The sequence below is a fragment of the Prunus persica genome, chromosome G8 (assembly GCF_000346465.2).
Source record: "Prunus persica cultivar Lovell chromosome G8, Prunus_persica_NCBIv2, whole genome shotgun sequence".
In the NCBI taxonomy this organism is placed as follows: Eukaryota; Viridiplantae; Streptophyta; class Magnoliopsida; order Rosales; family Rosaceae; genus Prunus; species Prunus persica.
The window spans coordinates 9,522,095-9,578,382 of NC_034016.1; the positions used below are offsets into that span (position 1 = coordinate 9,522,095).

Below are 56,288 nucleotides of genomic sequence, written 5' to 3' on the forward strand. Positions count from 1 at the left end.
GAGAGAGAGAGAGTGAACTCAGAGAGGTTTGGTTTAGTTTCTTGTTCGTGAAGTGCCTAAGGAGGATCGAGGCCGGGTATTTAAAGAAGCTTAAAGAGCAATTAAACGTGATTTATATTTTTGTCAGCTTTTGGGAAATAATCAATGCAAAGCAAATTAATCTTTTTAGTGCTTATGTTTTATTTTTTATTTTATCAAATAGAAACTTCATTAGATAAATTTTAACCGTACAATCAAAGAAATCAACAAGACATTTAAAATACTAATCCCAAGAGGGCAACAAACTAACATGCTAAAAACACAACTAACGCGGACAAAAGTCGCACTAAAACTACTAGCCCACATCACCACAATTAACCATAAGTCCAAACAAAGCCTACAAAGCCTACAAACCCAACATAATCAAAACCCTAAAACAACCCATGAGCCTAGACAAACTTTACCACCACCACCTAATGAAGTGCCATCGCGGCCACACCCACCACCGCATCCGTAACAAATCTAGAAAAAATATGATTTCCAACGATCTACCAATACATAATAGCGAACAAATAAACAAAAATAACAATTTTGCCAAACAACAATTGTGCTCTTTCTAGTGCTAATGTTTATACGAGTACATATTACTAATAAATGCAAAAGGACAAGGGTAGTTCATAGACTAACAACGTCCACTCGTTGCCTATTACGGCACCTAAATTGGGAAGAAGTCACGCATTTTCTAATGCACAACTTTCATTATTCAACTTAAATTATTATTTTTTAAATACCCAAAGCACTAGGAGTTCATCTTTTTAATATAAAATAAATGATTAGTCTAATTAGTTAGTTCTTTATCTTTTTTATTATCATAACAATATGAGGTACGCATTATAAAAATATGAGGTTATTATTTGAGAATCACTTTGAGAGTGATTTTAGGTAGACTAATAATCATTTTTATAAAAAAACACTTTGTCATATGGGAGGAGATGCTTTTTCCTATAAGTAATTCTGACCATCCCATAATCACTTCCGAACCGACCGTTATATAGTTTATAGTAACAAAGATTAATCCATGGGAAATGGTGTTAGCCCAAGTTGTGAGAGTGGGTGTTGAAATTAGATAGGATTAGAGATTAAATAATATTTGAGCTTAAGTAAATCTACTTTAATAAAGGTATATTTTTAGGACAATATGTACGTCAAATTGAGCAATTATTCATTAAACTATTGTCGTTCGTATGAACAAATAAATACATAAAACTAGTTCATCAATTCGATTGGTATTCTTGCTCAAGTAGTAGAAAAACAAATAAAACTTTTCTCACCCCAGATATTTGCACATTATAATTGTAGGGGACCAAGAGAGATAAACTTATAGTCATCGTACATACATTACGAACCTGCAAAAATTATACATGCATGATGCATGGCGTTTTAGGGTGTCTCTTTCTTGCGCTACAATGGTCTCCTTGTACATTTTGAACCTTGCAAACTTTTGACCGATTCACCTGAGGACAACCAAAATAAACACAATATCTGCACCTCTTCACGGACACCACACAAGTATCAATCAGTCATAATCCACCCTCACATCTTCATGGACAAATAATGTCGACTCACACTAACTGCCACCGTATAAACAGGTTTTCAGCACAATGTGTGGTAGGAGTTAGATAGCCACAATTTTGTTCTTGGCCTACAAGTTCAATATACGCCATATTAGGAAAGATGACACCTCGTGGGCGGCCGCCTAGGGCCATTAAATTGGGAGGAACTCTAATTTTTATCTATATATATAAAGCAAAAGGCAGATGATGATGAAACATTCAAAATACTAGAAAATGACCATTTGATTAATGCGAACATTAAAAATTAAAAATTATAATTAAATGAGGATAATATGATAAATTTACAATTTTTCATATTAAAACATTAAAATTAAAAGAAAAATCAGATAATATATCCTATTTTAAGACATGATAATATATTCTATTGTAAGATTGTAAAAAAAATCAGATAATCAGATAATATATTTCAGAAATAAAACACATCTATGTCAATTTCTAATATCTGAACTCTTCAACAACAAACACTTACTGACCACCAATTTTTCCTCAATGATTCAATGAACACTGAAGTCCTAATGAACACTGAGACATGATAATATATCCTAAAAATTTCCCCTTTCTTGTTGTTTGTCGTTGTTATTTTTTAATCTTACAATCTTCATTTTGAGGCAGGGGCGGAGCTGTAGACATGGGATGGCCTGGCCCCTCTACCATGTTGAGAGTATAGGCATAGATTGTAAAACAAATCTCATAATTTTAAGCTTGTGGTCCCACCAAACATCAAACTCTACCTCCGCCACTAATTTAAAGTAAGAACATAAAAATGAATAAAAAGCATGAGGGTCGTACATAGAGGATTAAGAGCCACAATTTTGTGGTTTGCCAAGGGATTTCAACTCCGTAGGGCCACCCCTGCGTGAACATATAAGAAATCACATTCGTTACGCAAGCGATGTGGGACTATATGTCTGTCATGTCCAATGTGCATCACACCTCGTCATGTTCCATGTGCAACACACCACATGTCAATGTGTTAGCTATCTCACAATAAAAAGGTGATTGAATGCCTTGGTCGTACCATGTCCTTTGTGTTACAAATCCATTTGTACAAATTAAGAAACCGTAGTTACATGTATGATCAAATTATACAATCCTACTTATGTATAAGAATCATTAATGTTAAGATTGTTTTAAACTCTTTTGGTTTTTTTAAACATCGAAGGAAAGCCAACAGAGTCTAACCGAGTGGGAAAAGGGCTCTTAACTTGTAAACTAGAGATCTCAGGTTCAAATCTTCACGGCATCATAATTGTATGTATGTGAGAAATCTCTCTCCCTATAATTTAGACTATCACTAATTGTTACCCTAGTGGACATCAACACACAGTTTACCAAAAGCTGAAGTTCAAGTAAAGTAATAGGAGTTTCAATAATTTATAATTGTATCTCAGTGCACAAACGTTTGAAAATGTTGCCAATTTAGTGGATGATGGTAGTAGAAATCAGTGGCGGATTCAGGATTATGTAGTCAAGGGGGCTTAGTGTAAAAGTTCTGAAATTTTTCTACAAAGAAAATAATGCTAAGAAGATAGAAAGATAGTACTTCTATTCATAATTCATAACAAAACCAATAATACAAGTTACAATTGTCCACGACGAGTTTTCATATTCTGAAAACGTTGCATTATAATTTCGTTATCAATACAAGCAAAAACATCTCTCTCAATGTAAACAATCAAGCTATCATTCAACCATTGATCTCCCATTCTGTTGCGAAGTGGATTTTTAATAATATTCATGGCGAAAAATGCCCTCTCTACTGATGCAGTTGCAACCGGTAAAACCAAAGCAAATATACAAAAGGAAATATTTCATGCATTCCTTTCTTCACCATTTTTTCCGCAAGACTACTAATCCATTCCAATTGAGAAAAATCACTACTCGAACACATATGATGAACATAAACACCAAGTTGATCTTCAAGCATCAATAAGTCTCTATCCAAAAAATCATAAGGATAAAATTGAGCAAGACGAACTAGTTTTCGTTTGTCAAAAGCTACAAAGTTATTTTTCGGACTCAAGCATGCTAAACAAGTAAGTAACTCAGTACTTACCTCGTTGAAGTGATCATTTAATTCCGCAAGTTGCCCATCAATTACATGAATAAAGATCTCCACACGATAACGATGATAATTTGTCTTCATTGGAGCATTACGCCGTGATCTCCCTGGAATTACATATTCCTCATCCATGGTAGGAACTATAATATCATGTTTGTAACAAAACGAGGATGCTTGCTCAACCAATTCTTCAAACTCATTATCCCTCATCACTGCAGGTTTTCCTTGCATGTTTTCACTAAACTCATTGCACTCACAATGTCTTGATCTTTCTTTTGCAATGCTAGAGACAAAGTGTTTGTTATTCCCAATATAGCTTTCATTACAAATAAGTGAAACACAAACTCAAAAGATTGTATCTCTCCATAACTTATAGGCTTCACCCAAACTATCATTAGGATTATCATCAACAATCATTTGAAGCACATTCACCACAAATGGGAACATAGAAATGATACTAATCAACGTACCATAATGTGAGTTCCATCGTGTATCGCCGGCACGTTTGAGAGTAGTTTCTTGATTTAAGCCCCACTCTGTTATAAGACAATCATCTTCAAAAGCTCTCACAAGCTCTTCTTGGTATTGTGCTCTAAGTGCATCGCGACGCTTACAAGATGCTCCAACAACATTAACCAAACTATTAGTCGTTGTGAAAAAAGAGTTGACATCAATGTTTTTCTTTGTTACCGCAACAAGAGCTAGTTGAAGTTGATGAGCAAAGCAATGAACATAAAATGCACAAGGTTGTTCTCTCAAAATCTTTATCTTAAGGCCATTGAACTCACCTCTCATATTACTAGCTCCATCATAACGTTGTCCTCGTAGCTTGGAAAAGCTCAAATTCGCTGAAGAAAAGGATTCATCAATGGCTTCCTTTAGTGCACTTGAAGTAGTGTCGGTTACATGTTGAACCCCCACAAACCTTTCAATTATTTATCATTTGTCATTCACATAACGCAACACCATCGCCATTTGCTCCTTTATTGAAATATCACGTGCTTCATCCACTATTATTGAAAAATATCTATCTTTTACATCACTCAAGATAAGATCAATGGTTTCTTTAGCACAAGAATTAACAAGATCTTTTTGAATTGAAGGAGCTATTAACTTTAAATTTTCCGGAGCATTTTCCAACACAACGGCCTTAACTTTTTCATCATGATCCACAAGAAATTGCAAGAGCTCTAAATAATTCCCTTTATTACTTGATTGTGCACTTTCATCATGACCACGAAAAGAAAGCCCTTACCGCAACAAATACCTAGTGCACTTAAGTGATGCATTCAAGCAAGTGCGATAAGCCGTGCGAGCTTGGCTTGTTTGCTTGATCACAATTGTTTCAATGTGTGTAGTATGATGCGTCAAATTGTAAGCAACTTCTCTAGCTTGGTTGTGAACACTACCAATCGGTCCAACATGAAGGTTAAATCTTTCTTTCGCCTTCTTCCAATTATTGAAGCCTACCCTAGTGAATGCATCACCACCCACTTGATCAAAATTAGATTTGAAGAGATAACAATGAAGATAAAACGCAGCATCTGTAGCAATACTATATTCCAACCAATCATGATCATCAAACCAATGAGCAATGAAGCGTCTATTAATTCCTGATTGATTAGTTTGTGGGAATTTATAACCTCTAGGTTGACAATCTCCCTTTTGTAGATATGCTCTTCGGATCTCATCCCGAATATTAGGACTATAATCTGTCATTCGAGTTCTTAGTCCAGGGTCTGCCTGAAGATTAGCTAAGATCTCATCTACTTCAATTGGTCTTGCATTTGAACTATCCGGATTATATAGAGAAGAACTATAAGTAGATAATTTTCTTTTAAAGAATCGTTCCATAAATCTACAAATCAATTAATTCAATCAATCATTAATTTTTATCCAAATTATCATATGAATATGAAAATTTCAATAACCCACTCTCAATATTCAATATAAACCCATATCAATCAATATTCAATATACCAAATTATCATATCAAATAGCAATCAATATTCAATATACTCAATCAATTCATATTATCAATTAAGCATAAACTCAATCAATCTAAATTAATATGATTATCACTATGATTCATATCCATAAATTTAATTACATAAAAAAAAATCAATATGATTCATATCCATAAATTTCAAGCATAAACTCAATCAATCAATATGATTCATATCCATAAATTTCATTACATAAAAAAAATATCAATATCAACAACAATATATATTATCACTATAATTATTAATATAAAATTTTCCATGCTTACTTTTAGTTGAAAGAATGGGCGGCGGACGGCGGTAGAAGGTGGTGGTGATCGGCACTGGGCCACCGGCGAAGAGTTGATGGAGGTTGTCGAAGGTTGGGAGGTTAGGAGAGGTTAGGGTTTGAGAGGATGGGAAGAGGAGCTGTGGAATTGGGAATGAAGGGTTTGGAGGCAGAGTCGAATGAATCTGTGCTGTGTTGTTATCTGTTTTTTTTTTTTAACCTGGCCCAAAACGACGTCGTTTTGAGGCCAGGTCAATTAAAAAAATTTGACTGAGCCTTGGACCAAACGACGTCGTTTGGCAAGGCTTGTTTTTAAAAAAAAGGACGCGCAGTGCAGCAGACATCACAAATCGTTTGAGACTTTCGTCGAGCACTTTGTGTGCATACAAGGGGGCTTCCAGCAGCTGTCCAAGGGGGCTTTCATGGAGTCCCTTACCAAATTTCCAGCCTTCCAAGGGGTAGTCCGACCCCTCTTGTCCCAACGCGCATCCGCCTCTGGTAGAAATTAAGTATAAGGTCATAGGCTGCTTAAACCTCTTGTTTCACCTTTGTTGAATATTTTAACTCATGATGTATATATAAATATTTATTTATTCATAATATTTATGCATTCCATAAAGTTCCTAAAACTATTGTTGTGATACATGCAATATTCTACTCTAAATTACGGGGAGGGGGATTCGAGCTTGGGTGCAAAATGGAAAGTACATCCACTCTAGCCAACTTGACTAAGTCCATATCTTCTAAAGTTCTTAAAACTTAACTGATAAGTAAACAATAAAATCCTATACTTTATAAAAACAAATATATTTTATCAGGAAAATAATATCTTACAAGCCTATTTATTTCATAATAAAATAATATAAATATAAATTTGCCAACTATTGTGAAATGTGTGTGTGGATGTAGCAAGGAAGACTTTTTGTGCATGCAATAATAGATTGATGTGAGTGAAATAGTGTTTTTGGTAGGTGAAATGTTTTCACCTCCAATTCTTCCGCAAAGCATTAACTACTTTGCTCTGGTAACTTTTCCCATAAAAGGGATCCTCAGCTAAAGAAGAAGATACACCAATCCGAAGAGAAAAGTGAGAGAAATTTGAGAGTTATAAAGTTTTATTCGAGAGAGAAAATTCTATCAGTGTAATACCACAAGAGCAAATACAAGCCCACAATAATATTCAGTGGTACTTTCATACTCTATCTATTTTATAACACATTATCAGCCCGATAGTCTCTCTTCTTTACCTCTAAATTTTTCTAGTTAAACACTATGTGATTATTTCTCTGTCTCCTCTCTATCATATGTCTACTCTCACTTTACTACTACGACGACATGCAAACTTTCCTTTTTGTATTCTCACAATTTTTATGTTGTTTCATTCATGTATTTTTAATTTATTTTTTCGTACTGTAATTTGGAATGGCGCGGTTTTATCCCTCCTCCTATTATTTTATAGTGGTGTAGTTCCATTGCCTATCACATTGTAACATATATTATTGTAATAAAAATGATGGTGTGATTTTAAAACCCATCTTATTATATCTTGAATAGTGACGTAATTATATTACCTACAATGTGATAACATATATAATTGGAAAGTGTAGGTTCTACCGCCCTCCCAATAGTAATATATATTTATTTATCAAAAAATTTTACTAGTGGGATTCCCTTATAGTAATAACCATTACTGATGGTTGACCCATAGTAATAACAATTACTAACCACTGATCCTTAGTAAGATATATGATTTCTTTTATCCTACTAACATTTATATTCATTTAGTTTAATAACTTATTATATACTGGATATATAAATGTCACAATGATATATATAACTTGGACGATGCAATTAAGCATTTGTAACACCTGTGTGTGATGCGGTAAACCCAATATATAATATTTTAATAATATGCCATCTAATTTTATTATTTTACTGCACTATTTTTAGGACAAACTATATAAAACGCCCCCTCAAACTATGAGTCATTTTTAAGTTCATACCTAATTTTAGAGACATTTACGAGTACATACTCAAACTCTCGGAAACCTTACAAATTACCCCCTTTGTTAGCCAAACCGATAGTTAATCTGCTAAATGCTGATGTCGCATTTGTGGGACCTATTTTTTTAATTGACGTGGACTCCACATAAGAAATAAAATAAATAAAATAAATGAAAAACAATAAAATAAAATAAAATAAAGAAGAATAAAAAACTTTTTAAAAAATAAATTTTTTTTAAAAAAAACTCATCTTCTCGCCCCTACCCTCTTCCCCAGAGGGAAAAAGAAGTAAAGATAGCCCCACTCCCGTCCGCCACTAGTTCTGACATCCCCCTCCCTTCCAGCGTAACCTCCAACCCACCTTCCTCATATCATCGTCCTTTACGAAAAAACTGGTTCTACCCTTGCCGATCGATTTCTCACAGCACCCAGATGGCAACGATGTCGTGAACCCAACCCTCATAAATCTACCATACATCTCTGATGACGTGCAGATCTCTTCCTCAGACCTATTGGGTAGGGCTCTGATATTGGTTGGGGATAGGATAGGACTGAGGGAAAATGAGGTGGTGGGTGGTGGTTTGGCTGGCTGGGGTGGTTGTTTGGGATGCTAGGCTGTTGATTTGAAGTTCATCATAGTGTAATAATGTTTTGTAATAAATTACCCAAATATTTTGAAATGCTTGAATTGCTAGTGTTAGTAAACATAGGTATAAAATTGCAGGAACTTAAATAATAGTCTACATTGTTAGAACATTTTCTAACTTGAGTATGGAATTAACCCAAACAAAATTGCAATTGGGGCCAAACATGAGTCCTATATAATGCAATTAACCCTAAAATAAACAACTGAAAAGAAGCCAAGGGGAGAGGGAGAACCAAAAAGAATAGACGCGAAGCGAGAGAGATGAAATGACGAGGAATTCAAGGGTTTTGATAGGGCAGTTGCTTGGCAATCGCAACAACCCGTGTGCAGCATGTCACATTCGGGGATCGGCTCTGTCGTAGCATGATATTGTCCACTTTGGGCCCCACTCTCTGCCCTCACGGTTTTGTTTTTGGGAACTCATGAGCAACTTCCCAGTGGGTCACCCATTCTGGGATTGCTCTAGCCCCAACTCGCTTAACTTCGGAGTTCCTATGACTCCGAAGCCAGTGAGCTTCCAAAAGGCCTCGTGCTAGATCGAGACGGGCATGTACATATAAGGCACATTACCCCCTCTCTGTTGGTCGATGTGGGATGTTACAATTCACCCCTTTAGGGGCCCGATGTTCTCGTCGGCATACTAGCACCATACGGCAGAGTGGCTCTAATATCAAATTGTCACATCTTGAGATCGGCTCCACCGCAGCACGATATTGTCCACTTTAGGTCCCCTCTCTGCCCTCACAATTTTGTTTCTGGTAGGGGTGGGCACGGTACGGTATTAAGCTCATACCGCTACCGATATCGGAAATTAAAACCGGTATGGTAGGGTATGAGATTATCGTTTGTCAAAGTTGGTACCATACCGTACCGTGCCAAATTGATATCGGTACAGTATCAGTACCATTTCAGTACCAAAATGACACAACTAAAAAATGCAAGACGGAATGAATAAGACAATAAAAATAGCTACTAAATTTCATAATTCATTCATATGATGTGCCCTGAGAATCCAAAGCTTCAGACTGAAACTTGAAAACAAAACACAACTTTTTTCATCATAATATTGGCTACCCAGATTAAATTACAACATTTTCTTATATGTGCAAGATATTAGTTATGGGGAAAAAAACCCAACTCAATTGCAGAAATAGGGAAAATAAAAATTGACGAATTGAAATTTACATTAATTAAGCCATGAAAATGAACTTCCAGATATGATTATCCGAGAAAATTTGACAGAAGATGCAAAAAGAAAATTACAATTCATAGACATTGATCAAAGAAAGTAAACAACAGCTACCCAAATCCCTAGCAACCTCAAGAAATTCTTCTTTTTTATCTGTACAAATTTGCAAAACGGGACTTTGGAAAATCTCCTTCCTTCCTTCACAGGTCATCACAACAACTATATGTTTCTATTTGAACATGTTTATATTTCAGTATGGTACGGTATTGATTGGTACTAAATACTTGATACCTCTACCATACCATATTTTATTGGTATGGTACGAAATGATACCGATTATCTCCTTATCCCAAATGAAACGGTATGAAATCGGTATGGTACGGTATGGTTAGTGTACAGTTTCGGTATTTCAATTTTAGATGCCCACCCCTAGTTTCTGGGTACTCACGAGCAACTTCCTAGTGGGTCACCTGTAATGACCCAAACCTAAAATTCATTTATAATTAGTAATTTATTATGAGGAAAGACAATTTTGCCCTTGGAATAATTTATTAACGAAAAGTTGACTTTTTGACCGAAAAAGAATTAGACAATTCAACATACACCGTTGCGTAGAGCACGACGAAATGAGTTCATAAACACGAAGTGAGCTCGAATCGGAGTTTTAACGAAGAACATACGATTAAAATATCATGAAGGGCAAAATGGTAATTAGGAAAATCAGATTTTTTTTTATAAAACCTCATCTCTTTCTTTCTTTCTCTCTCTCTCTCTCCCTCCCGTCGCAAACCCCCCCCCCCCCCCGACAGTGGGTTTTGTTCGATCATCGTCGCCGCCACAGAGCACCGCCGGCGACGAGACCGGTCTCGTTTGAACCGCCGCCACCTCCACTTCCCTTTCCGACCACTCTCCGCCCGTGGAAACGTCGGTGCTGACCAGAAACTGAAGAAAACCGATCGGTTTTGACAGAAATTTTAACCCGTTCGTTCTCCTTCAATTCTCCTCCAAATTTGTCGAGTAAGGTATGGATTTCTACCTATTTTCCATGTTCTAGCTAATGGTTGGGTAGGTTTGAATTGATAATTATATACATGCATTGATTTCAGAAATAAAGAAAATAAGCTAGTTTGTATAACTAGTTTTACAGTGGGGTTAGTATGTTCTTATACTATTTTCTAAACTTTGTTTTTGGGTCCACTCACCCTTTTTGTTGTTTTGCGCCCCCAGGCAGTAGACGTGCACAGGAATCCACCACCGGGCCACTTCCCATCTTCCGCGCCTTTCTTTGATGTAGGATTTTGTTTTGTAAAAAGATTCATTCCTTTGTAAATTCTTAGTAGTCGCTCTGATAGTTTGCCCTAGACTGAGAATTGAACTGTTGGAATGTATATATACGTATGCTGGCAGTTGGTTGTATATATATGTACTTGTTTGGCAGGTAAAAATATTTTGGTATTGAGCCAGTTACAAGGAAAACTCTGCCGGTTTTTCGGTAGGAGTCAACCTTGTTATTTTATCGTGTTTTGTATAGAAGGGCAAATAGGTCATTTGTGTCCGACATTCACCAGGCGTCGGATACGCACAGGGTCTGGTTTGGATTCCAAAGCGGAATTTGGATCGGGTCCTGTCATCACCCATCCTAGGATTGCTCTAGCACCAACTCGTTTAACTTCGAAGTTCCCATGACTCGGAAGACAATGAGCTCCCAAAAGGCCTGTTGCGAGATAGAGGCGGGCATATTGTTTGGGTCTAAATTTGGCACACCCAGTCCAAATATCAAAAGCCCACGTCAAAATTGGACAGCCACCAGTGATCCCTAAATAAATGGGCCAAAATTACACACTCAACCCAACACTAGAAGCCCAGAATAACGAAGCAATCTCAGGACCCAAGCAGATTGGGCTCTGCATTGAAGTTGAATTCAAAAGCCCAAATCCAAGAAGGCCCAGCCCAGAATCTATCATTTGGGCTCCGAAAAAAGGAAAATCAGCCCACAGTTTCAGAACTCAACCTGGCCTTAGCATGATTAAAAGAGAAGAAAGGCCTAAAATTATAGGCAAACCCACGTGACTGCCTGAACTTTGAAACGTCAGCAATTTCAATTGGGATTGATAAGGAGTTAATAAGGGCAGGTTTGAAAAAGACATCTCTGAAAATCTCTGCTACCAGAAGATCAAATTCCCTTTCTATATACTCAGAGAAAAATCTGCTCCAAAGAAATGCACCATTTTCAAGAGATAAGCAGGAAGCAGGAAGCAGGGAGTTGTTCAAAATGGAAAATCAAACTAACTATCACAGTTGAGCTCTTACAAAAAGCAGTTTGAATTAAAAAAAAGGGGTAGGTTTTCTTTTAAGAAAAACAGGAAAGTGATTGCCTTAGGAACTGACTATTGAGGGCTTATCTGCTAGAATTGAAAGAACCCATTTTTCTTTGCATTTAAAAATAATAGATCTTTTGAGAATTTTTGCCACCCATTATTAAAAGAGTTAGAAACCCTATTCCAAAACATTTCTTATAAATATAAGAGAGGGTGAGCAGAGCAACACAATCAATCAAACAACTAAAAAATCAGTCGAAAGACAAAAACTCAAAATGATCACTTGATCTCAAAGAACCTTCAAACAAACTAAAGCAACCAAAAGCTCATTGAGCCACAAGAAAGAAGCCAGCTACAAATCAGTTTCAGACTTAGAGAAAAGTCATTTAAAACGAGATTTCTCTCGTTGCAAATTTAGTTATGCAAAATTCAAAACAAGCAGAGCCTGTGTTTTTACAAATATGAAAACCTCAACAAATTTATGGAGAGCCCTGATCAAGCAAAACACGCATCACAGTGCAGTTCCAGCTCAATAAGCCTTCCAGGGCTTGAAATAGATTAAAGCTCTGCCAAACTCGAACGTTGGTATCGATTTACAGCTGAAACTTGACAATTGAAGTTACTGACAGTCCAGTCCAGCACATGCATACCCAGTCTAGCCCGGATAAGAAGCATCTATCCAGGCAGAAATGGAAGTCCAGCATTCTTTTTGTCTTTCTAGAGTTGTTTTTCCCTTTTGAGTTTTGTAAAAGGCAATTCTGCCTAAAAACAGTTCATTTTCTCATCATTTATTCTGGTCAAAACTACCAATATTGTACTGTAAAAAATTGTGAAGTCCTCACTAGTCTGAGGCAAGAAAAGAACTTACTTGGGAGATATTCCTCACCCAAATTCACATTTGCTTGTTTAGAAATCAGTAACTTGGGGCGCAAGTTATCTATTTTCGAAGTCTGCTAGGATTTTTCATTACTAGCAGTGGCACGCTCGCACACTAAAGAAAGTTGACTTGTTGACCAGGCAATAGTTTTTAAGGAAATGGGGAACTTTGCCCTACCATCATAGGAACAAACACGAACGGGTGAACAATTTGGCACGCCTAGTGGGACCTCTCAATATATATACTCCTAGAGAAATTTTCCAAAGTATATGAATATTGAAGGTTCTAGCCAGAACCCACGCTGCGCAATGGAAAGAGATCATGCAGCTTTTCGAGAAGGATTGGAGTCAGAAGAGAGTGACGCTAGGCAATCAGCCCACGGCAGTACCGGGAGCAGACGATCCAGGACTGACCCCAGGAGGTTGTATTTGCCTGTGTTCCGACAGGAGGCCGCAGCACAAAGAAGCCAGGATACCCTGAACAACATGACAGCCATGATGCAATGGCAAGTTAATAGGTAATTCATGAAAGATCGTGAGGCTGCTATGGCCAGAGTTTCGAACCCGGATGTTGTGGTCTAGCAGCTACACCTCCCTTACGGTCCTCCTCCAGGATTGACATGGCCATACCAGGAGAACCCTCTCATCGCACAGATAGCTGGAATACCAGGGCATGGAGAAATCCAAGTTGGACAGAGGGGAGGAGCCTTTCCCGTCCAAGAGCATGAGGTCCCAGTCGGCCAGAAGTCCTTGCACTAGTTCAAGGCCAGAAGGCCTTGCACTAGTTCAAGTCCAACATAATCGGCCAGAACCTCCACTTATTCCACAACTGGTAGCCCCACGTGATCAAACCTTGGCACTCCTGCCTGAGGCACCAGCTGTATTGCCTTACAAACCCAGAAGGATGGATCCCAATCGATTCCCTCCACCAGCAAAAGGCAGAAAAGGCAGAAAGGGAATCAACTTTTTTGCCAACAATGACAAGAACAGACCGGGGGCAAACTGGAGGAATCATCTAGATTTTGAAGAAGAAGAAGAACACAGGGAGAAAGTTCTACCCAGGCCATTCAGAATGGTGCACAGGGTTGAGAACAACCAGCTAGAATAGGGGCGGAATCCGCACCCTGTCAATGCTTTAAATGACATGGGGGCACTTCAGAGAATGATCAGGGGGATGATGGAGCCTGAAGCCAGAAGAGGAGAAAGGCCCACCTACAGAAAGCCATATCCGACTTACATAGATCAGATACCTCTATCCCCAAGTTTTAAAGTACCAAACTTCACTTTGTTCAACAAAGAAGACCCCCATGCTTCATCAGTTGAGCATATAGGCAGATTCTTTGTCCAGTGTATAGCCATAGAAAATAACCCTCTGTTAAAACTGAGGCTTTTTGGAAATTCTCTCTCTGAACAAGTCTTCACTTGGTACACCAGTCTACCAGCTAATTCTGTTCAAACCTGGGAGCAAATGGAAAATATTTTCCATGACTACTATTTCAGGATCCAGCCAAAAGTCACCATCAGCGATTTTGCTGCCCTCAAACAGAATGAAGATGAGCCTGCACAGGACTTCATAACCAGTTTCAGGAAGCTCAAGATGAAATGCCGAATCCCTATGGAAGAAAGAGATTTGATAGGATGCTGTTTGGAGATCTGGCAGACAAAGCATCTAAATATGAGGAGCTGCTCAAGGAAGAACAACAGAAGAAGAACTCTTCCAAAGGCACATATTACCAAACCTCTTTTTCTTCGGTCCACCTGGTTGACGTAGAGTCAGAAGAGAACACAGAGGGTTCAGAGGAAAGAGAAATTGCAGTGGCAGAAATGGCAAGATTGAAACATCTCATCAGCTGCAAGGCTCTTACAAAGCCACCAAAGGACCAGAAGCCACCGCCGTTCACAGGAGGGTTTGTTCCCAACAAACCAATACATAACAAGGTCTATTCCTTCAACCTAACCAAGGTTGATGCTTTGTTTGATGAGATGCTGCTACATAAGGCAATAAAGACACCCCACAGATTGCCAAACCAGAAGAACTCAAGGGCAGACAGTATTGCAGGTGGCACAACTCTTGGAACCGTTCCACCAACAGTTGTGTTGTTTTCAGAGACATCATACAGGAAGGAATAACAGCAGGAAGGCTAAAATTTACGGAGAAACCTCCCTCAGTTACAACAGATCATTTTCCCCAACCTCAAGTCAATAGGGTCAACTTAAATTGGCCAGAGCAGAAGAGAGGCAAAACAGTGACAGAGGCTAGCACCAGCAGAGACAGAAGAGTCACAAGGGAGACTAATCAAAGGCGAAAGGCAACCATCTAGTCTGGGGTGGTGCTGTGCAGCAAGTGCAAGTGTGAAAGTGAATTAGAAGTGACTCTGGACAGAATCAGCCCACACCTAGCATTTTTGACAGGATTGGAACATCATACCTACATATTCTAGTTTCGGTTCCATCTAAAGACAGAACCAGAGAAAAAGAAATACCAATTAAGATGCCAGAAAATGACAAGCCCTTGGCAACTATCATAGAAGGCAGATGGTATTCTGTTGGAAAAAGCGGTAGACCAACTCTTGAGCTAACCAAAACGCAGAAAATGAGAGTTCAAAGGCAATACTGCACCTTCCTAAAAAACAGGAGTGACATACAGGTACTTCCAGAGACCAGTTCTGCCAGAAGAGGGAAAAGTCCAGAAGTAGCTCTTCAGGCAAAACAAACAACATATCAGCCACAAGAGCTGATGAAGACAGAATCTCCAGATAGACCTTCTATCCATCTTCCCTCATCCTCAGTCAATCGGATTGAACCCCCACAAGTACAAAGTGAATCCGAACCTATTCCAATAGAAGGACAAGAAGACTGGACTAAAGAATACGAAAAGGAGCAGTTGGACTATGAACCATGTGCAGATGACCAAACTGGGCTCCTTGAAACAGGCGAACTAGGAAACCGAACAGAAGAGTATGGGGAAGAACAGATGGAGTATGATGGAGAACTATATGAAGAAACTAAGGCTTTTGGTGCAGAATTGGAGAGCCTATTGCAGGATGATCTAGGCATTAACATGGTGTTCATCTTGCCAGAAAAATTCAGGGCAGCAGAAGGACAAGAAAGACTCTGGAGGGAGACGTGTTCTCTCAAGAAACTTTTGAGTGCAGATTGGCAGAAGTAGAGGAGGCGCTAGAACAGAAAACACCTATTGCCAAAACAGGTGAAATTACCATGAAACTGCCTGCAGAACAACTTTGTTTCTCCAAACCAACCAAAGAGATGGCTAATCATCTCAGACCTCTATTCATAACAGCAAACTTTTGGGGTATTCCTATGCCCAAGGTGATGGTAGATGGAGGTGCAACCATTAATCTTCTACCTCATATATTGTTAAGCAAGATGGGCAGAACAGAGTAAGATCTAATTCCAACACATTTAACTGTCACCAACTTTGCTGGGGCCATCACCAAGACATATGGAATCCTATATATGGTCGTCATAGTTGGAACCAAAGAGCTGAAGATTGCATTCTTTTTGGCAGACACCACTTCTACCACTTACAATGCATTGCTTGGCAGGGACTGGATCCACCAAAATCTATCCGTTCCTTCCACTCTGCATCAGCAACTAGCCCTTTATAATGAAGAAGGTTACATGAAGATAGTAGAGGCTGATCCACGACCATTTCTGCCCTCTGCCATGTGTTTTGAGGCAAGGTATGATCATGATGACCCTGGTCCTTTCACCTTCTTTGGAGTCAACCAGAACGGCCGCCCCCATGGTGTCATGGCCCAGAGACTCATTGAATATGGTGTAGCCAGTTCTCTAGAAGACTGGAATAGGCCTTTTGTTCTAAACCTCCAGGACTCTGATTTTTAGTCTCAATCAACAAGAAAAGGATCGAGCTGCAACAATCCGATCCATTACAAAAAGATTGTTGATATATTGGGAAGAAAGGAAGCTCTTTATGCAGAATCCAACCATCAATATGGCAGAATTCACCCATGAGAGCATTGAAGAACAGGAAGGGAGTTTACAGGATGAAGTACTAAATTTTGCACCAGCAACACTAGATGATTCTTTGCCAGAAGTGGAAGATCCATTACTGGAGATAAACTTAGGAAAAAAAGAGGATCCAAGACCCACTTTCATTAGTGCACTGTTAAAAGAACCACTCAAGAGAGAAATCATTGCACTTTTGCATGATTTCAGAGACTGTTTTGCTTGGCATTATCATGAGATGCCTGGATTGGACAGAAAGTTGGTAGAACATAAGCTGCCAATCAAAGAAGGCTACCTTCCAGTCAAACAGGCCAGAAGAAGGATGTCTATGGAAATAGAACTAAAAGTCAAGGAAGAAATCGAAAGATTGCTCAAGGCAGGATTTATCAGACCAGCCATTTATGCTGACTGGCTAGCCAATATTGTGCCAGTTCTGAAGAGATAAACAGGGGTAGTTATGATCTATGTGGATTACAAGAATCTGAATGAAGCATCTCTCAAGGATGAATATCCTATGCCAATGGCAGACATGCTTGTAGATGGAGCTACTCATAACCAGATGCTATCTTTTATGGACAGCAATGCAGGATACAATCAAATTATGGTAGCAAAAGAACACATCCATAAGACAGCCTTCATGTGCCCTGGTTGTCATATAAGTGCTTTTGAATACACTGTAATGCCTTTTGGCTTAAGAAATGCAGGAGCCACTTATCAAGGAGCAATGAATTCTGTTTTTCATGATATGATAGGGCATTCTCTAGAGGTGTATATAGATGATGTGGTGATTAAATCTCCAGAAGAAGGAGATCATGTGTCAAATCTAAGGAGGGCATTCCTAAGAATGAGACAACATAAGTTAAAAATGAATCCCAAGAAGTGTGTTTTTGGAGTTCAAGTAGGAAATTTCTTAGGTTTCTTGGTCCACCAATGGGGCATAGAGATTGACAAAAATAAAGCAAAATCCATCATAGAAGCTCTAACACCTCGGAACAAGAAAGAGCTGTAGAGTCTCCCAGGAAAAATAAACTTTCTAAGGAGATTCATATCCAATTCTGCAGGAAAAATCCAGCCTTTCTCCTCCTTGCTAAGGTTGAAACATGAACAGACTTTAAGTGGGAGGAAAAGCACCAACAGGCTTTTGAGGAAATCAAGCATTACCTCTCAAATCCACCAGTTCTGTCACCATGAAAGAGAGGCAGACCGCTCAAACTCTATGTGTCTACATCAGAAGTGTCCATTGGGAGTCTGTTAGTTCAAGATAACAAGGAAGGGAAGGAACCGGCAGTCTACTATCTGAGCAGAACTCTGACAAAAGTAGAAAGGAAATATTCTGCAATTGAAAGGCTTTGTCTAGCCTTATACTTCACTGCTGTGAAACTCATGTACTATATGCTGCCATTCACCATCTACATCATTGCCAAGACAGACCTAATCAAATACATGCTAACAAGGCCAATGTTGAGAGGCAGAACTGGAAAATGGACTCTGGCTTTAACAGAATTTGCTTTCAGATATGTTCCTCAGAAAGCTGTCAAAGGACAAGCCGTAGCAGATTTCCTAACAGATCATCCAGGGGAAGAGATTGAAAGCATGGATTCCTTGGATATAGCAAATGCAGATCTGTTGACTATAGCTCATACTTGCCTCAACAATCCCATCTATTCAGTTCACCTCACACCTTGGAAACTGTACTTTAATGGATCAACGACTGATGTAGCCTCTGGGGCAAGGATTGTTTTGGAGGAGCCACTAGGGACCAGGCACTATTATTTTTTATAGTTAGATTTCCATTGCACCAACAACAGTGTTGAACATGAAGCTTTAATCATTGGCCTCGAAATGCTGGTGGAATTAGGAATCCAGTTTGTGGAAATCTTAGGAGACTCTATGCTTGTGTTAAAACAGATTGCATAATACAAGGGTCTAAATCCTTCTCTAGCTGTCTATCTAGTGGTAGCCAAAAACCTTCTAATAGAATTTAGGGAAGCTACTTGGGAACATATCCCAAGAGAAGAAAACTTTGCAACCAATGAATTGGCTCAGATAGCAACAGGGATACAAATGCATGAGGATAGTGTGCAAAGGATCATCAACGTAGGAAAGAAAAGTCTACCATCTGTTCTGACCAGAGGAATGGAGATAGATGTCAATTCTGCCATAATCACTAAAGATGATTGGAGAAATCCCATCATAAATTTCTTGTAGTATCCAACCCTGCCTTCTGAGAAAAGAGTCAGAATCATGGCTTTGAATTACCTTATGTGGAATGGAGATCTGCTCCAAAAAAGCAAAGATGAGGTACTTCTAAGGTGCCTGGGAAAGAAAGAATACATGAAGGTCATGGGAGAGACCCATGAAGGAATCTATGGAGCACATCAAGGAGGAAGAAAAATGTGTTGGTTAATTAGAAGGTATGCTACTTCTGGCCAACCATGATGAAAGATTGCATTGATTATTCCAAGGGATGTGGGCTTGTCAAAGGCATGGCCCAATCCAGCAGGCTCCTTCAGTTCCTATGAATCCAGTCAAGCCATGGCCATTCAGAGGATGGGCAATGGATCTCATCGGTAAGATCTATCCAGCTAGTAGCAAGCTTGCATTATTTTATCATTGTAGCCACAGACTATTTCACCACATGGGTGGAAGCCAAGCCTATTAAGTCCACTTCATTTCAAGAGATCATTACCTTCATAGAAGAGCAGATTATACAAAGGTTTGGCATTCCAGAATCAATCACAACTGATAAGGGATCTTCCTTCATATCTGGAGAAATGCTAGATATGGCAGAAGCATTCAAGTTCAAATTACTTCAATCCACTCCTTACTATGCTCAAGCTAATGGACAGGCAAAATCAAGTAACAAGGTGATCATCAACATTATCAAAAAAAATGCTTGAGAAAAATCCAAAACAGTGACATGAGAAGTTATCAGAAACTCTATGGGCATATAGGACTTCAAAGAGAGAGGCAACTGGCATGACCCCATATGCTCTAACCTATGGTCATGATGCAATTCTGCCAATGGAGATAACAGTCCAATATCTCAAAATTGCTCATTAACACAATCTGATCTGAGAAGACTACTCTCAAGCCATGCTGCTAAAACTGGAAGGATTGGATGCAAGTAGGATTGATACCCTCAACAGACTTTTAGCAGGAAAACAGGCTGTATCAAGGGCCTACAACAAGAGAGTTAAAAACAAGAGTTTTGAAGAAAGAGAAATAGTCTGGAAAGCAGTTCTTCCCCATGGAACACATATAGCTGGTTATGGAAAGTGGTCACCTACATAGGAAGGTCCTTTCGTAATCAAGCAAATCCTTGGACTGGGGGCATACAGATTGCAGGATCGAAATGGAGATGTTCATGCTGCACCAATCAATGGAAAAAGGTTGAAGAAATTCTATCCAACTATGTGGGATTCACAGGCTATATAAACAGATCCTGGAATAGAAAAGGAACAAAAGGAAACTGTTGTTTAAATTTCTGTTCAGAGTCTGTTTTTGTTGTAATTTATTAAGTTTATTTTTCTTTTATTTTTTATGCTTTCTTTTATTTTGACAAAAGAAATTGCAAGTACAAAAAGAGTTCCACAAAAAATAACTTATTAAATATAGTCATTTTTTAATGACTAAGTTTATTACATTTTCATAATTTAAAAAATTCAAAGGCCTAGTTTCTTTAGAGTCTTTTGTAATTCGGTTTTCTTGGTAGAGATCTCTTTCTGAATAAGCATTCCTTGATGAATGGAGGCTTCTGCAATCTCCAGGGCAGGCTTAGAAGCTGAAACCATATTCTGCACAAGGAAGGTCGTCTTGGTCTTACTACCCAGTCCAGCCCCAAGCCTGTTCTGCTTGCCCCTCAAGCTAGCTAGCTGCTTATGAAGTTCTTCAATGTGCATTTCCAGTTTATCAGCAACAGTCTTGGTTTCCTTGTAATCAGCAACCATATATCCAATTCTGCCTTTTGTTTCTGGTAGTCAACCAGGTTGGTTTCATGGGTAGCCTTGCACAATTCAGAAGCTTTGAAGGAAGGCTTGAGATCTTCATAACGATTGTCGAGATTGAGCACATCTCTTGCCAAGCCAAGGCTAATCTCAAGAATGGGCATAGGAGCCATGTTTTCCTTATGCAGCAGGTCCAGGTCCTTCATCAGTTGGTCAACAGCTTCTTGGTTTTTATCCAAATCCAGTTCAGTGGATTGCCAAATCTTCACTCTATCCACTGCCTCATTCACTTCCTTGGATTTTGCCTTGCCAGGAGTAGAGCTAAGCTTCTCCAGTTTGTCCAGCTGGGCATCTAAGTTCATAGCTTCGAACTCTGCCAATTCTGGATCAGCAAAGAAGCCCGTGGTATATGAACCTGGTAGATAATGGATAGGCATCTACAAAAGAAACTCAAAGTCAGCTCTAGACAAAGTCAGAATAAAAAGGGAAAAAAAGGGCTAAAGCACAGTAAAACTAACAGCTACAATTGGAGGCTTCAAAGGACTGGTCACCATTGCCAAAGTCTGATAGTTAGAGAGACAAAGGCAGGACAGAATTGCAGAAAACAGATAGTTAAAATAAGAACAGGAAATTACCACAAGTCCGGAAACAGCAGTAGCTACCTCCACTTCAGATTCTGGGACTGAAACCTGACGTTCTGCCTGTTCCATAGACTTCGATACAGATTGCTCTGCCTACTCCGCAGGTGCCAAAACTATAGTAGAATGTTCTACCTCTGCATCATCAAAAAGCGCCAACTCCAAACTGGTCAGTTCTGCCCCTGGGGTTTCCTGCTACTTCTGCACCAAAGCGATACTCTCTGCAATCACTTCAGCAGGAATCTATTCCTAAGCCTTTTTGACTTAATGGGAGGGGGAGGAGGACTTTCAGCTGCAAAGAACAGGCAATAAATGATTAAAGCATGAGCAGAACAGTATCGGAAAAGCTCAAGCTCTCAAGAATTACCTGAAGTTTCTGACTGAATAGCACTATCATGGATCGGAGCAGCCTCTTTCCTCTTTTTTCTTTTGCTAGAAGGAGTCACCTCAACAGCTAGTTGTTCTGCCAGAGTTTCATCCTCTTCATCCCCAGAGGGAAGCTCCAAATCTCCGGCTGCAATGACAGAAGTAACTGCGCAGAAAATAAACAAGTCAGAAGTCAATCCAGCCGGAAAATAATAAAAGAAACAGATTGATGGAAAGCTTACCAATTACTTTTCCAGCCTAGATAGATTGCCCACCAATGTTCTTTGTCAGAGAAGGATCTATTGCAGACAGAACAATATGTTAGAAATCATCACAGAGGCAGAATGAGCAAAGCATAGATAGAATCAAGAATCTACCTTCTATGACTTGAGCATTAATGTCTTTGATGGTCTACACCATGAATCTATGGGTTTCCTCTCCTGCATGAATAGTCCAAGAGTCCCAGCCATCAAACAACACTTTAAGGGCAATGCTCGAGGCAGGCAAACCGTGGAATATGGCCTTCCACCAAGCGTCAAACTCGGCAAAACTGCAGGAATTCAGCTCCCAGGATGGATAAAGAGTGTTTGCACTGTTATTTATCTTGTTCACCGTACACCTAGCATCCTTATACACTTCCAGATCATCCAGATCCCTCCAGGAAATGGCCCGAATGCAACTTCTGTAGGATTTGAGAGGAATGAGCTGAGAACAGCCAAGTTGTCTTGTGCAGAAGTTGGGATCTGCCCCCAAATGATAATTTGGAGGTTTTCCACCTCCATGGGGCAAGTCTCTCGACAAGGTTATGCATAGAAACTTCTTTCTGAAATCAATTCTGGCATTGAGTAGCCGACCTCTTAGTACAGTGCCTGAAGAACATCAGGTACTCCTCAATTGAACGCTTGGGCACTTCTGTCGACATCAGACGAAGGGCCAGAACCTGATCTTCAGGCATAACTATGTATGGAAACCTTAGTTCTGGAATAAACCTGCAGCTAGATTTGGATCATCCAGAATGAGTCGGGAATAGACAGGTTTAGGGGATCCTCCAGGGCCAGAACTATGGGTCCAAGCCCCACATTAGTGTGGTTGTGCAGAGCCTCTGCCAAATGCTTGTACTTGAGCAGAACTGCTAAGAAACGGTTGGGGAAGGCAAATCTATTCAGCCAATACAGAATGAACAACATGTGCTGCTGATCGTTGTCCTTCTCTGCACTGAATTTCTTCAAGTAGTTAAAGAATGAGCAAGTTGATTGTGGCTGGAGAGATAGTAAATGGTTTGGACAGTTTCTCTTGCTTCTTTCTCATGTGATAGTCACTCACTGCATCTACAAGTCTTCCATAGGGTTTGAACCCGAAAATCTGAGCCATATCCAGCAAGGTTGAAGCAATTGGGCCTACACGAAAGTGAGACGTGTTGCTGCAGAATTCTAGAAGCAGAAAGCAGCAGCCAGAAGATTCTCATCCCTGTTTATCAACTGCTTGGACAGGAGTATGGCGTCATATACGCCAGGCCTCTTCCAATGAGCTCCATACCTTGGGATGAGTCTGTCAATCCAGTCTGCCTACTTGATTGGACTGTTCCTCACTTCATTCGAAGGAAACAAACGGCTTAGGTTCTTGCTAACCCAAGAATGGGATGCCAAGGCAGAAGAGCTTTGAAAACAAAGGGGAGCTTCGCGTCATCTTTGAACAACTCTGTCATTTCAGCAGGTACAGGACCAAACCAGTAAGGGCCTAGCACCAAGGTGTTTTTGAAAAGGTGAAGGACATTTTCGTCCAGGTTCTTTTGGGCAAAAGAATGGAGCTTGCTCCGAACCTCAATGGCGTGCTTATGAACACCAGCCCTAATAACGTAGGTAGGAGGAACAGAAGAGGAAAACTAAGCACGAGTTTTTGGAGAAGACATGTTCAGAAGTTTTTGAGCTGGAACAAAGAAAATAGTAAGGAAGACAGGGTCTGGTCCAAGAGAAGAGTGAAAATTCTAGAAAACTAAGAGAATCGAGGTCTGAGGAAGTTAGGTTTTCGAATTAACAAGAACTGCTGAGTTTTAAAATTTCTTAAAAAGAGCTCGAAATCATGGGAAAGAGAAGACAAGACGCCACCTGATAATGACCATCTAGTAACTAGCTAGTAACTGCCCACTTCCCCCACAAAGTTTAGTTCGTAGTAGGAAGATGTGGCAAACGTGGGCTAACAAAAAACTGGCGCGCACAAATTAATGGCCAAGTCATTTAAGTCTGGAACCGTTCCAAAAGATTCAGACTTAGGGGGATTGTTTGGGCCTAAATTTGGCACACCCAGTCCAAATATCAAAAGCCCATGTCAAAATTAGACAGCCACCAGCGATCCCTAAATAAATGGGCCAAAATTACACACTCAACCCAACACTGGAAGCCCAGAATAACGAAGCAATCTCAGGACCCAAGCAGATTGGGCTTTGCATTGAAGTTGAATTCAAAAGCCCAAGTCCAAGAAGGCCCAACCCAGAATCTGTCATTTGCACTTTGAAAAAAAGGAAAATCAGCCCACAGTTTCAAAACTCAACCTGGCCTTAGCATGATTAAAAGAGAAGAAAGGCCCAAAATTGGAGGCAAACCCACGTGACTGCCTGAACTTTGAAAAGTCAGCAATTTCAACTGGGATTGATAAGGAGTTAATAAGGGCAGGTTTAAAAAAGACATCTCTGACAATCTCTGCTACCAGAAGATCAAAATCCCTTTTTATTTACTCAGAAAAATCTGCTCCAAAGAAAGGCACCATTTTCAAGAGATAAGCAGACTGTGTTTGGGAGATAAGCAGGAAGCAGGAAGCAGGGAGTTGTTCAAAATGGAAAATAAATCTAACTGTCATAGTTGAGCTCATACAAAAAGTAGATGGAATTAAAGAAGGGGTAGGTTTTCTTTCAAGAAAAATAGGGAAGTGATTGCCTTAAGAACTGACTATTGAGGGCTTATCTGCTAGAATTGATAGAACCCATTTTTCTTTGCATTTAAAAATAAGAGATCTTTTGAGAATTTTTGCCGCCCATTATTAAAAGAGTTAGAAACCCTACTCCAAAACATTTCTTATAAATATAAGAAAGGATGAATAGAACAACACAATCAATCAAACAACCAAAAAAAGCAATCGAAAGACAAAAACTCAAAATGATTACTTGATCTCAAAGAACCTTCAAACAAACTGAAGCAACCAAAAGCACATTGAGCCACAAGAAAGAAGCCAGCTACAAATCAGTTTCAGACTTAGAGAAAAGTCATTTAAAACGAGATTTCTCTCGTTGCAAATTTGGTTCAGCAAAAGCCAAAACAAGAAGAGCCTGGGTTTTTACAAATATGAAAACCTTAACAAATTTATGGAGAGCCCTGATCAAGCAGAACACGCATTACAGTGCAGTTCCAGCTCAGTGATCCTTGAATCCAACCACTTCTGCCCCCTTCAGACTGAAGAGGCCGCAATTTTGTCCGTTCAAAAAGCCTTCCAGGGTTGAAATAGATTAAAGCTCTGCCAAACTCGAACGTTGGTATCGATTTACAACTGAAACTTGACAGTTGAAGTTGCTGACAGTCCAGTCCAGCACAGGCATACCCAGTCCAGCCCTGATCAGAAGCATCTATCCATGCAGAAATGGAAGTCCAACCTTCTTTTTGTCTTTCTAGAGTTGGTTTTTCCCTTCTGAGTTTTGTAAATGGCAGTTCTGCCTAAAAATAGTTCATTTTCTCATCATTTATTCTGACCATAACTACCAATATTGTACTGTGAAAAATTGTGAAGTCCTCACTAGTCTGAGGCAAGAAAAGAACTTACTTGGGAGATATTCCTCACCCAAATTCACATTTGCTTGTTTAGAAATCAGTAACTTGGGGTGCAAGTTCTCTATTTTCGAAGTCTGCTAGGATTTTTCATTACTAGCAGTGGCACGCTCGCACACTAAAGAAAGTTGACTTGTTGACCAGGCAATAGTTTTGAAGAATGATTTGAAACTTTATTTTTGTTGAATTATATTTTTGAGTTACTCGATGTTTTGGATTTAATTGTTATTTGAAATACAAGGTTGGTTAATCGAACTTTACTTTACAGTTAGTTTCGAGGTTGTTTTACCTACATAAGTATTTATCAAAGATTTACGAAAATAGAGGGGCTAGTATGTTCTGTATAACTACTTTCGAGAAAAACTTTCTTTTTGTCCACTCACACTTTTATTATTTTACGCCCCCGGGAAGTAGATAGCTCAGAGTTCGGACAACCACGTAAGCTACTTCAGTGTCGGTAAAGTCCTTGTAACTCCTAGTGGGAAACTTAATTTTCCGTTTTCGTTGTTTATTTGGAAACTTTGTAAATTTAACTTCAGTAGTTGCTCTGATATTTCCCACTTAAGACTGAATTTGAGGCCGGAGGCCAAGTGAAAATTGTGTGTGCTGCCAGTTGGGATTATTAGATTGTCATTATTAGTAGGTGTTAATTTATTAAAAGTCCATTTTTACAGAGGAGACTCTGCCGAAATTTCGGAAGAAGTCTCGATCCATTTTTCTTAAAAGTAGGAGTGAGAGATGTAAAGTTAGTAGTGGGTCCAGCATCGTTCAGGAGCCAGTCGAGTAACAAGATTCGACATGAGTTTCGAGGGGGAATTTGGGTATGGTCCTGTCATTTTCATGAGACAATTTTCCCACTATTAGGAGGAGAAAAATATGTTCCTGAAGAACAACAAGGCAACTCGTTCCAGAAGAACGACGTGAATTATCATGGGATGTGCCCACTTTGTTTCATCTTGATCCTAGTACCACTCAATGCGAGAATGAAGTGAGGAGGATCATTCATCTTTAAAGTATTGCCAATGAAATGCTAGATGCATTTAATGATGCAATAAAAGTGACAAAATTACATATCCCAGCTGCAAATAGAGCTACAAAGATTGACACATAAGAGCAACTCCAGCCATTTGCCATGGCAAATGGCTAGAAGGGGGGATGGGGGAGGGCTAGGGCAGATACTATTCACATGAATAGTGGCTGCCGTTGCAAAAAACAATGTGTGTTTCCACCCGTTGCCATGACAAATGGCAAATACTATTTATTTTTTGTTTTTTTTTTTTACCTAAACAATTAATTTGGATAATATTTTCGGATAAGATTTTTGGGTTCGTACGTGTCAATATTTATTATAAAACCAAATAAAATTTTCGGATTCAAATTTTAGATAAATTTCAAATTTCAAAATCCAAATTTCAGATAAGAATTTCACCCTCTAAAATCGCTCCACATGTAATCTCTATCTGCCTAAATTTTTCTATAAAACCAGAGGCTCACCTCATATCTCTCACACCAGATTTTCTCTATATTTTCATTTCTCATATTTTAGAATTCATACTTCATTCTCAATGTCAGACATGAGAAGATGCTTGGAGAGGAAAGAGCGAGAAACTAATGAAAGAAGGCGTAGACGAGCTGAACACAAAAAGGTGTAGAGAGAACAAGATCAACAAGTTACAATAGTAGTGGCTTTGCTTGATGAAGAAAACCAAGCCCACCGCTGTGGTTCACAAGTCAGTTGTGGCCCGAATGTGGACAGACATAGGCATTCTCGAGGTAATAATCTTTTGGAATATCATTTTATCCCAACTTCTCTGTACTCTAATGTTGATGTTCGAAGGCGATATAGAATGCAACCCCATTTGTTCAATAAAGTCATGCATGATATTTGCAATTATGATGCATAGTTTGTTCAAAAGTGTTATGCTATTGGGGTTTTGGGACTTCTTCCGAAGCAAAAGCTTATAGCTATTATACGAATGCTAGCGTATGGTTCATTTGCTGATCAGGTGGATGAGATTGCCTGGAAAGGGAAGTCCACTACTTTAGAGAGCTTGGTAAGATTTTTTGCTACAGTCGAAATTCTGTACACCATGGACTACCTGCACAAACCTACGCCCAGGAACCTCCAATGGCTTCTGCAAAAAGCTGAAGCTCGAGGATTTCCAAGAATGATTGGTAGCATCGACTGCATACACTTGCAATGAAAGAATTGCCCAACTGCCTGGCAAGGAGATTATGAAAATAGGAAAAGGCAAACAAGTATCATCCTCGAAGCCATTACTGGATTCAATATATGGGTTTGGCATGCCTTCTTTGGAGTTGCTGGATCTCAAAACGACTTGAACGTGCTGGGTCAATCACCGGTGTTCAACGATGTTTTGAGAGGTGAAGCCAGAATATCACCTATGAAATCAACAATACCATCTACCACAATGGGTATTATCTAGCAGATGGCATCTACCCGAGATGGACCACATTTGTGAAATCAATTCTGCATCCCCGATCCGAGAAGCAAAAATTATTTGCTACCTATCAAGAGGGTTACAGAAAAGATGTGGAGAGGTGTTTTGGTATCTCCAAGCCCAGTGGCTTATTATTAGGGGTACAGGGCGTCTGTTTGATGAGGAGGTGCTGAGGAGCATAATGATGACTTGCATCATTCTCCATAACATAATTGTGGAGGATGAGTATGATTACGATGCTGCAGACGTGTACAAACCGGATCCCATGAACGCGGCCTTGACAAGAATTTATAAAAGGCCCATGGGGCCACATGGAGAACCATTGGAGCATGAACCGTTGGTTAGGGACGGTCGTTTCATGACCTGTATGATTGATCGATATGCGGAGATACAAACGTCTTATATTCATGCAACACGTCAAGCTGACTTGATGGAGCATCTATGGGCGGTGAAAGGCAATGACGGTGAATGAAGTGAAGTAAAGAAGTTTTATTTTTAATCATGCTTAGTTTATGTTTTATTTTTTGTTATGCTTTGGTTGTGGTTTTTTGTATAGTTATGCTTTGGTTGTGGTATTTTTTTTAATTATGTTTTGTTTGATGTATGGAATGTTTTGAATAAAAATGTATTTTATTGAATGCTTTCTTTATTCACTCAAAGAAAACCAATACAAGTAATTAAGAATTACTATTAATTAAATAAAATACACGAATTACAACTATGTTTTTAAACAAAACATTAAAATACAATGAAATAAAAGGCAAGCAAACTAACTTAATGGTTTTGATCATTTAACCAATCCATGTTGCTAGGTCCATCGTCACAGAAAAGTCTTCTTCTCATAACATCCCTTCGTTCTAGCTTCCAAAATTGTTTTGTTTCAGGGGACATATGGCTTGTATCCATGGTCATGGTTTCCCGATCCTTCTTGTCAATGTTTTCTTTGCGTACATACTCCCTTTCTTTTGCATATTCTACTTGAATTGCCCTCTCGTCTTCTTGGGTTTTGATGTCTATTTCAATTCTCATGGTGCTCTGCCTTGCACTTTTCTCAAAAAAATTTGATGTCTTATTGCTATAATTACTCCCTCTCTTCGCCTTCGCCGCCCTTCGACCATTAGGCCGTGGCCTCTTTTTGATGGGTGAGTCTTGACTTATCGGGGAATACATAGGCGAATCCAATGCCAGTGAATCATGTAGTGGAGTCTCATTCAACACAACGGTTGGACTCGTTGGAATAATTCAATCTCGAAAAATTCTTCACCACCTCCCAACATTGGTCATGGTTGAAATTTTTTTTTCCCTACCCAATAGCATCAAGCCACATTTGTGCTTGCTTAATCTATTTATAAAAAAATAAAAAAAATGCAAGAAACATTTACAAAATATTGGAAATGCAAGAAACATTAAAAAAATATTGGAAATGCAAGAAATATTAACAAAATATTGGAAATGCAAGAAATATGAACAAAATATTGAAAATGCAAGACACATTAAAAAAATATTGGAAATGCAAGAAATACTAACAAAATATTGTTTATGTAAGAAATATTAACAAAATATTGTTTATGCTAGAAATATTAACAAAATATTGAGAATGCAAGAAACATTATAAAAAAAATTAGGACATTAAAATTAATAAAACGAAAATTACAAATAATTTACCTCGTTGCTAAGAGTTTCCCCTATTCTATGGTTGTCCCTTGCTTTTGCCAAGGCATCTCTCCATTTCTCAACTCTTTATTAAGAATTTTCCACCTACTAGACAATGTCATTTCCGTACGAGTCGATCCCGATCTTTCAGAAAATTCGGCATGAATGTTTCTCCATATATGAGAGAATTTTATCTCATTGCCCGTGACGGGATGATGACTAATTTGGACCCAACACTCGCACAACAAAACATCTTCCATGGTGCTCCACGCCCCTCCAGTTTCGATAGAAGAAGCCATAAGATGATAAATAAAAACACAATTTGAAAGTGAATAAAATGTTGAGTAGAAAGTGAATAATAGTAGAAGTAGAAGAAAATGTATAAGGATTTGGTGTTGAGAGTGAAGAGTATTGGTAGGTATTTATAGAAAAAATTCCATAATTTTTTCGTATATTTTCTATTAAAAAAAATCATAATTTTTTCATAATTTTATTGCCAAAAAAAAAAAGGGCAACTATTGGATTGGAGGAGAAAATCCGATCGGAGTGTCCAGACAACGACACGTGTCTTCTAGCCATTGGTTGACGTCAGTGCACGAAAGTTCAAATTTTTTTTTTTTACCGTTGGCGCATGCACAAAATCCGATTGGAGCTCCTAGACAAGGACACATGTCTTCTAGCCATTGGCGAACAACAAGGCTGACATAGTGCACGGAAGTTCAAATTTTTTTTACCGTTGGCTCCTAAAATGCACGGTCCAATGGTAAAAAAATTTTGACCCGCGGCCAGCCAAGCTTCGTGGGACCCACACCCAACTCGGGCAAAAAATGCCCGCTGGAATGCACTTTTTGGCTTGGGCTGCCTCATTGCCCTAGCTTGGGCTCCTCGATAGAGCTACTCTAATAGACAAAACAATGTGCCAGCAAATGATTCATCTATTGCACGCCTGAAGCATGGCAGGCTACTAGGCTCAAATGATTCAGTTCCTTGAAAAAGGAAGTCGATGGCCAAAATGAATCCAAATGAAATGAATAGAGAACCCACAATTCATGATTGAAATACCCTAGAAGAGGCACAAGTATTTCCTGAAAAGGAAAATATCCTTGGTGAGACAAATGCCCCTAAAGTGGCAATGGTATGTGAATGTAACATCCCGACCCAAATTTAATTATTCATTTAATTTTATTTATTTATTTATTTATGAAATTACAATTTTGCCCTCGGAGATAGGGGTATTTTGGTCACTTTTTAATCCGGAAGGATTTTGGGGAAATGAATGGTACCATAACATGACGTAGATCATGCCGAAATGAGTCCGTAGACACGTAGTGAGCCCAAATCGTAGTTGTAACTAATACTTGGAAACAGTGGACATGGATACTTGAATACATGGAAATGGATAGTTGGTTAGTCTGCGCACGTAAGACTTGTCACAAGCGCATGAGTATTGAGGATTCTGTTGTGCGCGCTGGTTAGCCCAGTCCCCCGGTTGGACGGCTCATCACTGGCCACAGTTGTTGAGGATTCCTCCATGTGGTCTAGTCAAACGATCCCCGGATTGGATTGTTTTTCCTTAGTACATGATGATTATGAGAGGTGGGTGTATTTATATATATATATATATATATATATGTGTGTGTATGTGTGTGTGTGTGTGTGAATTCGTTTTCGGGTTGAGACTCTTGAGATAAACCATATTTGTGGACTTTAATTTGGTCATTGGGATCGAATCTTATTTATTAGAGTTGCTAAGTTTGGTTTTGAATTTGTCAATGACCTGAAGCCCAAGATTGTGTAAGGCATTCTTTATCTATTTCTACTTATGTTGAACTCTGTTTCATTTGTAAAATGATTTCTATTAGTTATTCTCTGTTATCGCCATGTTAGGTTGATTGTATGGCCAGAGGCCTATTATGTAAATTGCCTGTTATTAACTTGGGCATGCTGCCGATTGAGTTTTAACAAGTTTAAATTTTTTTAGAAATGTCCATTTTTCAGGAGAGACTCTGCCAAAATTTCGACAGAAAGTCTCCTGCCCCTTTTTCCTTAATTTGGGAAAAGAGGCTATGGTATTAGTAAGTGGGTCTGGCATTGGTGTGATGTCTAAATTTCCATAGGATTCGTCTTGGGTTCCGAGGAATTCGGGGCGGGTCCTATCAGTGAAAATCAAGAAATCTCCATAAATTATGCATTGACTAATGAATTGTGGAATAGAAATGAGATGATCATTTATAATATATTTTCATTCTCAATGGCTACTGAGATCATGAAAGATGATGATATTAAGCCTTGCTCTGTAGATGAATGCACACAGAGATAAGATTGGCCCAAGTAGAAAGATGCAATCCAGGCATAATTAAATTCTTTGGAAAAAAAGAGTGTTTTTGGACCTATTGCTCCAACTCTATCCAATGTGAACTCTGTGTCACAAGTGGGTATTTACAAGAAAGTGCAATGAGAAAAATGAGATCGCAAGGTATAAAGCGCGGCTCGTTGTGCAAGGTTTTTCACAAAGCCCTGGGATTGATTATGAGGAGACATACTTTCCCGTAATGGACGCAATTATGTTCCGTTACTTAATAAATTTGATGGTTTTAGAAAAACTTGACATGAGATTTATGGATGTCATTACCACATCTCTGTATGGGGAACTGGATACAGATATATACATGAAAGTCCTGGAAGAACTTAAGTTGCCTGAAGCAGCCACCAATAAACCATGAGGCATGTTTTCAATTAAATTGAGACGATCATTGTATGGGCTAAAGCCATCTAGATGAATGTGGTACAATCGCCTCAGTAAGTATTTACTTAAGGAAGGATACAGAAATGATCATATTTGCCCATGTGTGTTTATTAAGAAATTAAAGTATGGGTTTGTGATAGTGGCAGCATATGTCGATGATATGAATCTAGTCAGAACTCCTGAATAACTCCAAAAGACTGCCGATTATCTCAAATACGAATTCGAGATGAAAAACCTTGGGAAGACAAAGTATTGTCTGATTTGCAGATTGAGCATAGTGCTAGTGGGATGTTGGTTCATCAATCAAATTATACTGAAAAAGTATTGAAGTGATTTGTCATGGATAAGGCTCATCCACTTAGCACCCCAATGGTTATTCGGTCCCTTGACACTAAGAAAGATCCATCCAAAAAGGGATGATGAAATGATTCTTGGCCCAGAAGTGTCATATCTTAGTGCAATAGATACTTTATTGTACTTAGCACAATATACTAGACCAGACATAGTATTTTCAGTAAATTTGTTAGCAAGATACAGCTCTACTCCAACAAATCGACATTGGACCGGCATCAAACGTATTCTATGATATCTTCCTGGGATAACAAACATGAGCTTATTCTATTCCAGTGAATCAAGCAATGCCCCTAGTCTTGTTGGATATACTGATGCAGGATACCTCTCTGATCAGCATAAAGGTCGCTCACAAACTAGGTATATGTTTTCATGTGGAGGTACTGCACTCCCATGGCGCTCAACAAAACAAACGTCGATTGCTACATCTTCCAATCACTCATAAATACTTGCCCTCCATTAAGCCAGTCGCGAATGTGTTTGGTTAAGGTCAGTGATCCATCACATCTGAAGCACAGGTGCCCTACCCTCAGCAACAGACACTCCAACCATCTTGAATGAAGACAATGCAGCTTGCATTGCTCAAATCAAAGGAGGATACATTAAGGGTGACAGAACCAAGCATATATCACCAAAGTTTTTCTACACACACGAGCTTCAGAAGAGTTAAGAAATCGAAGTCAGACAAATCTGTTCAACCAATAACCTGGTAGACCTCTTCACCAAATCTTTGCCAAAATGTACATTTCAAAAGCTAGTGCATGGTATCAGATTACGTCAACTCAGCAAGCAACCGAATTAAAGTATGCGTAAATCAGGGGGAGCATTCTAGAGTTCTCTAACACAAGACATATGCGCATTGTACTCTTTTTCCTTCGACTAAGGTTTTTCCCACTGTGTTTTTCCTAACTTAACGAGGCAACATAAGCGTGTCCAACTCTGTATCAAGTCCCAAACAAAGTTGTACTCTTTTTCCTTCACTTAAGTTTTTTTCCACTGGGGTTTGTCTTAGCAAGGTTTTAATGAGATAATTAATCTCGGACTTGCTGACATCCAAGGGGGAGTGTTGTGAAACGTGTATGTGGATGTAGCAAGGAAGACTTTTTGTGCATGCAATAGTAGATTGATGTAAGTGAAACAGTGTTTTTGGTCGATGAAATGTTTTCACCTCCAATTCTTCCGCAAAGCATTAACTGCTTTGCTCTTGTAACTTTCCCTATAAAGGGATCCTCAATTGAAGAAGAAGATACACTAATCCGAAGAGAAAAGTGAGAGAAATTTGAGAGTTGGAAAGTTTTATCCAAGAGAGAAAATTCTATCATTGTAATACCAATTGTACTTTCATACTCTGTCTATTTTATAACACAAACAATCATTTTACTTGAAAGCTGCTGAGATAACAAGAAAATCCCAATGATAAGCTTTTTCTTTTTTTCTAGCACAAGACTTGATTCTTAAACATAATATTTTCGTTTGACAAAAAACAAACATAATATTTCTTAAAGACTCAACACGGTCTGGTTCTTCACTAAAACCAAAACCCAAACCAAAAAAGAGCATCGGTTCAATTTAGGCCAAAAATCATTAGAAGAGCGAACCAATCCAAACTTGCCCGATTCTGATTTGATTCTTGCGGTTTTCTAGTTTGGGCCTTAGCCCAAAATTTTAGTCAGTAAAACATGCTGGAGCCCATTTCATTTCACTTTCTCTTGTTTTTCAGCCTTATCTTAAGCCCAGTAGAATTCATTTTTCCTAACACAACTTGTCAACATTCATTCTCTAGTAGGCCCAAGCCCAAATTCATCATCCAGCAAACTTTTAATACAACAAAAAGGAAAAAAAAATGCAACCAAATTACAATCCAACACAGCACAACATAACAAATTACAATCCATCTTCAGAACTGCAATCCTCCATCATAACAAATTACAATCTTGCCACATTTATTAAATATATAAATATATCGGTCTAGTTTGTGGAGGTGGAAAATCAAAATCGGACCCATTTTTGTGCCAATTTTGATTTTTTTAATCAACGCGATTTTTTCGGGCTCGATTTAGTTTGATTTTGTGGTTTCGATACCCACCCTTAATATTTTCTTCTTTTATGATTACTTGCTAACTTTGATCCCTTTTTTTCATTTTGTCACTTAAATTGACAAATATCTTGTCCTTCATTATAACGAGAGGATTGCGTCGCTCACGGAGAGGACGGAGCGGTGTTGACGCCCAGCATATAAGGGTGTTTCAATTTTATTCTTTTTTTAAAAATTTGTATACAAACGATAGTTTAATTTGTTTCTAATTTAAATTATTTACGAGACTCAAACTCGAGTGGAAGGGAGCAACTCACTACCATAGACAACTGGCTCAACCCACGCCTGCCAATTTTTTTTTCTTAAGTTTTGTTTTTAGGGCAAAATTGGTTTTTTTTTTTCTTTCAATAAAGATTTTCCCTTTAAAAGAAACGTAAAATCCAGCTATAATTATCTGATGTGGCATTTGGACAAACCAGACAGACAGAGACTACAGTTATCTTATCCCATGCTAAGATTTTGTTGGTGACTCAGCGATGGTGAGTCTAAGAGACTCTGAAGTGAACTCTCAGGTAAGTGAAGGAAGCTACTGAATCAAAAATAAGAACCCAAATATGATGCTGCAGTTGCTGCTTCTACAACCTTGACCCCCAAGCTAGAACCAAGGTCTTCGCTCCTACTTTTTCCTTGTTCTAGCAGAAGAGCTGTCTTCCTTTGTATTTGATCTTTTTTCTTTCTGCTGAGATTTTTCTATGTTTTAAACTATTTTTTAGGAGAACATTTGCCTACATTTTTTAGTGTTCCAGCTCTAATCTATGCTTTGTAAACTAGTTTTAAGTCAAATGGGGTTGTGGGTTGGCTTCAAATTCTCATCTTGGAATACGGAAAACCAAAGTCTGAGCTTGCACTAGTCAGTTTGTTGTATTTGTAGGCTGCTTTGGGTTATTTTGGTGATTTAGTCATATACATATGTTTGTATAAGAATTACAATTATCTTTCCCTTGATTGTAGATAACAGATGGCAACCACATTCTGCAATCTTAACACTGGGTTTGGTCTGACAAAACTAAATGAGTACCACCTGAAGCAGATAGTCTCCAAAAGGCAAGTTCCAATATAATAACTTTTCTGCAATTTGGGTGCTTGGTTTTTGTGATTTCTGAGTCTGGATGAAAAGATAATGTACTTTTTGTCAATCTGTTTTCCCTTCTTCTTGCTATGTGGTTAAGATTTTTGTCTTTAAGAAGTTGATATTATAATTTGCTTATTAGTTTCTTTTGAACCTAACTGCAAATAGCAATTCAGCTTAATTTGGATGTAATATGAATAGCTGACGTGTCTGATGTTATCTCGTTATCCAATTACTGACATTTCTCATATCTCAGGTCTTATGGAGGCTGTGGAAGATTGTCCTGTTTCTCCTGTAATGCTCAAAGAGTTTTCCATAGGGTTTGTAGAAGAGAATTAGAGGCTAAACAGTGGCAATATTGTGGACAGGCCTTTGTCAACAATAAGGCGGACTATTCTAACACTATCCGTGAAGAGAATAAAGAAGTGGATATTTCTAAAACAACCTTGATATGGAGGGCAATAAAGTTACCAATATACTCCGTTGCATTGGTTCCTCTCACTGTGAGTCCTTTTAATGCATAAAGCTCTGTTTCTAGTAAGATTCATAAAGAGCATGATTGTTAGGTTGATATGATGCATTCTTGATCAAGTGAACCCTTTTTTCTGTATATATAAATATATATATATATATATATATATATTTGTGTGTGTATTGTTCGTAGAACCACAACAGTTGAATATACATCGTTCTTTCTCTATATGCACGTGCCATGTTTTATATAGTATTCATCGATACAGTCTTACTGTGTTCGCCAAATAGAAGGCCAGTCTAATACTTCTTGCAGATGTTGAGAAACACTTCACGAAAATTTACAAAGGTGAACTTGCCTATCAATATAGGGAAAATACTGTGACTTAAGAAATCCTATTCGAAAAAGATGAACCCTTGATCGTTGGTTTGGGAGTGAATCCAAATTTTCAGTTGCCAGCCTTTGAAATAGCAAAAAAGGAAAACAGATCATTTAAGAATGATCTGGAACGGATGTATGTATTATAACTTCTTTCCTTTTTTTTTTCTATGGCTGAGACATCCAATGAGCATGTACATGTATTATAACAGCACATAAGGGACTAACTTCCACTAGAATGTTTCATTCTATGAGCATAAATTACAATTTTTCAGGTTTAACTCATGAATATATTATGTCCTCTCTTTCATCACTTCCTCTTAAGTTTAAAGTATAGCACTCCTTGGGGTGCTTAGTGGCATAGCTCCTTCTCTCTTGAGTCTCTTACAGACACGTATAACCTTCGACTTACAATTTTGTTTCTGTTGCTTTTAATATAATGCAGTCACTTCTATTACACTTTTCGCTTTCTTCAATATGCTCTGAATGATATACACTTCCTTGCCTCGTGCTGACTATCTTCACCGACTTGCTTTCTTAAATAGGTAGGTAGTGCAGCTGCTTATTTGCAGACAGGCATGTTTTCAGCTTGGCATTATTCTGTTCTTTTGGTTTCCTCGGTTCTTATCATCACTTGGCTCAACCTAAGGTATACATAGTAAATACTTCCCAGAGTAAGTTTGAGTATAACTTGAATCTAAGCAAGCTTGACCATGGATCTGAAATTGACAAATTATATTTCATGAGTTAGTTTTTTTGTGATGGACCAAATTTTCCTACATCAACCACACAAGCATACTATGTTTTGGGGATGCATACATACATGGCAGGTTAATGTAGTGGAAAGGCCATACAGAGTCTATTTCACAAAATGCATATGTTCAGATAAGCTTTCTTGAGATGCTGTAGATATCATATCCTTAGCATGATAACTTGCCTTGCCTCCCTATGGCCTAGATGGGTATATATCATATCCTTACCATGAAAAGTGTGTTGGCCTAAAACATGAAGATCAGTAACTAGACGCTCAGGTTATGAGTTTCTCCATATGATTTTGCTACCCTCTAAGATGTCGACCATTGGCAGACTGCTCATTACCTTGATATCATAAATGTGTTTACTCCTTTCTCCTGGACTGTTAAAATTCTTGTATTCGTCAACTTGCAGCAACGATGTTTACGATTTCGATACAGGAGCTGATAAAGATAAGAAAGAATCAGTTGTAAATCTGGTGGGCAGGTAAATTTTATTTTTCTGCCTTCTATATTAGTGAATTTAGTTTGTCTGTTTTTCCCCCCAATCTTGTGTTGTCATGTCCAATATTAATTGCCTATTTTGTTTGGTAATGTGCTCCCTAAGCCGTACAGGCACTCTTGTTGCTGCCTACTTGTTACTTGCTCTTGGCTTCTTGGGGCTTGCTTGGGTATCTTTTGAGGCAGGAAATATGCGTGCAATATTATTACTCGCTTGTGCAATCATGTGTGGTTATATATATCAGGTATGTAGAATGATGCCTATGAGATGAATTATATTAATCTGAAAAAAAGAAATCTGTATCTTTGATGATCTACTTTAGCAGACAAAATATTCAAGTCAATCTTGGATAGTGATGCAACACTCACAGCAGCATAATACATAGGAGTAATCTTTTGCTGTATGTGGAGTCTTACTATTCTTGGTATTTCCCCAATGTTTTGTTGCTTTGTAGTTATTTAAGATCTGGAGTTGTTAGGGTTTGTTCTATTATGAAAAAATTTATGTTGTTGTTTGGAGGCAATCTTTCGGAAATTAACAATTTTAAAAGGGAGAGTTCTCTTCAGGCCAAAAAATGGCAGAGAGAGTTCTCTTATATTGCTCATGCAATTTGAGATCCTTATTTTGGTAGCTATGGAAACAAACAAAAGCTTAGATGATACCAAAAGGATCTGATTAAGGACTGAACACTTTTTACCTTAACCGATCGGGGGGCTGCAACGCTTGAGAATGTGGCTAGAAAAGCACTCCAACTCATAGGGGGATCATGCGAGCATGCCTCGCGCACACACATAAGAAAAAGAAGAAGGAAAGGAAAAAGCTCGTCCCCTTGAGTCAGAGTTGAATTAATTGCTGTGTTGATAAGGCTATCCATTGTTTCTGTGTCGAATTAAGTTTCTGTGATTAATAGCAACTTAACCATAGAAGCTAATTTATTTAGTGCATTATTGATAGCAGGCTGAATTTTCTGAGCGTGTTTGGTAATGTTAAAGAAATGCATGTTATATTTGTGTGATTAAACACAAAAAATGTAGTCAAAATATAAAGTGATCTACATTTTTTTCTCATGCTGAATGCTTGTTGAATGTTTATGCAACCAAGCGTTGGCAATGTGACCAATTTCAACATTGTACCATTACCACTTCCAAGTTATTATCTTATTGATGTCGAACGTCTTCTCTTTTTTTGTTGTCTATATTTTTCTTTTCAATCATTCAATGCAAAATGAATTTGATTGTTCATAATGGCTTGCTTTGTGGCCAGTCGTAACTTCCCAACTATGCATCAGAAACAACATCTTTTTACATCTGTTCTAATGCTGAGTTGCAGTGTCCACCATTTCGGTTAAGTTACCAAGGATTGGGAGAGCCGTTGTGCTTTGCAGCATTTGGTCCATTCGCTACTACAGCTTTTTATTTATTGCAGGGAAGCACAAGGTTAAATAACTTGACCAAATTGCCGTGGTTTTGAATTTAAGTTTTGCGAGTCTTAGATAATTAATATTGGTTGTCTTGACAGGGAAATGGTCCATCTTCCCATTACTGGTTCAATTCTTTCTTCATCACTCCTTATTGGCATAACAACAGCCTTAATCCTGTTCTGTAGTCACTTTCATCAGGTAGTTTTCATTTTTCTATTTCGAGAAATCTTTGGGCTTTCCGGGCTTATTGTATTTCAGATACATAGCTGACATGAATGTCATGCCACTCAGATTGAAGGAGACAAGGCTGTAGGAAAAATGTCCCCTCTGGTACATACACTTAACTGAGCCCTGATGTGTTTAAACCTAAAATGAGATCATGTACCGTCGGTCTGATTGTTTTATTTGTATTGGCATTGGTATACAGGTTAGGCTTGGCACGAAAAGAGGATTAGTGGTAGTGAAGTTGGCAATTATAGGACTCTATGTTCTCACTTTCACCTTTGGTCTAAGCAGCGCTCTTCCTTTTACTTGTATTGTAAGTTATATGTAACTATTAAATTATATGCTTATTGGTGGGGACTGAAATTGAGGTTTCTTACTGTCATTTCTGCCTAGTAGTTGTTTCTATTCTATATATCAGTCTGAGTTTGAGGATGGCTTCTTTCAGTTTCTATGTGCCCTGACCTTGCCAATTGCAAGACTGGTGGTTAGCTATGTTGAAGAAAACCACAATGTAAGTACTAAACTTGTGTAGAACAATGGCAAAAAGAAAATTCGTCCGACATATGCGTAGAATTCAAATTGCTCTTGATTCTGTTCTCACTGTTATATGATTCCTACTGCATCTAAAGGTGCATGAAGATGCAGTTACTGAAAAATAGGGTACAATGTCATTCGTGTCACTTCACTCTCGTCCCTGAAGCAATAGGAATGACACAATATGTTTGTTTTGCACCATGATTAGTAGGAAACTGGACCTGTTTGAACAGTGCACCAACGAGCTTGGGGCTGGCGAAAATATGACCTTAAATCTGAAACTAAGGAATACATACATCTTACAACTCCCCCTTAAACTGATTGCAGATTTGCTTACATGAATTTCCTTTTTCTTGCAGGACAAACATAAAATATTCATGGCAAAGTATTACTGTGTGAGGTTGCATTCTTTATTTGGAGCTGCATTGGCTGCTGGACTCGTGTTACCGAGAATGGTCCCTAAAATAAATATCGCAAGGTTGGGATTCTCATAGAGCTTTTCAATTTCTCAGAATCTGTAGTAGACGTAGGGACGATATGCCAAGTTTTTTGGCTTCAGAGGCAGAGTTATGGCTCTTGGCAACATGCCTGTATGCACTTTTTTTTTTCTTTCAAGTTTCCAATGCTATAGAAGAAACTGTGGCACTGGCAGCAGCAAACACTGAAAACACTGGATAAAATTATGCACCTTTGTTCCATTTTAAAATATTTCCCTCCTGAAATGTCAAGTTTAACGCTAAGAAAAATCGTTTTTAAAAGAACACTTTTAAGATAAATAGATTTGTCAAAAGACCTACTAGTATAGTGGTTTGGAGTAAATGCTCCTCGAAACAAGGTCCTGGGTTCGAATCCTAGTTTTCATATTGTGTATGTGAGTTTAGTGTAAAAAAAAATTTAACTAATGGATTTGAAAAGGCAGTTGCATGACTAAAGCAATTTTTTTCTTCTTTTCTAGCCAGAAATTAATGCACTTAAATTAGCCCTCTGAGATCGAAGTTGACTGAGAGACTTTGTGTCTAAATATTTGTTTCTAAGAGATGCTGTCGTTGTTCCCCCTCTCTCTCAAGGGTCAAGTTGCTTGTTGATCAAGTCATGTCTTAACATGTAAATTAAATATTTATTAAATAACACATATACAAATTAAATTAAATCTGTAACACGTGACGTGCTAGTGTCCTTTTCCTACATGGTTTAGGATTAGGGTTATTTATAGGGAAACTAGGGTTGAGATGCTTTATTTGGTAGTTTCCTAGGCCGTTTAGGATTGTTGGGGGATTGTATATAAATAAAGTGTCAAAGCCTGCAAAACGTACCAGTACTAATTGTTGGTATGTTTTGAACAGAGAAGGGAGAAGATTGAGTTTTTGAGTGTGAGGAAATTAACGACCTACATATGGCAGAGGCAATATCATCAACCTTAGATTCAGAATGGCCCCCAAGCCACGTTCTGCATTTGATACTAGAAAAGTTGACATCAACCTCCGACAATATCCGGTTTGGCACAGTTTGCAAGCATTGGCGATCCGTAGCTTTGGATCAGAAGCCGCGGCCCCTCAAATCATGTCACAAACAACTTCCTATATATGTTGATTATCACCGACGACCAAGACAACCGCGACGCCACCGGAATTAGCAACAAGGCTATTATGGATTGAGGAGTCAAAATTTGGATTCTTATTGAAGTTGTTTACTATAAGTTGTTTATTAAATTCCCTGAATTGGAATTGAAACCAATTTTATTATTAAAATTCCCTTGTTCTAGATAAATTATTTTATTGCAAATTTTTGTTGGGTTTTATTGGATGGAAAACTTGGAATTTAAAAATTTGTGTGGGATATACTAGGTAAAAAAGATGAATTCATGATGGGTTCGTTCTTCAAAATCATAATACCACCTCAAGAGTCTCATTCCTTCATGTGGAGAAAAACATAGTTGCAACGGGGTCCCCTATTTTGTTATCACCGACCAATAATATTATGCTACGTAGAAGTGTCATCATGAGTGTGTAGCGCTATTGGTCAGGATAGCAAAATAAAATAGTGATATCCTCGTTACATGGAAGTCTTTCTCCTTCATGTGAAATAATTCTATGACCACTATGAATTAATAAATATGTCATCAATATTAAAATTCGATAAACTTCAAAACAGCAAAGCAAAAATTAAACAAAAAAGTGGTGTTCCATACCTTTAATATGCTCCCAAGTGGCCTTGATAATATGCTCCCAAGTGGTCCTGATATGGATGACGTAAATCCCCGTCGTGTCGGGTCCCCAACCCTAAGGGGAGAAATTAAAGGGGAAAATCAGGGGCAAGTACAAGGATCCTCAAATTTTAAAAATCCTCGGTCGGGGATGAGAGATGGTATTGTTATCCCCATCTCCATATCCGGCCTGATAAGTAACATATTTATTTTTTATTTATATATAAAATAGTCATGTATGGTTATGATATAATCTAATATTTCTTGAATTTTGTTATATGAATTGAGATTATTTTGAGTTGTTGAATTGAAATTTATAATTTAATTGAATGATAATTTAAGATGAAATTTAAGTAATATAGAATAAATATTTTTTGAATGAAAAATCGGGCAGTGGGTTTGGAAGGTAGCCCCCGACGGGACCAGGATTCCTCGAAATCTTTTTATCGAGGATAAGGAGTGAGATGGGAAGCGGGTACAAGGTTGGTATTCCCATATCTAACCCTGAATCGGCCCAATTGCCATCCCTAACCCCAAACCGGCCCAATTACCATCCCAAAATCCTGAATTCAAATCTCATGTCCCTACTTTCGTGATTCAAATAGAAGTACCTCAAGCTAAAAAATAATAATAATAAAGAAAAAAATAATTATATATTATATATACACACCTATATAAACGAGTCTCGTCTGCCCTTCCTTTCTCTCTCTTCTTGTCCTCTCTCTCTCGTTCAAAATCCCCAAATCCCCAAATCCAGTTTCTGAATTCCATTTTCGAACCCCATCAATGGCTACCCCATCCCCACGCGAAGAGAACGTATACGTGGCCAAGCTGGCCGAGCAAGCGGAGCGCTACGAGGAGATGGTGGAGTTCATGGAGAAGGTCGTCTCCTCCGTCCCCGAAGGCGAAGAACCCACAGTCGAAGAGCGCAACCTCCTCTCCGTCGCCTATAAGAACGTGATCGGCGCTCGCCGTGCCTCGTGGCGCATCGTGTCGTCGATCGAGCAGAAGGAGGAGAGCCGCGGCAACAGCGATCACGTGGCCACCATCAAGGACTACAGGGCACGGATCGAGAACGAGCTCTCTAACATCTGCGGTGGGATTCTCAAGCTTCTTGACTCCAAGCTCGTGCCGTCGGCCAACGTCGGCGATTCCAAGGTGTTTTATCTGAAGATGAAGGGAGATTACCATAGGTATTTGGCTGAATTCAAGACTGGAAATGAGCGTAAGGAGGCTGCTGAGAATACCCTCAATGCCTATAAGGCTGCTCAGGTTTGGTTTGATTTTGATTTCATTTGGTTGCTCTTTGTGGCTATTTATAATATAAATTGTGGATTTTTTTCTTCAAATTTGAATACTTTTGTAAATATGGTTGTATATTATGCATCCCCTTGTTTGGTTGTTTCTGATGAATTTATTAGATCGAATTTTCATTTGTTTGGTTGGGAATAATTGAAAAATGGGTACCAAGGCTTGATTTGGTTGAGGATATGTTCACTGCTTGCTTATCAGCGCTGGTTTCAGAGATCATTTCTGCAATCTTTTGGTGTCCATGATTTTGGAATTGATTTTTTGTTTGGTAAATGATTCTATTGGTAATGGTTTTTCTTTGTGACCATGGGAATAGGGAAATCAAGTGATATTTCTTTTTCATGTGCTTAATTCCAAATGGTATTAGTTAAGGCCAACCTATAGAAATCTGTTTCTTCTAGTTAATTTTGAATCACATGATTTTTCTTGTCAATTAAAGATATATGTTACTGTGTTATTCATGCTTTGAGGTTACAGCGTTTTAAATTCATTCTGTTCATCAGTTGATGTGATATTTCCCGTGTTTGTTATAATACTCTGTTTGCAGGATATCGCGAACTCTGAGCTGGCCCCAACTCATCCCATCCGTTTAGGATTGGCTTTGAACTTCTCTGTGTTTTACTACGAGATTTTAAATTCTCCCGATCGGGCTTGCAATCTTGCCAAGCAGGTGAGGAAATTCTTTATGAATAAGTGCTAAGAATCCTACTTCCGAATCATATGTTTGACTCTGTTGGTATATTTCTATTTCCCCCCAATAGAGTAATGTTGTGTTTGATATTATGTTATTGGGGTGAATGTAATGAATCTCTTGAATTTGAACGCACAAAAGGAAACTAGGTCTTGTGATGATGCCTCCAAAATGTGTTCTATTTTTCTCACATGTGTTTTGACTTGCCTACTTCTAAGAAAACAAATGCTTGCCACAAAAAGATAAGGCTCTGTATTTTTGCCTTCTCAGAGCTCACAAATTTGCAGTTCTAGCTCATCCCTCCTTTGACATCTCTTCTCTCTTCCCCCTCTCATTCACGCACACAACGAACTCAGAAATGTGTTTTTTCCCCCTCATTGTTAAGAGTTGCAGCCAAACTTGTGATGCTGACTATATATGCAGAGACCATTATCTGCTTGCCAAATGGAAGACACAAGTTATTCAATTCATGTCAGCATGCTTATTAGTAATTTGATTATGTTCGTAATGTTTAATACTTGAAACCTCATGGATAAGATAAAGGGATTTAGGACTGTTTTATTTCATCTTTATCTTTATTGCCTGCTATTTTGTGCATCAAAGTGATTATTCATCTTTATTGCCATTTTATTTTCAAGAATTTGTTTCTGCTGATCTGGATTATCAGTTATATATATTTTCTTGTAGAACTATTGATTATATGTTCTTTCCTGTGCTTTCTTAAAAGATTTCTCATTTTGGTTTCATGTTTTCTAAATTTTTTTTGTTTCCTTTTTATGTTTCAACTAGGCTTTTGATGAAGCCATTGCAGAGCTGGACACACTGGGAGAGGATTCGTACAAGGATAGCACTTTGATAATGCAACTTCTTCGTGATAATCTCACATTGTGGACTTCAGATATGCAGGTTGGTCCCTATATATCAATCGGTCTACACCCACAAATACGTGTGTTCATGCTTTTGTACTTTTTATTTATTTAATTGTTGATTATTTATATCATTTGTTTGCATGCGTTTAGGATGACGGAGCAGATGAGATCAAAGAAGCTGCACCCAAGCCTCAGGCTGAGCAGCAGCAGTGAAGTTAATTGTCCTTGGTGTTATGTCTCCAGGCACCATGAGCCTCTAGGAATTCATACCCTGAATTATGAATTTTTGAGGCACTGCTAGAACTCTTGTGTGTTTCTTTTTTCTTTTTTCTCTTTATGGTTTTTTTTTTTTTTTTTAGTGTTCAAGTACTCAGTTTCTATAAATGATTGCTGGAGAATGAAAGTTCTGATTCTTCATCTATTCCCATTGCGTAATTCTTCGCGGTTTCATTCTTTTAAATGAAATGGTGAATCTGTATATGTGCGTCGGTCCTGTTTGCATTTTAGAGCCTTCTGTAAATGGTGGATGAAAAAATCAACCTATTTTTTTAACCAACGAGTTACATGGCAAGGTGTACGATTGTTCATGGGGTCTTGCGGTAAAAATGAGACAAGGGACAAGATTGTTATGCTTGAATATACGTATAAATTTATGAAGGTTAATTCCTGTGTTTGTTGGTTAGTTGGTTTGATGGCCTGCTTTAAAAGTTGGTTCTCATAGTTTTTGGGATCATCATATTCATCCCTTTTTGGCTGGATAGTGATCCATCTCTCTAGCCTGTGCCACTATTGATTCCATTTATTTTCAACCAAACAATTGATAAGTAAACAAAAATCACATGAATTTTGATTTCCTTCTCGTTCTATTCCTTCCCATTCCACCAATCTAATACCACCTGAAGATTTTATACATGTTGGGTTGAGTTGGTATTTCTTTATGTCTCGCAAAAAAGCACTTTGTATTTCATCCCATAGTTACAAGGGATGAGAGAATTTGTAAAGCATAATGGACATAAACCAGGAAAAACGAAAGTTAACTGAAACCGAAGGATTGAAGCAAATCTTGAACACTTGATTACGAAAAAAATTACCAAAACAAACACTTAGGGAGGCGATGGTTTGACAATGATTGTCAAACCTTAACCAATATTAGTAGAGGCCTAGAAGCGATACCAATGGAGGTTAATGAAAGAAGCAAAGAAATAAAGCTCTTACACTGGCTTTGTAGAGTTCAAAAGCTTGATGGAAATGACTAGAGAAGACGTTGGTCCTTCGGGTATTTGATATTGGAGGACATAGACAATACTCAATGAGGATTGAGTATTTCAGTACGTAACAAATGGTACCAAAGCCTGGATGAGATCCATTATCCAGGCACTTTTTCAAAACAGATTTTATAAATTCAGAATAAACATCTATGATTAAATCTCCACTCAAGTCCAGATTGCAGCAAGGATAAAACTACAATACGCAGTAAAATAAATAATCCATTAACCACATGTCAACACCAAAATCAGCATATAATGGTGATTTTTGTGAGCCCCCAGTGCGCATCCTGAAATGACCACGCAAAATGGGGCACTAGAAATATTACAAAATGCTATTCTAAAATCTCCCTCTGCCCCTGAAGCCACCACCACGGCTACCACCCCTTGGGGGGCCTCTGCCGCCCCTTGGAGCACCCCTTCCACGAAAAGCACCACCTCCACGGCCACCACCACGAAAAGCACCACCTCTGCCTCCACCACGGCCTCCACCTCGAGAAAAAGCTGGTTTCTGTCCCCTGCAACAAAACCATCCATTTAAATTCTTTGAATGAAAAAGACATGTTTTAAGATACTTCAAGTGTCACTCACAAGCACGGATTCATGCATCAAGAGAATAATATGACAACTAATAAAGACGAGGAGTGGAAGAAGACCTTTTTTATGCTACTAAATACAAATGACAACACAAAACCACACTCACTGGTAGACTGAGGATTTACTTTTGGGGGAGAGAACTAATGACAATAACTGATAAGATCAAAAATAATTAAGACCATATCACTAAAATCAACAATGAAGCTAACCCACAAAGGGAATCGATAAGAGTGACCAAAATGAGCCATGGATCAGCCATAAAATTAGCTTCTAGATAAACCATATAAAAACACATTTTATCAACCAACTCCTGCTGTTATCAAACAGAAAAGTTGAAGATAGGCCGAAAAATAAAGAGTTCATTGAGAAGGTGCCCAAAGAACTCATGGAACATCTCTAACAAGTAGTACTTGGTCCAACAATGTGACCACGAGTAAGCTAGAGAGATTAGCTTTTGCTTGTCCTATTAGCTTGAAACCAAAGCCTGACCTCAAGTTGACAGTATAGAAGACTGACTTTGTCATCCTAATCAAAGCACGAATCATGCTGTCACACTAAAATAAAAACTCAGGACATCAAACTTGAGATTACATTAGCATAAAACCCCATCCCCTGCCAACTTCTTGATAATGGCCACATTGGAATAAGGGCAGACAGTGATATGGAATGATATAGGCTTTTTGCAGTTGTTCATCACAAGGCATGCGTTGTAGAGTAGAGCAAACAAGTGAACCTTATCATTATTTCAACTCAAATATGACAAAGCCATCTAAATAATGCAGAAGTAAAGCATACTTTGGCTGTGGAAGAAATCTTTCAAGAGGAAGAAGCTTTGCTGGGTCAATATAGAACTTATCGCCCTGTGAATATGAAGTTGCCACAATGCCTTCCATCACTTTAATTGAGAATAACTACAATTGCAACACAAAACACCATAGTACATGTTAGTACTAAACACAAGCTACAAGGAGTTGGCATCATAAAGGCGCACAAGAGGACTTACAGATTCATTGATTGGACCAAATATTTCATCAACCTTCCCTATCTGAGTCATGTTCTGCAGATAGATAGGGGCATTAAAATAGGGCACCTTCTTCGCATTTGTGAGCTTTGTGACTGCGTCACCTTCACACGCATGAAGAAATGTCGAAACCTCTGCACACCCAAAAGGTGTCATTACAAGTCTCAACAATCAACAAATCATCTAGTAAGAAAAAGAAACAGATTTTCTAATATATCTCTATTTGCTTTCCGAGTAAAAACCAGGAAGACAAATATAAATCAGATATCTAACATGTTAATTAGTGACTTGAAAAACAAAAATAACTATATTGACACCCTAATACTACTCAAACTGTAGCACCAAACCAATTTTTTTTCCTTTACAGTAACTGAAACATATTTCCACCAACTCAAAGTTTCTAACTACCAGATCATTTCTCAACAAACTTGACAGCCATAAAACCAAAATATATGATAACAACAAAGTTGAAACCTTCAGGGAAAACCTAAATCCCCATTAAACAGAAGAAACAGAAACAATTACCAAATGGGATTTTTCCTTTCATTGAAAACCCAACAAGGTGAAGAAAAGCTGAGAAAGAATAATGAACAGACCTACGACTTCAGAAGGAGGACCCTCATCGCGGTAGCCACGGCCACCTCCACCACGGCCACCTCCTCCGCGGCCGCCTCTAAAGCCGCCGCCACCACCGCGGCTGCCCCTAAACCCACCGCCGCCTCTTGGAGGACGCATGATTTTTCGCTGATGAAGGAATGAGGAGCTCTGAGTGTTGCTTTTGGGGGAAGGGTGGCTTTCCAATACAACGAATGGCTTAGGGTTTTAGAGTGTTTAGGGTTTTGATGCTCACTGGGGCCTGCACTTGCCTATGCCTTCAAATTACTAAAATACCACTGCGTCCGATCATTTACAAGAAATATATAAATAAATAAATAAAATAATTCCTTTTTCATTTTTTTCCCATTTCCTAACCACAATTTAATATATAAAAATTAGGCAAAAAGCCATTTGTAGTCTCTTTAGTTTGTCAGTTTTTCCACTTGGGTCCCTGTAGTTTTAAATTTTGCATTTTTATCCTTGTAGTTGTTAATTTTGTGAATGTTATCCTTATAGTTTTCAATTCAAAGCAATTTAAGGACACATTTCAATTTTTGTCAAAATTCCTTTCAATTTTGGTAAGTTCTGAATTTTTTATCACGTGCCACTCACATAGAGGGGTATTTTGGTCAACTTGGGTCAAATTTCTTCCAAATTTCAACCCATATATGTAAATTTTTTGGAGAACCTTAAGCGCCAAAATCGCTCCTAAAATGGATGGGAACACCTCCAAATTGTGTTTTATTGTTAAGTGGCTCGAGTGAACCTCCTCATGAGGGGTATGTGGTCAAAACTTAACGAAATTTGGAGGAATTTGACAAAAATTGAAACGTGTCCTTAAATTTACTATAAAAATAAATAAACAAAACACAACATAACAAATTACAAAATTTGGGGAACATGGACAACTAACTTGTGAGAGCGCCATGACTTAGCAAGACTTGGGCTCTCCAAATCCAGTGCCGCATCTCCTCCTTGTGGGGGAGGAGGTCTCTACCCCTTCCCCCATCTCTCTTCCTTGGTTTTTTATTTTCTTTCACTGTTCGTGCTCAAATTTTCCTGCTCATTTTTGGGGCTTCATCCTTTGGGCTTCTTGCCTCTTTGCTGGGGCTTCATGCCTCTCTGTTGGGGCTTCATGCCTCCTATCTTTATTACCCCCCAAAATCTCTACTGTTCCATTCCAATCAGTGTTATCCCTTGGTTGTTCTCCAATCAGTTCCTGCTTTCCTTTGTTGTAGCAGATAACCAGCAAAGAGATTTCTCACGATTATCTTGGAAGGTGTGTAGAGCCAAGGCACTGCTACGGTTCGGATGCTCTCACCACCTCCTTTTTGTCCTGATGGTTCTGTTTGTTTTGCCTTGGGGTTGCCTTGAGTATTGCTGGTTTATGGTGGCTGTTTAGTGGTGCTTGTGCTTTTCTGTGGTTTTTGTTGCTATGTTGTTTTTAATTTGGTTAGTTTTTATCAATTTTAGTTTTGTTTATTTGTTGATATCATTATCTCGAGTAGTATGTTGCTCCTGTTCATCTGATATTACAAATTAGATTTGTGCTTCCTTGTATTGTTGTATTTGTAACATCCTTTTGGGTGAGTTTTTCGTAATGAAATTTCATCCTTCGACTAAAAGAAAAGAAACTACAAAAATAAAATTGACAACATTGAAAATACAAGGGCCAAAAGTAAACTTTTGTCAAAAAATTAATAACAACTTTATCCACTCGCCATTCCACACCCACTAAGTCCTAAGTTCATCTTTTCTTCATCTTTTACATTATAGTTTGATGCTTCGAACAGTTTTGCAAATAATGGTAACATCCAAGGTTTGGTAGTGTGTGCATTTAAAGTGGCATCCCAAAAAGGGGAAGGAAAAACAATGACTACATGAGTTGAAAAGGCCCAGAACATAGTACAACAAGCACAAGGAAGATTAAACTAAAACTAATACAGTTTAGCACAATAAATCTTCATATCACACCCCAATCCACGGATTTACGTAATTTTGGATTAAGACGTGATTCACACCTTAATTATAGAATTTAATAAAAAAAGCTATAATAAAATGTGAAGAACATTTAAATAAATATTTCACATTGAATCTTTAGCGGAAACGACAGCATCCGAAATCTTACATTTTTACATTTATTTTACAAGTTAGAACTACTCAAGAGTTCATAAAAAGAGTAGCTTATTATTCAACCACAAGCTATGTATACAATACACCCAATAGACATGCCACAATCATCACAAGTCCTAGATTTCAGGTTCAGTACCTGCAAAATCAGTTAGGGGTGAGTGAAACCACAGCTCAGTAAGGACATAAACCTTTTCATGGTAAATTGATATAACTAAATTAAGTGACATACAATCATACAGCCAAATATCACATTATTAATATAATGCATGAATAAGCTTCAATTCTACTCTTGTTAATTCATATAACTGGACAAGCAGACAGGGACGGACCCAAGATTTCAAAATGGCGTGGGCCAAATTTACCTCATATACAAACCTATTGAAAACTGAACGGTACAAGTAAATTTTATTGATAACAAAAAAATACATGGGAGACATAATGAGTCTTCTCCCTCAAATAACACTTATATAAGTTGCATCATTCAAGTCAACATCATTAAAATCACTAATTATTGATTCATGATCTATATTATCAGCAAATTCTCTTTCAATATGAAGTAGCATACAATTAGCAAGAAACTCATCACCTATCTTATTCCGAAGTCAATTTTTAATAATTCTCATATATGAAAATGCTCATTCTATTGTTGTTGCAGACATAGGAAGAGTTAGCACTAAACGAATCAATCTATCAATCAAGTAGTATGTTTCTGCTAATTTTGTTCTTTTTATTTATTTCTTGGTCAGCCTAGTCCTAATGGGGTTAGTTAATAATATTTTATTTAGGTGGTTAGCCTATGGGATTAATTAATAATATTTTATTTAGGTGACCTAGGCTAGAATATTAATTTACTCTAAAAAAACAAGATGCCTGGGCTTTAGCCCAGGTTAGCATGTTAGTAGGTATGTGCCTACAAGCAGACCTGCATGTCTCATACCATGCTTATACCACTTGGTCTCGAATGCCCATTTATATGAACTAACCCTCATCTCAATCATCCCATAAATCCCCTTTTGTTAGTCATCTTGTCTAACTCCTTGTTTCCAGTCCCGTATCACTCAATAAAAACCATGTGTATTATGGGATCCCTAAGATCTGGTACCTGCCAAGAGTTAGACTCAATTACACAAAAGATCATTTTCATTACCCTATTTTCCATCATTATTTTCTCAACCCAACAGTTCCAGCCAATTTTCATGACATGATACAATTATGCTTTTCACATATCCTATATATCTCACAACAATGTAACTTTTAAAACATCACCAATATATATATATATATAATTATGTCAATATTGTTCAAATAGTTAAGAATACGTAAACACCCAATAACAAGGAACATCAACCAAGCTGTAATACCATGCATAATATAATGCTCACAAAATTTAATTAAATCAATCTCAATAAAAGGCCTCCAAAAAACCCCCAACCTCTTTTTCAAAGCTAATTCCAAATTAAGAAAAACAACCACAAGCTACGTACGGGCCCTAACTCCTCCTGAGAATTTTATCACTACTCTCTCTCTCTCTCTCTCTCTACGTTTTTCTTTCTCTTTGCATGAACTTTCATGCAAGGTTATGTACTTTCAAAAACAAAGGAAAAAGATCCTATTTATAGTAATGCTCAGGGAAGAACCAATTAATTCTAATTGGTGGGGAGGTGATGACCACGTGAGAATCTTGGGCTCCAAGATTAGGATAACTATTACTAGATTGCCAACACCTCATGCTAAAATAGAGCTTAGTTACCTAGGTATAATGACACTTATGAGTCTAAAGTGTGTTTGTAAAAATATTTAGATAACAACTAGAATATTGAACTTAGCCATAAAGTAACAAAGAGATAAAGAGATAAAACAAAACATATACTTATTATAATATGTACTAATTTTTATAGCTAATAATAATAAAAATTCTGAAAATATAACACGTATAATTATAATATATATATATGGGATTTCACACTTCCCCATCACAAAATAAATTTACAAAACAAAAAAAAGCAAAACAAAGCCATTATTGCCGATAAGGGAACGGAAACTGCACCAAAATGGCCACATAAAAGAGGAGATACACATCCTCCACACAAGTCAACACCGATGCACACAGCGGTGGTCCTACGTTTTAGAAGCCTTAGGCGAACAATCTAAATGGGGCCTTCCACTTTATATGTATATTTATGTGATTTTTTTTCGATACGTTAGAAAAAATATTATATGAACTAAAATTGTATCATAAAAGAAACAAACAAAATGTAATTTACACACCAACTTTATAAAATGCATCAAGATTCAAAACATCACTTAAATATCACTCACCTTGCATTTTTCAATGCAAAAATATTAGTTAACTTAACATAATATTTATATAATATAATTTATTTAAAATAACATAGTATATATAGGGGTTTATACAAATTAGGGCCCTCCCAATTTGGGGGCCCTAGGCGGCTGCCTCCCTTTGCTGCATATAGAGACCTACAGATCATCTGCGAAGGCAAAAAAATTTCCCAAAACACATAAATACATCAGCACACAAACAATCATCCAAGAGTCACCTTCTCCACCACACTCGAATTCGCCTATGGACCTAAGAAAAAACAACAACCCATCACAACAACACCATAATATATACCAACAAATTGACACGAAGAGAGTGGAAAGTAGTGGTACAAGCACCAAAGCTAGAACCGTAGTAAGAGCTTGTTAAGCTCATAATTTTATACATATACATGCCCTATTTACTTAGTCCTTTTGCTTAGTTTCTTACAATTCTGAGTTATTTACCTCTCTTTGTGTGTTTTGTAGGTCAATAGAGCAACAGAGCACAATTCATACAATCCAAGTATATTAAGGCCTGATTTGGATGAATGGAAGAAGAGCTTAAAGACAAAACCAATTTGGGCAACACTCCCTTGTTAGTCCAGTTTTGTAGGTCACATTGCAGGCCCTATTTCAGCAACTTACACAACTCGGATAAGGCAAAATCCTTCATGGTAGTTGTTCCAATAGGTGTCTATTATAACATACCCAAAACTGTAGCCCCATTGGATTAATCTAGTGTCTGTCACCCATCAAACACAGAACTATGGTTAGAATGAATTTTATGTGTGCTGCCAAATGAGTTAGCAATTTGTTTCAGCCTTAACTTCTTCTTACGACCTTGAATTGGCCCAAGTGACATATGGTTAGAAAGATGACATTCTGAACTTCAAGATGAAGGGCTCAAATGCTTCATTTGCTTAAGGGAAACCTGTTTGGGCTTAATTTGGCATACCCAGCCCAAGGTCACAAAGCCCATAGCAATTTTTAAACCAACCACCAATGTTCCCTTGAATTGGGCCAAGATTATACACTCCGCCCAAAACACTATGGGCCCAGACCCGGACTTTACAAAATAAACAGGAAATCCAAAAAGAACCTAGCGCAGGATCTATTAACAGGTGGCAAAACAAAAACTTGGGCCTTGAAAAAGAAAAAAAAAGCAAACCACCCTTGGTTTGATTCCAGAAAAATCAGAGCAGGCCCAGCATGATTAAAGAAAGAAGAAAATAAAAACAAACCCACGTGAAATCTCTTTTCTCTGACATTTGAAAAGTCAATATTTTCAACTAAATTGATAAAGTATGTCAATCAAAAGCAGGCGAACTAGGAGAAGACCTCTCTAAAAAAAACTCTCTGCCATCAGAAGATCAAGCCCTTATATTTTATGTATAAAATATTTAGAGATATTTTCCTCTACTCCAACAAAAGGGTGATTCTCCCAAAAAATAAACAGGTCATACTTTCAAAAAGAGATAAGCAGGAAGACAGGGAACTGTTCAAACTGAGAATCAAACTAACCCTCACGGTTTGAGCTCTCACAAGGGGGCAGTTGGAAATTAAGAAAGGGTTAGGTTCTCTTTCACGAAAAACAGGGAAGTGATTTTGAGAACTGACTATTGAGAGTTTATCTGCCAGAATTGATTAAAACTTTTCTTTTTCTTTGCATTTAAAAATAAAAAAAGATCTTTTGAGAAATCTTTGCCGCCCATTATTAGAAGAATGAAACCCTACTCCAAAGCATTTCCTTATAAATACTAGAGAGGGTGAACAGAATAGGGTACTCAATTTTTCATCACCAAACAAACAACCAAAAAATCAACCAAAAGCTCACTTGAGCCACAAGAAAAAAACAGTTTTAGATCAGAATTCCCAAAGTTTAGACTTAAAGAAACAAGTCATTCAAAACGAGATCTCTCTTGTTACGAATTTGGTTCAGCAAAAGCCAAGACAAGCAGAGTTTGAGTTTTCTCAAATATGAAAACCTCAACAAATTTCACGGTATAGTTTCCAGCTCATTAGGTTCTTAAGAACATCCACTTCTATCCCTTCAAACAAAAAAGCTGTAGTTCTGCCCGCTCAAAAGCCTCCCAAAGCTTGGAGTAGATTAAAGCTCTGCCAAAATTGAACTTTGGTATCGACCTACAGCTGAAACTGAGCAGTTGAATTTGTTAAAAGTCCAGTCTAGCCCAGACATACCCAGTCCAGCCCGGATCAGAAGCTTCTATCCAGACATGAATGGAGTTTCGGCTTTCTTTTTACTTTTCTAGAGTTGATTTCTTCCTTTGTAACTCTGAAAAGAGCAGTTCTGTCTAAAAATAGTCCACTTTATTATTCATTACTCTAGCTAGAATTACCAATTTTATACTGGGATAAATTGTGAAGTCCTCACTAGTCTGAGGCAAGCAAAAGAACTTATTTGGGAGATATTCCCTACCCAAATTCATAATTGTTTGTTTAGAAATCAGTAACTTGAGGTGCAAGTTATCGGTTTTAAAGAAGTCTGCTAGAATCTTTATTGTTAGTAGTGGCACGCTCATACACTAAAGAAAGCTGACTTGTTGACCAATCAATGATTTTCAAGGCAGTGAAGAACTTTGCCCTTCCATCTCAGGAATAAACTCAAAACAGGTGAACAAAACCCAATCTATAAGCCCATGAAGTTGCTGGTCATGTTGACCTAAGGTTGAGCTAAGTGTGCTTGGTCATTCTGACCAAAGCATGAGGTGATTTCTAGTGGTGAGGAAGTTAGGTGAGCTGATTCAAGTGGAGATTTCCAGCAGCCACAAGAAATAAAGAAGATGAAATGGGTGTTGTTGGTGAACTAATTTTCAATTGCATTGGTGTGTTGACTCAGGCATATTAGACGGGTCTGCTTAAATGCATGG

At 38.1% G+C, this 56,288-nt stretch overlaps 4 protein-coding genes across 5 annotated transcripts in view; 2 read left to right on the top strand and 2 right to left on the bottom strand.

Annotated features, from left to right (window-relative positions):
- LOC18768468 (ABC transporter G family member 11) overlaps window positions 1-7 on the bottom strand; it is a 5,051-nt gene extending 5,044 nt beyond the window's left edge. Inside the window, exon 1 of the mRNA XM_007201680.2 lies at window positions 1-7. This exon is cut by the window's left edge and continues 419 nt beyond it. The gene's annotated coding sequence lies outside the window, so the exon portion shown is untranslated.
- On the top strand, window positions 35,227-41,130 carry LOC18768593 (2-carboxy-1,4-naphthoquinone phytyltransferase, chloroplastic). 2 transcript variants are annotated; one of them, XM_007200134.2, is made up of 12 exons: window positions 35,227-35,645; window positions 35,998-36,083; window positions 36,365-36,611; window positions 37,504-37,607; window positions 38,126-38,197; window positions 38,318-38,456; window positions 39,542-39,648; window positions 39,731-39,830; window positions 39,924-39,962; window positions 40,060-40,170; window positions 40,303-40,368; window positions 40,751-41,130. In XM_007200134.2, the coding sequence occupies exons 2-12, from the start codon at window positions 35,998-36,000 to the stop codon at window positions 40,883-40,885; spliced, it is 1,206 nt and encodes a 401-aa protein (XP_007200196.1). In that variant the 5' UTR covers window positions 35,227-35,645; the 3' UTR covers window positions 40,886-41,130. The 2 variants fall into 2 exon arrangements, with proteins under 2 accessions (XP_007200196.1, XP_020409357.1); XM_020553768.1 differs by having other exon boundaries at window positions 35,231-35,645; window positions 35,991-36,083.
- Window positions 43,235-45,943, top strand: LOC18766521 (14-3-3-like protein 16R). The gene is made up of 4 exons (XM_007200524.2): window positions 43,235-43,866; window positions 44,453-44,575; window positions 45,386-45,502; window positions 45,616-45,943. Exons 1-4 carry the CDS (start codon window positions 43,381-43,383, stop codon window positions 45,676-45,678), a joined length of 789 nt encoding a protein of 262 aa, XP_007200586.1. The 5' UTR covers window positions 43,235-43,380; the 3' UTR covers window positions 45,679-45,943.
- Window positions 46,806-49,216, bottom strand: LOC109946321 (putative H/ACA ribonucleoprotein complex subunit 1-like protein 1). The gene is made up of 4 exons (XM_020553887.1): window positions 48,945-49,216; window positions 48,331-48,482; window positions 48,123-48,238; window positions 46,806-47,248 (listed from the first exon to the last, which is right to left on the bottom strand). Exons 1-4 carry the CDS (start codon window positions 49,081-49,083, stop codon window positions 47,071-47,073), a joined length of 585 nt encoding a protein of 194 aa, XP_020409476.1. The 5' UTR covers window positions 49,084-49,216; the 3' UTR covers window positions 46,806-47,070.

Excerpts from the sequence above, each read along its gene's own strand:
- LOC18768593 (XM_007200134.2), top strand. The coding sequence starts at position 35,998 with ATGGCAACCACATTCTGCAATCTTAACACTGGGTTTGGTCTGACAAAA. Across the intron at positions 38,198-38,317 it reads GTTGTAAATCTGGTGGGCAG|CCGTACAGGCACTCTTGTTG; the intron begins GTAAATTTTATT and ends GTGCTCCCTAAG. Across the intron at positions 40,369-40,750 it reads ATGTTGAAGAAAACCACAAT|GACAAACATAAAATATTCAT; the intron begins GTAAGTACTAAA and ends TTTTTCTTGCAG.
- LOC18766521 (XM_007200524.2), top strand. The coding sequence starts at position 43,381 with ATGGCTACCCCATCCCCACGCGAAGAGAACGTATACGTGGCCAAGCTG. Across the intron at positions 43,867-44,452 it reads ATGCCTATAAGGCTGCTCAG|GATATCGCGAACTCTGAGCT; the intron begins GTTTGGTTTGAT and ends CTCTGTTTGCAG. Across the intron at positions 45,503-45,615 it reads TGTGGACTTCAGATATGCAG|GATGACGGAGCAGATGAGAT; the intron begins GTTGGTCCCTAT and ends GCATGCGTTTAG.
- LOC109946321 (XM_020553887.1), bottom strand. The coding sequence starts at position 49,083 with ATGCGTCCTCCAAGAGGCGGCGGTGGGTTTAGGGGCAGCCGCGGTGGT. Across the intron at positions 48,239-48,330 it reads TTGGTCCAATCAATGAATCT|TTATTCTCAATTAAAGTGAT; the intron begins GTAAGTCCTCTT and ends TTGCAATTGTAG. Across the intron at positions 47,249-48,122 it reads AGATTTCTTCCACAGCCAAA|GGGACAGAAACCAGCTTTTT; the intron begins GTATGCTTTACT and ends GTTTTGTTGCAG.